The sequence below is a fragment of the Topomyia yanbarensis genome, chromosome 3, assembly GCF_030247195.1.
Source record: "Topomyia yanbarensis strain Yona2022 chromosome 3, ASM3024719v1, whole genome shotgun sequence".
In the NCBI taxonomy this organism is placed as follows: Eukaryota; Metazoa; Arthropoda; class Insecta; order Diptera; family Culicidae; genus Topomyia; species Topomyia yanbarensis.
Genome location: NC_080672.1, coordinates 384043696 through 384115784, shown reverse-complemented (window position 1 = coordinate 384115784; position 72089 = coordinate 384043696). Strand labels below are relative to the sequence as shown.

General features: G+C 38.2%; 2 protein-coding genes across 2 annotated transcripts; one reads left to right on the top strand and one right to left on the bottom strand.

Moving 5' to 3' along the window:
- Window positions 1-35543: 35543 nt before the first annotated feature.
- LOC131688280 (jerky protein homolog-like) lies at window positions 35544-37265 on the top strand. Its single transcript, XM_058972468.1, has 2 exons — window positions 35544-36506; window positions 36576-37265. Exons 1-2 carry the CDS (start codon window positions 35544-35546, stop codon window positions 37263-37265), a joined length of 1653 nt encoding a protein of 550 aa, XP_058828451.1.
- Window positions 37266-38970: 1705 nt separating this feature from the next.
- On the bottom strand, window positions 38971-40705 carry LOC131688925 (phospholipid scramblase 2-like). The gene is made up of 3 exons (XM_058973547.1): window positions 40243-40705; window positions 39266-39994; window positions 38971-39147 (listed from the first exon to the last, which is right to left on the bottom strand). Exons 1-3 carry the CDS (start codon window positions 40285-40287, stop codon window positions 39061-39063), a joined length of 861 nt encoding a protein of 286 aa, XP_058829530.1. The 5' UTR covers window positions 40288-40705; the 3' UTR covers window positions 38971-39060.
- Between the last annotated feature and the right edge of the window lie 31384 nt (window positions 40706-72089).

Here is a 72089-nt window from a genome sequence, read left to right as displayed (position 1 = left end):
AACATGCCTGATTGCTACTGTTGTTCTTTACGGGCCGACGTTCGACGGGAGAATGAACTCTCTCGAGGAATGATATTCTTTAAATAGTCGAGGATGACGTCATTCATAGAAGCGTAGTGTGCTGGGTGCTCATATCTATCGTACGAGACGCTGTAGGAACGATGTCACTTGTCTGGCAAAAGAACAACAACTGAATCAAACAGACACGCGGCACATTTCTATATAACTTTTCGTGTTCGTTTGAATCACTAAGGTTCTCCCTATTGACGGCTCTGCTGGGGATAGATTGATTGATGTATGGGAGTTTTCACGTTTTCCGAGATCTATTCATTTGTGCTTGTTTTTTTCAATAGTGTGCTATTGAAATACAAAAACACTATAGCGATAAAACATAATTTCAGTTAATTCCGAATTGCTTGGTGATAACCAGACAGAAATCCGTTCACAAATAACAATGTTATTAGCGTTCAAAATAGTGACACAAAAACGTGACATCGTTAGATTTTAGATTTTAGAATGACACCCTGCCCCAGATAGTGCAGTAAGACATTTTCAATGTCAAAATATCTTTCTAATTATCCCTTGCAGTGATAAAATGATTAATACAGTGCCTCATAGCGGTAAAAATGCAACTTAGTACACTGTTTACATGAAAACTGTCAAAAAATCCCATACCAACTTCGAACACGTTGGTCTAGTAGCTAGACTCATCCGATTTGGACCAGAGACTCTTGATTGGACTAGAAATCGACTCAGGATGGGCCGACTGAGTTTTCAAAAATTTGAAACTGGGCAGTCTAGTGCCCACCCCCACCAATTGGAGCAGCCGTACGTCGACAAGGCTGCATCGAACCTGTGGCTCAAGCGAGGTAAACACTCTTTAGTGATCGAGTCTGACATGATATCCATCTAGGGCAGAATAATGCCGACGAGGAATTGCAGGAGGTATATTTGTCACCAAGACGTCGAGGATATATTCCGGATGTGTTATTCGCCGCACGAGACCATCGACCTCATTACGTCAAGCTACTGCGTACTAGCTAACGCAACCTACACCGAGTGTCACAATAGCGTTGCTAAGATTTTGCACCAGATATTGCCGCTGCAATATGGTCTTTTGGAAAAAATTGTGCGGAACTATCGTTATCTGCTGTGCCTGTTCTGGGAAATGCCCGCTTCAAGCTGATCTGGAATCGCACTGTTCTATCGGACCAATTCCTACATAACAACTGCTTAGATATACTGGTCTATGACCAGCCTCGACGTCGCCGTTCCATTGGACTGCAATCTGGTAGATACGACGGAAAAGTTGCTATATATCGCCCGCTGCCGAGTTACTGGGTAGTAAACCGCCAACACATACATGCACAGGATCGCATTGGGTTGTGTTAATTTACTGCGGCGAAATTTGGAGTCAGTACTAATTAGTACAGTATAAACTACACAAATAGATCACTTTATTGCTTTTTATTTAATTATTCCTTTTTTTCTTATCTTCCTTTCTACTATTAATTTCAAGTACGACAAAAATGCGCGGAGCGATGGAAAATGCGAGACCGCCCCCCTCCTTGCCCCTTAGGTTGCTACGGCTCTGGGTGCCCGTGGGGTCGTTAGTTGCCACTTCATTCCAATTCCATTTTTCGAATTGCCATAGGGTCCCGAGCAATAAATAACAGACTTCTGAGACAATTTGAAAAGTGTTGATAATCATATTGTTGGGACATTACTAAAATTTACAAATCATGCTCTTGTACTGGAACATTATACCGGAAAATCCGGATTACCAAGAACCAGATCGATTCATCCGGTTCAATTTTACATTTTACATCAAAAAGTGGACGAGTTCCTGAATCCAAATAAACTAAAAGATTCCAAATCAGTTACAGGAAGCCATAGTTATGAGCATTTCAAGTTTTTTTTGTTGGACACATAACGGTTAATGGCCTCTATTGCTTGATATCGCTATATTTTTCGCTGGTTCGTTCGATTCTGAAATTTTCGTCCGCTTTATGGAGTCCGTATCATGCTACGTGGATTGTGAGAAATGAACGCGTGCAAAAAAGATGAGTTCGATTCGTAGAGAAAATTTAAGTAAAAACTATTTTTTCTTCACTAAGGAGAAAATTGTTTTAAAACAAATTTGCAACCAAAGGGCACAAAACCTATAACCAAATTAGACTATTTTTCTTCTTATTGCAAAATCAGCTTAACAGGAATTCCTTTTCTTGCGAGACATCACTTTTAACTAGGAGTTTTCTCAGAAATTAAAATGGTGTTTTTGTTTTCGGAGCTAGCGTCAATGCTGGTGCTAGCTTAGTCCTGTCACTAAGTTACTGTCAGATTCTGATGAGAGGAACTCTAAACGCCTCTCCAATAGCAAATTTAGTTTTGGAGGCTTAAGTGTATTTTGATAAGGCGATTGTGGGAATAAAATTTTACTAATAAACACGTTGAAAATATGTGCTCACCTTTGCCCAGGGTCCGTAAAAGAAGTTGAAATCCTATGTGGAGTTAAGCGTGTGAGTTAAATGGGTGAATAGAGGAGGATTGCGGGAAATGGAATATGAAAAATCAGTCAAAAATGTCAACAGTTCACAAAATAGGTATTTAACATCTTCATGCCCATGTTGTGCATGAACAACAACGTTTTCAAACATCCATAAATTTTTATTTACGTAAGATTTCTTCACAGAAACAAGTAATAACTATGACTATCATCTTCAATTTGGGCAACAAAAGTTGTAAGCATCAGCCGTAGAACTGAAGCTATTGCAAATAGTATGATTGGATTCTTGTTGCGCAGTGCTGCCGGTGAAAAATGAAATTTTGATATATCTTCATTGTCTTTAAATATTATTAAAAACAGATAAATCCTTTTAATTTTGACTGTTTTTGACTACCTTTTAGCATATTTGCGTTAGAAAAAGTTGGGCATGAACAGGGTTGATGTGGATTTTTTTCAATAATGCCAATGGTTTCACATCAATTATCTGAAGTGGTCAATGATTAAAAAAAAACTTTAAATTTTCAGGTGTGGGGTTTGCTATACTCTGTACCAGGGTTTCAGCGGCCCTCCCAAGTAGTTTCTAATCTAAGTTTTAAGGAGGGCTTCAAGAGCGCTATAAAACCTGAAATGTTACCAGGGATGGCTTTGTTAATCTGAAAAAGTAGAAACTCGATTCGTTTGATAATATTGATTCGAATCTTTCAGAAAGGTGCCAGAAACAGTTTCGATCTATTCGAATATTAGTTTTGAAGATATACAGGGTGTTTGGTTCATGATTAAGAATCTCTCAAGGGGTGATTGACTGTCATATTTGGAGAAAAAAATCGTTCTACACATACCATCAAATCTCAACCGTTACAGTTATTGAACTTTTTACGTAAAAAACTTATTTATCTAACTTGAAAAGTATACCTCGTATTTTAAATCTTTTAGTTCAATTGGAAAGGTGAGAAAAAATTCTATTGAATGGTGTTCTCATATCTTTCAGTTAATTAGTTTTAACTACCTTTTAGTTGAAAAGTAGTTCAAAGTTGGTGTTTTTGATGAGGTTTTTGTTAATTTTCTCAAAATAATGAATTATGATTATAACATTATCTATTATCCAAAAGATGGGTTTGAGGACGATTTATAATTTGCTCTTCAACATGACATTCCTATCTCTTCTCGTTTTCTTGTAATATCGCTTCTAAACCTTTCCTGTAATTGACTTGCAAGTTCTTAAAAGTTCCTAAAATACTCTAATCTAAAAATATGCTTTAAATCGCCATTACCACGGCTTCATTGTAAAGCTGAGAAAGTTTTCTTTCAATGTATGTACAGATATCTTTTAGTTAAGTGTACTAAATGACTTTTTACTAGTAAAATAACTCAAAATTTGCGTTTTTGGAGAGTTTTGTAATTATTCTAATTATTAATCAACTAAGTTTATCGTCACTATTGTTCATTTGGTGCCCCTTAATATTCTCTACAACTTGTTATTTGACACTTCATCCCTATCGCTTTTCATTTCGTTGCAATTTAATAGTTAACACAGCATGACCTCATCACAAATGTAGTGGGTACGAAATCGTTGTTTTTGCATATGAAACGAGAAGATCAAAATGATTTTGCTTCGAAACTAAAAGAGAAAATTGAATGGAATCAAAGGGAGAATTGTAGAACTTACTGAGATGCATTAATTCCATGATAATAATGGTGAAGTTTATTATTTACTATCTTAAGAAAATAACGAAAATGCTAATAATAACATTAACTTTAAACTAATTAACTTCTAAAAGAAAAGAATGTTGCTTCATAAAACTCTTATCCTCCGTTTTTTCCCAAGGCAAGTTCAAGAAAATCTATGAAAACACTTGAAATATATTTGAAAATTCAAAAATATTTAATTTTTTTGAGAACATCAGGAAATCATAGAGTTCCAATGAAGCGGATCTGTTGCGTGGGGTCTCAAGAACGATTCGAAATGATTAGTTTATAGTTTTGCTTCATAAAACTCTTATCCTCCGTTTTTTTCCCAAGGCAAGTTCAAGAAAATCTATGAAAACACTTGAAATATATTTGAAAATTCAAAAATATTTAATTTTTTTTGAGAATATCAGGAAATTATCGAGTTCCAATGAAGTGGATCTGTTGCGTGGAGTCTCAAGAACAATTCGAAATGATTAGTTTATAGTTTTGCTTCATAAAACTCTTATCCTCCGTTTTTTCCCAAGGCAAGTTCAAGAAAATCTATGAAAGCACTTGAAATATATTTAAAAATTCAAAAATATTTAATTTTTTTGAGAACATCAGGAAATCATAGAGTTCCAATGAAGCGGATCTGTTGCGTGGGGTCTCAAGAACGATTCGAAATGATTAGTTTATAGTTTTGCTTCATAAAACTCTTATCCTCCGTTTTTTCCCAAGGCAAGTTCAAGAAAATCTATGAAAACACTTGAAATATATTTGAAAATTCAAAAATATTTAATTTTTTTTTGAGAATATCAGGAAATCATCGAGTTCCAATGAAGCGGATCTGTTGCGTGGGGTCTCAAGAACAATTCGAAATGATTAGTTTATAGTTTTGCTTCATAAAACTCTTATCCTCCGTTTTTTCCCAAGGCAAGTTCAAGAAAATCTATGAAAGCACTTGAAATATATTTGAAAATTCAAAAATATTTAATTTTTTTGAGAACATCAGGAAATCATAGAGTTCCAATGAAGTGGATCTGTTGCGTGGGGTCTTAAGAACGATTCGAAATGATTAGTTTATAGTTTTGCTTCATAAAACTCTTATCCTCCGTTTTTTCCCAAGGCAAGTTCAAGAAAATCTATGAAAGCACTTGAAATATATTTGAAAATTCAAAAATATTTAATTTTTTTGAGAATATCAGGAAATCATCGAGTTCCAATGAAGCGGATCTGTTGCGTGGGGTCTCAAGAACGATTCGAAATGATTAGTTTATAGTTTTGCTTCATAAAACTCTTATCCTCCGTTTTTTCCCAAGGCAAGTTCAAGAAAATCTATGAAAACACTTGAAATATATTTGAAAATTCAAAAATATTTAATTTTTTTGAGAACATCAGGAAATCATAGAGTTCCAATGAAGCGGATCTGTTGCGTGGGGTCTCAAGAACGATTCGAAATGATTAGTTTATAGTTTTGCTTCATAAAACTCTTATCCTCCGTTTTTTTCCCAAGGCAAGTTCAAGAAAATCTATGAAAACACTTGAAATATATTTGAAAATTCAAAAATATTTAATTTTTTTGAGAATATCAGGAAATCATCGAGTTCCAATGAAGCGGATCTGTTGCGTGGGGTCTCAAGAACAATTCGAAATGATTAGTTTATAGTTTTGCTTCATAAAACTCTTATCCTCCGTTTTTTCCCAAGGCAAGTTCAAGAAAATCTATGAAAACACTTGAAATATATTTGAAAATTCAAAAATATTTAATTTTTTTGAGAACATCAGGAAATCATAGAGTTCCAATGAAGCGGATCTGTTGCGTGGGGTCTCAAGAACGATTCGAAATGATTAGTTTATAGTTTTGCTTCATAAAACTCTTATCCTCCGTTTTTTTCCCAAGGCAAGTTCAAGAAAATCTATGAAAACACTTGAAATATATTTGAAAATTCAAAAATATTTAATTTTTTTGAGAATATCAGGAAATCATCGAGTTCCAATGAAGCGGATCTGTTGCGTGGGGTCTCAAGAACGATTCGAAATGATTAGTTTGTAGTTTTGCTTCATAAAACTCTTATCCTCCGTTTTTTTCAGGACAGGGTTTGCAGATTAATAAAAAGACGCCATGTGCTCTTTTTGAACATACAGAATTATGTTTTTTCGTTGGATATAATTGAATTCCACTAATTATCACTATTTAAACAATTAAAATGGTTATTTTTTCAAATTGCGCATCATGCTTCGAAATTCTGTAGTTATCCTCCATTCAATGATGTCACTGGTGTAAAAGAGATTTTGCTCGATCTCACCAAACAATATTGTTGTCAACAGTTTTAGTCGAATTGGCCAACATTTGCATGAGAATATTACATAAATGGAAAGAATGTAATATTTCCTACCTTTTTCAATAGTTGTTTGTTTATTAGACAGCATGCAAGACTTATCCTCTAACGATTTGTAGTTATCCTCCAAATCACCCTACAACAGCATAATTTACAGCTCATTTTGTAAGGTTCTAGTAGAAACTTTTTTTCGCCATCTATAGCAACCATATTTAATTTAAATTTAATGAAAAAAGTACGTTGTTTTGATGAAAAGTACAAGTACTTTGAATCCCTGTAATTAGTTTCACGTTTAAATGCACAGAAAGCTTATCCTCCGTCGATTTGTAGCTATCCTCCAAAACCCTACAACAGCATAAAAAATATTTGGAGGATAAATGGAGGATAACTACAAACCGCTCCTTTAACGTTCCCCTTCACGTCAACAGTTCCAGCAACTGTAAACGTTAAGAAGTAAATAATGTCGAAGAAAATTTAATCAACTTTCCATGGGTCCGAGAGTCACACTTTAAACTACTTTAAACTACAGAATACATGTGAATTATTTAAAAGCTACATTTTCCGATTTTTAAATTTAAACGTTATTGATTATATTGAAGTTGAATGTGCGGCCGAGTAAGACTTTTATTAAAAGTATTAGTCCGATTTCAATATGTTTCTTAAAATTATTCAGTAAACGTACTGCTATGTTTTCCCGTGATACTAAAACAATGGACACATGAACCAAAAGAAAATTTTGCAAATCATATAGGTACTAGGTATGTTTACTGAATAACTTCAATTTTTTTAAGAGATGCTCATATAACCTTGATCTTGTCGTCCGGAGAGAAAAGAGATTTCAACTTAAAGCAGCACAAAATATCTCACCAGGCCAAAACCCTCCCCTTGCACACAGGCCTGATCGCAATGGTTGTCGGCTCATCATTTAATTCAAATTCGACGTAATAAATTAGACACAAACAACAGTGTTTTCAAATGCGACTTCTGTCTGCAGCAAATAAAGTATCAGTAATGCTCGCATTATACACCTTTAACAAACTAAAGCGGTATATCTTTTATTTTGGAAAATATTCCTGCAATCACTTCGATTTAAACGCTCTACTGTTGACCACCTGAAAAAAGTTCTATAGAAGTGTTGACATTCAGTACCCAATCGAGCGACAAAATTAAAAATGTATAAAGTCATTTTACCGTGAAAATTCTCCGAATGTTGAACCACGGAGTGTGGTTGGATAGACATACGGTGCATGCATACCTACTGCAAAATGAGATGCAAGTCCGAAGCTGGGAAGTGTCAAGCAGGTGTATTACAAAAAAAGAGTAATTTAATGACATGAACTGTGCAATTTTGGGTCAATAATAATGCACTGTTCGTTGTCATGGCGGATTTACTACGAAAACACACAAAGGAGAGTAATTTAATAACCCCAACTATTGACACGAAAATGCGTTCGCAGTATCAATTTTTACTTGTTTCATCAAATATCATAATCGAGACATGTATTTGTATATGGATTTCCCATTCTCGTAAAAAATCAGGCAAAAGCGTCATTGTTGTGTAATTTCTGCTTCGGTCGCAACACAATCGATTTAGATTTAATTGGCTAGTTCCCAAAAATAGCAAAACCCCTATAATGATCTAACGTGAAAAAATAACACTCTAGTGAAGATCCGATAGGACCATTAATTACTGACAGTGCCACCGGGTAAGATATAAAATTGGCCCCCAAAGCAAAAAAAAACAGAGGTTGGTTGGAAAATGATCACCGTCGCGCGATGGGAAAACCCATCAACAACGTTAGAGACCACCAAGATCGCATCTGCTAGCGAAGGTTTCTCCGCGTGTTCGGGGCGGGGGCATCATACAAAAGGGCCAATATAACGCGGTCCAATAAAACGTAGCGCAAGTGCCATTTAAAAGAAGCAGTTCCGGCTTTCTGGCTGCGCTTTTCCAGGAGAAAACCGTGTATTATATCAGCACGCTGCTTTTCGTACATATATATTTTACCGTTAAAAGCAAGGATCCTGCTGGGTGCAATAAATATTCCTTCACTTATCGTCTGCCTTGCGTTTCAGCTTGGGCACCGTGTCGGAGGGTCCAAGGCCGTAGAATGAGAAGACCCTTTTGGTGTCTTTGGCTACCGCTGGCTGGCAGTAGTGAGGGTGTTTGTATCTTTTTGTGTGCTACGAAATTTCCTCCCGGTGAAATTCGGTTGAATAGTGTCGCCCAGCCTGAGGGTGTCTAGTGGACTTTTTTATGGCCTATTTAGTCTGGAATGAAAAGAGAAAACACTGTCTCAGCCTCAGTGGGTGAATGCAACAGTTGGGTGAGCTGTCTGGTACTGGTGCAATGTTGCTGCACTTTTCCCAGTAATTCCTATCCATTAAATTCAATGGAACGGTACAAAAATGAGAGTCCGGGGATGTAAATGAAAAGTATCTATCCTCCAGCGATGCCAAGTATGTAGAATCGTAATCAACAGCTCTTCAACAAAAAATTGAGGAAGTATCTGGGTTTTGACATCCGGTAATGAAAATATGCTTAAAATTGGTTTTAATTTTTAATTTGCATCGTTATGTTTACGGTAGACTTATTGGTTTCACGTATTTGGCTGCAAGTTGGCTATGTTTTCACTACAAAAATCAGCAAACTTGCTTACCAAATTTGGGGGTAGACAAAATAGCGGGGTGATAAAATCGGGTCTGCATTGTACTTACGAATTTATTTTTCCAGTGTTCTATCAAACTACTCCTTAGAGAGAGAGAAAAAAAACCAAGTTACGGAGTTGGATTGAAAGACGGGTATAGGACTACCATATTTAACCTCACTTTTTGACAGTTCACCACATTCTGCAATTATATATTTCGAGTTCGCTACTACTGACATACTGTTTAAATTGTTCTTCGCCTATGTAAACAGTAAAATAACAATAACAGTCAAAAATTTACACTGAGAAACTTAGTTATATTGAATATATTGATTTCACACATGATTTTTTGCAATTTGTAGAAGTACATAAAAAGTATATCGCGCATAGATAATCATGTGAAAACTAATGAAATTCGTGTGGCGTACGTCAAAATTAGAATAGCATGCCACATAAAAAATTGTTTCATAGCAGATATCACATCATTTTTCTGTTTGCCCCCCATTTCTTCTGCTTACATTTTATGCAGTGAACGTTTTCGGTCTTGAAAGCATAAAAATCACAGACAGACAGACAGACAGAAATGAAAAATAGACACGAACTCTGCATTTTTCCAATTTGAAGTTCACCTAAACGGTTTTTAGTTACAAGCAGGCCCTCATTTTGGGCACTGCACAAAAATTGTCATTTGAGTTTAAAATGTATGATCTGTGGTGATAAATCGCATATAAAGGACGTTTCTTCAGTGCAAGAAACCACAGAAAGTTTCAAATGCGCTAATTGTAGCGAAAACCATAAATCAAAATTCTATTCAAGAAAAAAATATAAATTTTCGTTCAAAGTAACAAAAACAACAAATAAAAATTTACCCACTTCTTCAGGTACACTTCAAGAAAACAAGTTTAAAATTGTGAATCAGCCTCAAAATAGAAACTTCTCTATCCATACAAAGATCTTCTATCCTATAATGGTGTGTCATCTTATGCTTCAGTGCTTGGTAACACGGCCAAAATAACGGCTACCACGCCTCCAATCTCGTTTGCACACAACGCTTCTTTTGCTCCAATGCACAGTGGTCCGGAATGCAAATTTAGCTGGGATTTTGAGATTTTGCTAAAACTAAACCACTTAGCCTTTTTAAGTCTTTGGAGAAGTTTGTGAGCCCCTTCTTTTTGTTAAAACAACAGTTAGGGTGGTTCTAATTTCACCAAGATCGAAATATTAACCTTTTAATCATTCAAGCTAGAGCCAAATGACCTTCAGCGAAATTGTAGAACGATAAATTTTGAAAAAGTTTGCTAAAGATATCTAAGCTCTATCTGTTATCCTTTTTGTTTTACAGAATTTACAGAATTTAAAATCGAAAGTTAGGGTATTTCTTAGTGTTTCTTAGAAAAACTGTTTTATTCAAATAACTTTTGCGGTATTTATTTAAAACCGAAGTAGTCTTCAGACAACTTTAAGATTGTTTTAAGACGAATAATTTGCTTCATGGCACCACACATCTAACTATTTTCGTTGAAAAGTTATGAGCACTTTTTCACCAAAAAATGTGATTTTTATGTATAACAATATTACTGATTGGGGCAAACAAAGATAACTCGTTTTTCAACCATAAAAAGGTCATGATTATATTTATAATTAAGCAAAAAAATGGTAACAACGATATTTTTAAAAATTACATAAAATTGATTTAAAAAAATCTATTTTTGATATATTGAGTTGTTATATCTTTTGAATGATAGAAGCTAGCATTTTGGTGTGTTAAAAGAAAATATTCGTCTTCAAAACCTCTGAAAAAATTTTTAAGGATATATTGGAAAAAAATAAAAACTGAAAAATGTTGGGTTTTCATGACTTTGCAGTATATTTAAAATACTTTCACGGAGGTCAACATAAAAAAAATAAAATTTCGTTTTGATGATAAAATATTTCACTTTACCATACTTTTCAATTATTTCAAATAGTGGGTAAGGAGGTTCTAATTTTTTTTAAATCAGAAATTTAAGTTGTTAACAGAGGTGGGTAAGAAAACCAACCGGTACGTATATTCACCGGTATGGTTGTGAAAATATCACCACGTGTAAACGAGTGATGCACATCGTATTCGGTTTTGATTTCGTTCACACGGTAAACGAAGTCAAAACCTCCACCGGGTCTCAGTTTCTAAAACCAAACCGAGTCACTTTGCCAAACATATTGTAAGGCCAAGTCATTTAATTTTGGCAAAAAATTAAAATTCCTGCTAAATTCACATTCTGGACCACTGTGCATTGGATGTAGGTAGCGTAACGGAGGAAAAATTCAATTTCTTGCAACAATCAATGTTACAGCTGATGATTTCAATATTGAATTCTATCTCCATGTTTGAAGTTTTTCAAATTGGGTGGGAATTTGCTAACAAAATTGTAATGAACTTAAAAAATTATTTAATGACTTTACACAATTACTTAAATTATTAAATTGGAATATTCGTTCATTAAAAAGTGCAAAAACGAATTTTTCAACTTTTTGAGGTTACATAATTTGCATATAGCTGTTGTGACCGAACCTTTTTTAAAACCAAATATTAAAATGAAGCGTAACTCTAATTTTGTTATTCATCGATTTGATCAAATTGTTAGATTCGACGAAGGAATCGCAATAGCGGTTAATCTCAGAATCAAACATTGCGACTTATCGTCTTTTGACATCAAGGTGATCGATAGTTTGGGTATCGAAGATGAAACCGATTTTGGTAATATTTTTATTCTGCAGCCTATTTGCCTTTTCAGTGCAACGACGAACATACTAATTTATTGAAAGGAGCCTTCCAAAAACTTGCAAGAAATCGATCGAAATTCTTCATAATTAGTGATTTTAACGGTAAATACTGATCCTAGAATACTGCTCAAAGCGATTTCAACGGTAAATTGCTATCGACTGAATCCTCTGCTGGTTATTACTCAATTTTGTTCCCGAATGGATCTACGTACTATTCGTCTGTAAGGAATCCATCAACAGTTGATTTGGTTCAGACAGATCAAAGTCACATTTGTAGCAAATTGATCTCCCATGCTGACTTTGATTCTGATCGCCTTCCAGTAACTTTTTCACTTTCTCATGAAGCTGTTTCCAATCTGATTAGTTCAGCGTTTAATTAAGGATCAATCCATGTACCACGTGGACATTTTGGGGAGGGGGGGGGGGGGGGGGAGAGGGTGGTACGAAAATGTCCACGCTTGTCCATGGAGAGGGGGTAGGGATATAGAAATTCTCCACGTGGACTTATATTTTTCCATAATAGGGTAGTGGTGTCATCCTGGAATAAGTGTTTGATTGTTGCTTAAAAAATTTCCAAGAATGTGTAACCATCAAAAAGTTCATTACAGCATAATTTTTGCATGCATATAAAACGGTATCATCAGCAACTGTCATCACATAGTTAGTGAAAGCACTAAGAACTGACATACAAGTAAAATTTTCAACTTGTGTAAGAAATTAAACTGTCGCTTTGAAATGACAACAGCAAGTAGCAACTTGCCACTGATCGGCGCTTCGATCGGCCAGCAATAGCTATACGGGACTTGTATACAAACTTGGATACAATGGTGACTCACTCATGCAAACCTGTATGCCATGGTGATTTTCAACGTATTCTATTTTAAATGTTTACACAGGTTTTTCGGGAAAGTTTGTTCTAGCTTATATGCCTGTTCTCTGTGGTGAAAGTGAATATCGAACAAATGTTTACTTCCAGAAACACATTCAATCTTATGTATGGTTGTCAAATTCATTCAAATTTTTGGATTTGAAACCATGTTGTTTACATTATCTGAGCCAATTGAAGCCTTCATAGTTGATATTTTGATATTTTTGTTATTAGAGTACAAAAAAGATGATTTTTAAAAGTTTGAAACTTTGTTTAAAAATAAGATATCTTCTCAAAAATCTAAATAAAGTTGTATAAGATTACTTATCAAAAAAAATGGAAAAGTCCACGTGGACATTGTGGGGAGGGGGTAGGAGTACAGGAATTGTCCACGCTTGTCCACGGAGGGGGAGAAGGGGGTCAATAATGAAGGTTTTTTGGTCCACGTGGTATATGAACGGCCCCCCAACATAAAATGAATTGGGAAAGGTAAAAAATATATATTAAAAATAATTCTAATCATGATCATGATTTACAAAATAAAGCTGACATTGGTACGGCATTACAAATTCTTATAAATATCACAAGCACGCAGGCTAGATCGTGAATCATGTACTAGGAATCATGGAGCGTTTCACGAATCCATGAATAATGTTTCATGATTGTGTGAACTATTTCAGGAGCACAAATGGTGAGTCGTGACTATTACACTAGGGATCATGAACCAGTTTATGAATACATGAATGATGTTTTATCATTTGGTGAATTATTTCACGAGCACGATTAGTCAGTCGTGACTATTATACTAGGAACCGAATGAATAATATTTCGTTTTTTGTGAACTATTTCGCGAGCACAAAAATAAATCACGAGCTAACCTCGAGTTTCATGTAAAATGTTGTGAATTAGTTCACGTACAGCAAATAGCTTCGGTAATGACATGGCGAAAACAGTGGCTGAATGAAACATTTAATTTTTATTGCTTGCTTCTGTTTTCGTAATGTAAAAACGTGATTGTTCCAGAATTCATGGCACATTATTCGCAATTTTGGGAACTATTTTATTTCCATTCTTCTTCCGTATAGCTTTGATGCTACACCAATATATTTCTATTGGACGGAATTCCGGGCAATTTCTTTTCACAATGGTGTCTTCTTCGTCACGAGGTCTCGCTTGAACTTAATAAACGGTAATATAGGTTTTTTCATAATTCCGTTAACATACAACTAGCTGTTCATATTGTTCTTTGTGATGAAAATCGTTATCTTCCGGTCACATCTACAGATTCGCTGTCAGATCATCAGCTTACTAGCAACTTTGTCCGCTAAAAGTATCCCCGGTGATATGAAAAATCTATCGCTAAACCTGTTTGAAGTCAAATTTCAAATACACCCGCCTGATAAATTTTCGGTTGCTTAATAGATCTGTATCCTCGTTATAAAAAATCTGTATTTGTCTGTATTCATTGAGAAAAGGAATTGATAATTGATGCGAATTTTAAAGTTTTAAATAGTGTCTACTATAAATTCTAACATTAAAAAGGGATTTAAAATGAGTACTTTGAAGTAATCTACATTTCCCGGCTCAGGAGTTTTAATTTTTTTATTATAAATAGTGTTATGGTTCATTTCACAATAAATTGTTGAAGAAAATGCTATTCTTAATGAAAACGGCTGCAGGAAAGGTCCGCCAATAACGTTGTCAATTCAAATTTCACAAAACCTGCATAAATCTGTATTGTGTATTGAAAACCTTTATTAAATTTGTATTCTGTATTAGGTCTGTATCTGCGCTTGACAATCTGTATAATACAGATAAATCTGTATAAATGGCAGCTCTGACTGCACATATGGTGGTTTGACAATTTTCACTTCCTCTGCTGTTCTCACTTCTGTCGGGTTTTCATTTATTTTGTGCAAATTTAACTTTATCCAGCGCGTGGCAATTCGAGAAGACATCCATGTGAGCATTCGTCGAGGAGACAAACAATTCCCGTTCTGCACGTCGCTGAATTAAGGGAATTGATTTATCGCCCGCAAAATATTCAAAATAAAACCGAGAACCAGAAAAAGCCAAACAATAATTGAATACTGCACGACGACGATATAGAAGGAAAAATTACAGTTTATAAGGTATTAACATTTAAAAGTGATTCGAACCAAGATTCTCGCATTGTGGTCGAATGAAAAATCGAAGTCCCTGTAAATAAGCTCTCTAAACTGTCAAAAAAGTGAGGTTAAGCATTTCCATGCAATTTTCTATAAAATTTGACTGCTTGAGATTCACTCAGTTTATTTGGATTCATTAATGAATGTTATACTGCGATTCACCACTTCATTTTGCAGTGCTGCCGATAACTTAATTGGAAATATGGTAAACAGTGCTGCCGAAACGGATATTTCGTGTCTAACCATTCTTGCATTGGTGAAAAGAATATTTAACATTCTTGCATTTTTTAATTTTTAAAAATTACTAACAAAATCGGAAAAAATTTAAAAAAAGTTTTAAGCATCAAACAAAATTTGCTGGATTCAGCTGACGACGTCGCTGTCAAAATATCGCAGAATCGCCCACCAAAACACTGTACCGGACAAACAGAACCGTACCGACTTTAAATTGACAGAATATTTAATACGATGAAATAAACCGGCATCACAGTAAACCCGGTTTGTATTAGTTTTTACACTGTGATGATTACTAGCGAGGATATACTGATTTTTGGAGTCTAACAAACTCTTTTATAAAATTTCTTCGACGTTGTCATTAATTTGTTTTCTAGCGTGTTCACGGGGAGTCGCCGAGATACCTGTTCTATTCTAAACAAAATTGAAAAGTTTCGGAAGGACATGAATACTTTTGGAAGATGCCAGAAAAATTGACAACGCTTCTCACCTCAACTATTTATTATTTGTTGGTCCAGATTGAATATAAATTGGTGTAATAACTATATATATTATCTCTGGATTCTATATATGGTTGGTGTTAAGTCAGACCGGACAAAGTCGCAAAACATCAAAAAATGAGATAATGATAGCACTGGATAAAGTATTTCTTCAGCTACATTCGACTTTTGCCAGATTTGAAATTTGTAACAATAAACTAGAATTATGGCAAAAATTAATTTTCAACTATAATGTAAAGGATGCTGCGATTCAACCTTCAAACTCGTTTTTCTCGAAATCAATATACAGTAAGATTCCATTTTTGGCATGCTCCCATTTTGGCACACTCCGATTTTGGCAACAAATAGGTTCCATTTTTGGCAACATTCTTGTGGTACATAATATGTCTTTTAAAACTGTGCAATAAATATTTTTTTATATCAATTGACATTACATTTGACTTTATTGCCAAACATGGAAGTCATATTAACCCTCAAAGGGGCAAATCATTTTTTTTTTAATTTTGTTAAAATTGTCTCATAGTTTCAATTCATTACTGTGACAATTTTGATATGTTTTTCGCAATGTTGTTTTGAAAAAGTGTTATGCATTTAAGGGTTAACTATATTGTACACTGCGCGTGTTGTGTGTAATGATCACCATAAGTATGTAGAGAAATGAATTATTTATGTATAATATAACTGGTAATAGTGTAACTAGTGTCTGACGGAAACAATTTTTATAGTAAGACCCAGAGCACTTTAAGAGTCAAGTACAGAGGAATGCGCTACACTGCATAATAAGACTAGTTCTGGAGAAAATTTTCAATAGAACCTTAGTAACATTGCGAGCCTCTTTATCTTTGAATTATTACGACGTCAATACAAAACTTGGCACTAAATTTTCAGTACATATCGAAAGCTGACCATAGTGCGTCCCAAAGACATATTTGGGAATACAAAATTGATGGCCCCCAAAAAGTTTGGTTTAGCTTTGGAACATTTGTTAGTTTTTTTGGCGATTACTTTCAAATGAATGGAATTAGGGTGGTCCTTGTGGTTGAGGTGTTCAAAGTATCGACTGTTTAGATGTGTGAATTTTACCTGCGAAATGCCCTACAATATAATAACTCAAATGAATTGAAGCAAGTTTGCTAAATAAACAAGGGTATCTATAATGGTTAATCTGTTGATTTTTTTTTTAAAGATTTAAGGTAGGGTGGCTATTGAAAAATAGGGTTGGTTATAGTATCTTTTGATGTGTTGATTTCTCGCAAATGCATTGTTCTAGAGATTTTTGGAAAAAAAATTTGGAGCGCATTTTCACAGTAGCACTGATGTTTCAATCCCTTTTGTTTGGATAGTTGCAAGTGATTTATACAGGTTTTCTTTAAACCTAACTATCTTCAAACATTGCAATTTGATTTTCAATCTATCAATTACAATTGGAAGATCGACGATTGGTTAGTTATAGAGAACAAAATTTATGTATTTTTTAAAAGAATGTTTTTGAACAAAATAGTTCAATTATATTCACGAAAGAAAAGATAATCCCAGGAGCGAATGTCATGATAACATTTATCACACTTTGAAGCTTTTTTTTATTATTGTATTTTTTGCGAAGATTTAGGAATAAAACATTTATTTCTAGATATATTTTTCATGAAAAAAATGTTAAAATTCATTTTCTCAAGTATTTTTTTCAATGTCATGTAGCGCCATCTACATAAGTTATAAGTCTTCAGTACATGTGATAAAAATATCAAACAACTTTGCCGAAGAAAGTTTTTTTGATAGAACACCTCTGTCAAAAGATAAAACTGATCTAGATCAGTTTCTAGTTATCTAGATCAAAACCAAAATTGTCAAAATAATTATCATTTCTATCTAAGATACTTTTCTAAAGACACTAATCCTCTAGGATATATACCCAAGGTGCTAGAGGTTTTGAGCGTCGAAAGTAGAATTCTGCCCCACCGTACGACGTTTGAATTGGATAAAAACACGCATAAAATTGAATTTGCTTATTTTTTCTTTCATCTCATTCCATTTAACATATGATTATAAATCTTTGAAACATTTTTGAAACCGTAAATTGAAAATCTAAAGTTTAAAAAAATGGTTCCATTTTTGACACGGTTCCGGTTTTGGCAACTGAAAAAAAATAAAATTGTTGCCAAAAACGGAATCCTACTGTATTGTTACTTAGTGACGTTACCGGTCTGACTTAACACCATATGTACTATTTTTACCATTTTTTTGTTAACCATTTTTGTTAACGACCTATTGAGTTAATTTGTCAACAGTTTTTTCGGCATTTAATTAGCAAGGGACTGGAAGGTGAAGTATATTTTTCAATATTTAGAGCCATAGTACTCAAGGGAGAGCAAGGTGTTGAAAGGAGAAAGTTTAGAAAAGCGTGGAAGGATCATATATGCAAGCTTAGAGCTCACCGGCGACTTAACCCTTTGTCTGCTGCCGTAGTGGTCAGGGTCTTTTGGCATTAGAAATGCGAATCACCTGAGTCTACGGCATGTCCGAACAAGCGTAAAGTAACTTGTTACTTCATGCTGTCGGAACCGACAGCATGAAGTAACAAGTTACTTTACGCTTGTTCGGACATGCCGTAGACTCAGGTGATTCGCATTTCTAATGCCAAAAGACCCTGACCACTACGGCAGCAGACAAAGGGTTAAGTCGCCGGTGAGCTCTAAGCTTGCATATATGATCCTTCCACGCTTTTCTAAACTTTCTCCTTTCAACACCTTGCTCTCCCTTGAGTACTATGGCTCTAAATATTGAAAAATATACTTCACCTTCCAGTCCCTTGCTAATTAAATGCCGAAAAAACTGTTCACCATATGTACGTATGAGAGAATGTAAACCTTTTGAATTTACTACTCGTGGTCCGATTTATCACAACATACGCCGATACACGTCCCATTCGTTAATTCGTCACTTCGCCGGAGAGAAGACCAAATCAGAAACTCATTCAACGGCGATATAATCGCTAGAATCCACACTTCGCGACATAATGTATGGCGGGTAATGTTCACTTCCAAACGGGTAAACTCATACACGAGCGTACATTAATCACTGCATGCTTTTATGGAATATATTTTTCGATTTAGCTTATGTGTCTTAATCCCGCCGAAGAACATACACGTCGTACAGCACAAGTTAAAGCGTTCTTCCCACCCGAAGCAGCCTTTTGGGCGTATGTATGTACTACACATTGGGAGGGTGGTAAGAGATACCCGCCTTGAGGCTTTTCAATTTAAAATGTTGTCTGGAGGGAAGCGTGTACCGAAATTTTTCATTCATATTTCTTGCGCTCCCCCAAAGATGCAACCAAAATTCATCTTTGGATTATGTTAGGAGGGGCTAGGGGGAAATAATGAACACGGCATTTGCGGAGATTTAAGGTGGGTATTAAAATGTTCGTTCCGGAGTTAATTATTAACCGAATTACCGAGAGTGGAGTCATGATTTAATGACTGTTCTTTCACGATTTATTAATAATTGCACATGAATTTAAGTTTTCGTTATAAATTCATTATGTTAACATTAATGTTATAAATCATCATTTGCGCCTGTCACTAGACTAAAGTGCTGAAACTTGTCTGATTTTGTATTCATACTACTATATACTCCTTAAACGGTAAAAAAAATAACAGAGCACCAAAAATATTCCGCTGAAATTCGAATTTATAGCAGCGCATTCAGTGCATTTTCCGATTCGGATCACGATTGCATTGACCGTAGTGCTTCGGGATGAGAAATATGATGGTTCATCAATGCTGCATGTGCCGAATGCTCCACAGTTGGGGTCAATTAGTGTTGAAACGAAATCGATTTTTGATTCGTTTAGGTTTCCCGTCGGATAGGAGCGAAATGTAGATAAAAATATCTCACATTTATCAAATAAAAAAGTGGAAATTTAAGTTTCATATCATTCATTTTGTGTTTCGCCTACTCTGGAGTTTATTGTTGGTTGTTCACTTCGCAAAATCCAGCAGGAAATAAAGTTACTTTACACTCAGAATTAGTATCGAGTAAGCAAGTGTCCTTTGTTACTCAGGCGACACAAAATATGATATAGACTAGATCTTGGATTAAAAGTGCTTTGTTTCGCGGGACGAAATCTACATTAGAAAGTAAACAATGCTAATTAATCAATTTTATTAAATAAACTATCTACTCCCATGATAAACCTAATCCTGGAATCTTAAATTAATGACAGTCGTCAACATTTGAAATCATTTTGGAGTTAACATATAAGAGTTTCGAAACTTATTCGAGGGACACATTCACATGCACATTCATTAATTTTTCTCGAATCATTTATGCATAGAAAACGGCTCGACTTCGTTTCATAAGTATATGTCACTGACTTAGCACCAGACATAAGGTGATTGCAAATGTCAAGTGACGTCCCGCAAGATCAGACGATGCCACAGTGGCTCGGCATAGAGCGAAAGGTGGACTAAAGTCAAAACTTTGTCGAATCAGTAATACGGTTTTATGTAATTTTGGTATGCTCACTTCGTTTCTGTTATTAAAATGCATTAAAAATATACATTTACTGTTCATTGTGGTGGTAGTTTTTTGTCGAAACGGTTCAAAAAATATTTTAAAGGTAGCTTTTGTGCACAATATTCATTTTTGATATTAAAACATGTCAGAAAAAGAAGATTCTCACTCATTAGGATGGCGCAAAATTTGTTATTTTGGTGTAGGGGAATATGGGGAGACTTGACCAGGTTTTCAGCTAAAACTGCATAAATCTCTAAAAAAGCCTTCAATCCCTCAAAAGTTATTGTGCGTCTTCATGATTTTTTGCAGAATTTTTAATTTAATTTTTGAAAAGTTACAAAAGTTTTTCTGTGATCGTTTTTTTTTTTTGGTCAGGTCTCCCCACTGCGCGGAGACTTGACCAAGGCGTGGGGAGACTTGACCAAGAGAATTTTGAAAAATCATAACAAAAACTAATGACATAAAACATACTGTAGTTATTTTTTCCTTATTGTCGAGATCCTTAGGTAGCAGTAAAAATATAAAGGGTTGCGTTTGATAAATTTCGATTTTTTTTATGTATTTCTTTTTGGGGATTAACTGTACTGCTTGCATTGCATGTTCACACGTCAGGAAATCAGTCCTACTATTGCTAACTTTGTTTACTAATACTACAATATAAATACTTAGGTTTAGGTGGATTTTTTATGGCGTGATTAAAATTAACAGTAGATAATAAATATCAGGAATTTTGTATCTTTCTTCAGCTAATTGCCACTTGGTCAAGTCTCCCCATAAAATCTTGGTTAAGTCTCCCAAACATTAGTTATTGCGTTCAATGTCATGCAAATTCTAGTAATAACTGTTCCAATGTTCCAATTTATGTAAAATCATTTCACTGCTTCACAAGGATTAAGATGGTATATTAGTACAATAATAGTAATTAGTAGTCGAGTAGATATGTCCATACAAAGTTTGATAAAAAATTACATCATTTAATGCAAATTTATTAATCACGTAATATTTTCTGTAAGGAAAGGATTTTTCAATCCAAACTTTTAAAATTACTTTAAGGGATCGAAGCAAGTATAAAAATATTTTTGAAAAAAAATTGAGAATCGAATAGAAGACGCCATAACCAAAAATAGAATTTTGCGATTGGTCAAGTCTCCCCATGTTCCCCTAATCGTTCACAAAATTGTTTAATTGTTATGTTCGTGCGCTGAATGTGTTTCGAATATTCAAACATTCCCTCTCATTAGGGTAGCTCAAAATTAATTAGATTGTTGCAGCGTTTAATATTTTTTTAAGATGTAAAAAATATATATGAATCTTTGTCAGCAAAATTTTTGAATTTTTGTTTGAACTCTGGAAGCCCAGACGCACCATCGCAGCCCCATTTTATCGTATAAACCAAAGTTTCCGGAATAATGCCGTAACTGGGCATTTGAGCTGCATATGTGAATATCTTCGAAGAATGAGCAGCGCGCAATACTTTGGTCTTTCGTCGTTTTACTCGATCACAATTCATGGTAAAATTATTTTGTGGTCTGCCCACTTCCGTAACTGCGGAATGCGGTTCCGTGAATTCATTATGCTGCCAAAAAACTGACTCCCTCGGCCAGGTTAGCTGTTCGCTGCCTCGTTACTTCCACCGTCCCCGGACAATGTGCACCAAGCGCGGTTGATGCAAACAACACGGTACGAGTGTATTATCAAAATACGAGAGGATTAGGAACGAAGGTCGACGACGTATATTTGGCTGTTATGGATGGAAATTATGACGTTTATGTTCTAACTGAAACCTGCTTGAATGATAAGATTAACTCTGTGCAGCTATTTGGCGATTCATTCACTGTGTACCGAGTTGATCGTAATACCACTAACAGTACCCGCTCGCGTGGCGGTGGGGTTCTTGAAGCTGTTTCGAACATTCTCGTCTCTTGTCGGATTGCGGAAGGAAAATTCTTTTCCATTGAGAGTGTGTGGGTGAAACTTAGCAGAGCATCTAGAAATTGTTTCATTGGAGCTGCCTACATAACTGCGGAAAAGCAACATGACTGTAATATTGTGCAGTTTCATCTTGATGCCGTAGAATAAGTCTGTTCTATCGCAGATTCTAGTGACGAATTGTTCCTGTTTGGAGATTTCAACCAACCCGGGCTCATTTGGACTCCATCTGGTCACGATTTTGCATTCCCCGACCCGACTGCTTCGACCACCACTCCTGCGAGTCGTCTCCTGATTGACGGAATAGCCTTTCATGGACTGAAACAGGTTAGTCTAATTTTCAATCATCAGTCCCGCTTTTTGGACCTAGTTTTTGTCAGTGAAAGTGCAGTACGTGAATGTTCTGTTGTGGAGGCTCCCGAAACTTTAGTACCCCTTGACAATCACCATCATGCTTTGGAAGTTTTGCTGAAGTTCCGCCGATGTCTTCGTTACGAGGACGAACCGATTCTCGATAAATTAAATTTTCGCAAGACAGATTATTCCGCTCTTCGACGCTCTCTAATGCGGATCAACTGGAATGAGTTGCAACATTTTGCAAATGTCGACGATGCTGTCTACAACTGTTTACTTCTGGAATGTGTTGCAGCTTCAGTCCCGAAATATCAACCTGCCAAGAAACCACTTTGGTCCAATGGAACTCTACACAGACTAAAACGCTTGCGTAGTAAAGCACTTCGTGCTTTTACTAATCGACGATGTACTATATCGAAGCGATTTTTTTCGCTCGCTAGTAACGATTACCGCAGTTATAACAAGTTTCTCTATAGACGTTACGTAAAAACGTCGGAACCCCAAGGGATTCTGGTCGTTTGTTAACACTAAGAGGAAGTAAACTGGTCTCCCATCTGAAATGTTTCTCGACAACGATGCAGTTTTCTCTGCTGAAGATAAGTGTTGCTGTTTTGCACGGCACTTTTCGAACGTCTTCTCTCAAGATTCGGCATCGCCTGAGGTGATTGACAACACTGTTCGAGACGTCCCTTCTGACATTTTCAGCATGGATGTTTTCGTCATCGACGATGAAATGGTTCGTTCGGCTATCCAGAAGACAAAAGCGTCCTTTGATCCCGGTCCGAGTGTCATGCCTGCAGCTGAACTATTATTATTAACTACTCGCGCAACTTTTCAATATGTCGCTTCAGCAGCAAACGTTTCTAGTGCACTGGAAATGTTCGACACCAATCCCTGTTTTCAAAAAAGGCGACAAGCGTAACGTTGAAAATTACCGTGGAATTACTTCGCTTGGAGTTGAATCAAAACTGATTGAGTCACTGGTTAACGAAACACTATTTGCTTCCTGCCGACACTATATTAGCACCTGTCAGCATGGTTTCTATCCTGGCCGTTCGGTGGAAACCAATCTAGCTTTCCGTCATTTTGTATGGATAATATGTGCAAAAAACTTCAAGTGGATGCGATATATACTGATTTGAAATCTGCCTTTGACAAAGTGAATCACGATATCCTGATTGCCAAACTGAAAAAACTTGGCTGCACGACTAGGTTTTGTGAGTGGCTTCGATCGTATCTCGTTCATCGTCAAGTTGCTGTTAGTATTGGCACTGCTCTGATTGCTTTTCAAACAGCTCTGGAGTTCCTCAAGGTAGTACACTCGGACCGCTGCTATTTTCGCTGTTTATTAATGACGTGGCTAGTATTTTAAATCCTGGCGGCAAACTATTTTTCGCTGACGATGTTAAACTATATTACGTAATTCGTGATCAGTCCGACTGCTTGATACTGCAAGCCGTTCTGGATACTCTTAACGACTGGTGTGTGCGGAATATGCGGAATATGCTACAATCGATAAGGCCAATCGACAACTGGGATTCATGTTTAAGATATCCAACGAATTTCGTGATCCTTTGTGTTTTAAGGCTCTTTACTGTTCATTAGTGCGTTCGATGCTAGAATTTGGAAATGTCGTTTGGAATCCTTACCATGCTGTTTGGATCAATAGGATCGAAGGCGTTCAGAGATGGTTTGTCAGATACGCTCTGCGTTTCTTGTCATGGAGTGATCCGCAAAACTTGCCGCCGTAAGAAGTCCGCTGTCGTTTGTTAGGCTTGCACACCCTTGCTGAAAGGAGAATGACATCACATGCAGTCTTTGTGGCCAAAATACTGCTGGATGAATACGACGTACCTGACCTACTAGCGCAAATGCATTTCTATGCGCCATCTCGTACTCTTCGCCAAAGAGTGATGCTTGTTCCTGAAATGAGACCAACTGACTATGCTGCCAAGAGTCCTGTCATCGCAATGGTTCGGAGGTTCAACGAGTTCTCCGATTTGTTTGATTTTAACCTCACCGCATCTGTATTTAGAAGACGAATTGAATCACACTAGTTTTAGGAAATTTCATTGAGATATATGTTAGATGAATAATTTTTTTACAAATGCAAATACTTCCAACGGTTGCTTCGATTCAGGAACGGTTAAGTAACCTTCTAGCCAGTTTTTGAATCTTTCCTTAAAATATTTCGGTTTTTTCGATGCCTCCTCAAATTTGTTCCGCAGAGACTTCCAGAAAAGTTCAAATTCCTGGTAACCCTCTTCAGGGGAGTGATTCCAAAAATTTCAGACTTGTTTCTGTTAAAGTAGGTCAGCATATGAAAATATATTTGATACACAGATGCACTATAAGAGAAATTCTAAATTGAATTACCTTATATTTTTGATGTTATAGGAGTACTGCTACGCTCGTTTACCCGTAAGATGGAACAATGTAACACAAATTCTGATCAAAACAGTGTTATAAAATGACTATAACGAAGTAAGCGTGAATTCAGCTGTGTTTACTAAATTTGACAGTTACTATGAAAGAAGATGAAATAATTCCAGAAACATTTGATGACATATTTCAACATTTACTGAATTTTAAACAAACTGAATGGGTACTATCAACACCTAAGTAACTACTCTTTCCACTCGGCTCCCATCGTTTGTGTACATGTGTAAACTTTGTCTCAATATTATTTGAAAGTTTTGCATGTCGTCATGTCATTATTCTAGCCATAAAATAATTACTGAAATTTTATTTCAATTACTACCACGTGTTAGTAGTTATGGCTTTAGAAGTTCTTGCTTTATTAATTGTCATAACAAACAGCTATCTAAACAATGCATAAATAAACTGGTAACTTTTTAGTGGAAATTTTACAATGTAATTTAATCAAACGAATAATTTTGCTAAAGTAACATATGCCTTAAAAACAACTGTTTCTTTGTATAATAGCCGGATAAAATTCCTGTGAGCAAATTATGCAAAAAAGCACTGGAGTTACGCCCTTCTAAAAGTAGTGAAAAGTCTATTTTTCGTGGCGGATTTTGATTGACGTTTTTCGGTGGAAAGTAGAAAGAAAAAACTCAAAATCCATTTTTCATCCAAACAGACTAAAATCTTGCGGAATTGTTTCTAATACATAAGCCAACACAAAAATATTGATGAACATATCGCGTGATCTTCATATCTCCGGACTCGTCGTATTGTGTGATGACTGGAAAGCAGTTTAATATCTCCAGAGATTACACGGTGCTACAGTGATTTTGTACTTTTCAAGCGACCTAGTATAGGTTGTAGATCTCATCAAATGGAACATAAAATAATGTATGGAACCCTCAAAATCTTGATTTATAGCAAAAAAAAACAATTTTTCGGAACTTTCGCTACTAAAAAAATTTCTACACGCTAATTTTTCAACAGATATTAAATTTTTTGCGTGTTCTGAAAAGAAGAAGAAACAATCTTTCCAACGGTATGTCACGTTATGTTCTTTTGTCAAAAATACTTAGGACAACAATATGACCATAATCATGATTTTGCGATTTTTTCATGAAAACTACGAAAATTCTTCTAAAGAAGCTTCATTGTTTGAATCAAAATTTAGAGAAAATTTCGCATCCAACGACCTATTTATGTTCAAAATCGGTTGAAAATGGAAGAGTTTTTTGCACAATTTGGTCTCAAAATAGTTGCAAAACTCATCGATTTACGATAAAACAACAAAGCCAAAAAACGATAATATTTTTGATCCTGTCATCTATGAAATTCGGATGCATTGAATAAGTTCGCACTCGGAAGAAATTATTCCGACCCATCACTGCTCCAAATAATCATTGATTTCCATTATCTAACCCTGATCACCTAACTGATTTGCTCCCGCCCGGAACCAGCTCGCATTGATTACAAACTGTATGGTACAGATTTTAGTCCTAATTAACTTTTCCTCCCATCAAACGACCGGTGCAAACAAAACTTTCATCAGCCCCCTTCCCTACCCCTCCAACCCCTCTCTTTCTACCGGGTCTTACTTGATTGATAGTGACATGTGGGAAAATGAGCGAACCGCACTTGTTTGCTTCTGTGCGTTGGCTTACCGATCGTGGTGGCTCCCGGTGGGATACCGAGCCGGTTTCCCTCCATAGACAATGTGCAGTGTCAACAAAGTTAATGACCGAAACCATCCATCTTGATTGTCCTGATCATTACGGTGGCCATGTATTCACGCGTAATGGCTCAATATGGTGCGACATCATTCCCTCAATTGCCGAATAAGAGGATTTCAGTAAACGCCACCGATGGACGACCGACACAAATTGCTCCTTCGAGAGGGAAAACACAACCCATGATGAGTATATGAGCTGTTGATGATGGTGATCAAGCTGACCGCTTCTGCTTCTTGCCACCGGAAGCTGCAAGGATGACAGTAGGGCTAGTGTTATTGATGTCATCTTCAATTAATGTGAAGAAAAAAAAACTATACACGCTATGCCGATGGTTGTTGGGCATCAGTTCAAACCGTTCAGTTGTGGCAAGGCCACAGACGGGTGTTAAGTTTAGATGGACCACTTTGGCTGTCACTATCAGTTCAGTTAATTGACACTTTGATGAGTTATTGGGGACCGTAATTGATTGTGAAGTGCTTTCTTTCGTCAGCGGAAACCGTCGTCTTCCGGCGGGTGGCGGGCGGTTGTTTTCCTTCGCGCCCCTAAAGCAACGGCCTGGGTCGGTGTCACTCGAATCGAGTTGGAAGTGTTTTGTTTGTCTGCACGGCATGAATAAATAAACAGACATGCCGCCCTAAGCGGAATTGATGTGTGAGTCGGGGCACGGACGACAAACTTGTGGTTGGTTGGAAAAGTATCGAAGGCACGGTGGGCCTGATTCGATATGCGAGGTGGAATTGTTGTTCTGTTTTTCTGGTTCATTGTTTTATTGTTCTACTATTTTATTGTTTACGGTTTTACTGTTTTACTGTTTTACTGTTTTACTGTTTTACTGTTTTACTGTTTTACTGTTTTACTGTTTTACTGTTTTACTGTTTTACTGTTTTACTGTTTTACTGTTTTACTGTTTTACTGTTTTACTGTTTTACTGTTTTACTGTTTTACTGTTTTACTGTTTTACTGTTTTACTGTTTTACTGTTTTACTGTTTTACTATTTTACTGTTTTACTGTTTTACTGTTTTACTATTTTACTGTTTTACTGTTTTACTGTTTTACTACTGAATAAAATAATGAAGAATTTGCAGTTTTCCAGCACATGATTGTTTTCCTGGCAGAAGTAATTTCTTCTTAATTGTTCGCCTGTTTGGGGGGTGTTAATTTCGTTCATATTGACATTGCGGTATTAGTCATACTGTTCGTAATTATAGTGTGCGTTATTTTGTTTTCTAGTTTTTCAAGTTACAATTTGGTTTCTTTTTTTAAGTGCATTGATGATTTATGTTTACTGAAAAATAATACTAATCTAGAGGTTCCGCAAATTCTGTTTATGAAAGATGCCATTTTTTAGTAAAAAAGTCATAAAGGGTGTTACGATAGAAAATTGGTCAACTTCAACTTGCGCTTTTTTTCATCGAGCATTAAAAACTCGTACATCCGCTCATTTTAAAGCTGTGTGTGTGCATGTATTATGCCTACAGTGTCTTTTGTAGCCAATATTAACATTAAATATAAACAAATAACACTCGACCCCTACGCTAGTCAGATTGCTACTTGTAAGGTGCGTAACCGTATGGCATATTACAGAAAACCACGCGCAGATGCCGAGAAGAAAAATCACGCTACTACAATCAACACCAATAAACAGTCTTCGACATACATCAAAGGGCCACCCAATAACTGACCCATTTTGTAGCTCAAAACCTAGTACCAGTACCAACTGAGCAGAAAAAACGATTGCACCCAGTACCTCTAAAGCAACAACCAGCAACACCAATAAAGAATTAAACGTCGATAACATAACGACAGATGAGATATGTTGGCAAGCCGCGATGTCCTCTATATGTCCCTTATATACACCTTCATAAAAACCATCAATATCCAACTTTAACTGCCCCTTTTTCCTTATCATTCTCAGAAACGCTCTCTTCCACCTGTACCATACACCCACGATGGTTTGATGCGACTCCAAGGCGACACAAAACATCCCTGTCGAATGAGCCAACAAACACGGGACCTAAAGCACGAACATCACACGCACAACTCGAAATGTAGCCGATCAACATCTGAGCCGCACTACGAAATCGTCTGGAGAAACCCCTGCCATTTTGAGAACGACCACCCGGCGTCCCAGTACATGATTCTTCCTGATGAAGGCCACCGTGATTCTGTAATCCATCCGTTGATCTCCCGAAGTCTGAAACTGAAATAATGTTCTCCCCCTGCCATGTTTGTACACAGAAGTAACACCCCTTCGCCCCCCCCCCCAAATATCTTCATGAAGCATTTAGCTCTTCTTATATTATATGATCTCGTTGAAAATGCCCAACTCTACTACCACATAAAATAACTCTAATTAATGTTTCCGAATCTTTACAAAATTTAATCACGCCCTCTAATTATTTCTACTTTAAGATAGTCGTAAAAATTTTCCCCCTTAGTTAAACATTATTTGCTCCAATAATATCATTGCTAAAAATGTCAAACCATATTGCCATAAAAACTAAATGACCCCCTAATTTTACGAAAATTATATTACCCCCTTGTGTATATGTATAGCTATAAATGCGCCTTAGTTTAATTTTAAAAATCAATATGTAATACCCTAGTTTTAAGTAATTTAAAATGTAAAACAAAACAAAATTGGCACCTTTAAGCTAACGCAAACCTGCCTTATCAAATAAACGAATTGAAAAAAAAAATAACGACATATATACAATAGCGACTCGTCAGAACAAGGGACAAACTCGTTCCATTTTTGAACAAGACACAAACCCGTTCCATCCATCTAGAACTAACTGTACTACCTATCAGTAGGTAGAGATAGATTATTCACATGGTCTCTTCACTATTTTTTACATTTCTTACCAAAATAAATGTATAGGTTTCGCTCAAACTTTGAAAAAAAAAAAAATCAATGCCCGAAGGGCCGAGCCTCAGCCTCATCAGCTCGACAAATTGGAACAATGTCTGTATGTGTGCGTATGCATGTATGTATGTGCACTAATATAATGTAATTATCTCTGGAACGGCCGAACCGATCTTAACAAAACTAGTGCCAAATGAAATGCCTAACAACACAATTTGACAATATTATTTTTGTTTTTCGATATTTTATTTGAGCCAATGCGTTACTACTTTACTTGTATGTCAGTTCTCAGTGATTCATATTCATATCACTGAGAACTGACATACAAGTAAAGTTTCCAACTTGTGTAAGAAATTAAACTGTCAGTTTGAAATGACAACAGCAAGTAGCAACTTGCCACTGCTCGGCGCTTCGATCGGCCAGCAATTGCTATACGGGACTTGTATGCAAACTTGGATACAATGGTGACTCACGCATGCAAACCTGAATGCGATGGTGATTTTCAACGTATTTTCATTTAAATGTTTACACAGGTTTTTCGGGAAAGCTTGTTATAGCTTATATGTCTGTTCTCTGTGTTCATATATTACTCGTAGTGTCAGCGAAATCATCTGGTCAAGGCGCCGAAAATGGCAACCACAGGTGATTTTTTTTTTATCAAATTTTGCGTCAAACTGTTGTTTTTCCGTATGTGTATAACCTCTAATTTTAAACAATATGAATGGTGAGCCCAGAAAAAAATCCCTTGTCAGTCAGTTATAAAAGTTTGTTGATGCTTTTGCATGTCCTGAAAATGACTAAAAGACCGTAAGTAGATAGAAATATAAATAAAATTCATGTTTTCAACTTTTTACCTAGAACCACATTTTTTCATCGTAGTCTAATTTATATTTGATGATATTGCTTAAAAATTTGAGGTGAGCATGGATTAATGCTAATTTTTAATTGTGATGTAATGAAAAACAAATAACGTGACAGATCGAAAATTCAAAAAAGTTTTGTGGACCAAAAGCTTGCATACAATGTCTAACCTACATTTTTTCTTACCACTTTGAGTCTACTTTTTGAAACTGTATTGTGAAAACCTTAAAGTTTTATTCGTTTTTGAGAAAACACAGTTGATCTTATGTAACGTGACAGATGTTTCCTGCTATAAAGCAATTCCATCTTCCATCCACTTCAATTACGTCAAAAATGGTGACCATGTTCGATTCTGATGAAACTTATTACATTTTATCTTTATGGGAGACTAAACATTTTGCATTGTTAAACAAATAATTTTTATTCAAGAGTTATATTTAAAAATGTGTGTGAGATCTTGAATGCACTACTTTTGAAATATATTGTTCGAAAATCGCCATTTGCACAGAAAAACTATATGATAGCAAGTTCTAGGGAATTAATTCTCCAAGAAATAGGAGAAATGTTAAAAAAGACAAAAAAGTTGAAAAAACAATGATTGGGGGTGGGCGTAGCGTAGTTGGTAAATCGATTGCCTTGTACGCAGCGCACCTGGGTTCGAGTACAGGCTGCGCACATAGGGTTAGAAATTTTTCATAAGAAATTTTTCTAACCCGAAGAGGTTAAAACCTCTATATAATCGTAATAAAAAAACAATGATTTTTTTTGTTAACGCAAGCCTAAAATCAGAAGAAACTAAACTAGAATTTCACAACGACTTTAAGTATGCTTAAAATTTTCTAGTATTTTTTAGTTATAAATATAATTTTCTTATACAATAAACGATTATATAGTAAACGATTTTATAGTAAAAACTTGAAACACATTTCAAAAATCTTAATTTTACATTTCAATTTAATTTTTTTTCTGTAAATAATTCCGTTGTAGTATGAATTTCAAAATGTTTTTACAATTCAAAATGCTCATGAAAAATTGTCCTTCAAAACGCAGATGTTTTTAAGTTATTTTAGATTTGCTTTCGACATAATGTACTTCGTGAAATTACGGCATTTCATTAGTTATTATGAAATGTCGTAATTCGTGAAATTGCGACCTTTTCATAAGATATTAACGTTTGTTCATCAAAACCAATGTTTTTCAAAATAAACATGGAATTTCTCGTTAATACTCAGTAACCGGATCAAGGATGATTTGTGTACGACTGTCTCGATATTCCTGCTGCAATAAAAATATAGAACTGTAACGTGACAGATTCTGGTTGTAACGTCACAGATCACTGAGTTTTTCTTCACGAAAACTATATTTCAAACTCTTCTTTTATTTCCATGCTTCAACTTAAAACTGTGTTCACGCAAATTTGGGGGCAAACGGAACAGACTTTTTCAATTTAGTCGGGCAACCTCCAAACTCACTGCGAAAAAATTGTGTAACGTGACAGACGTATCAAAATGACAATAAATCATGTATGATAGAAATTGTATGATAGAAAATAACTTGCTTTAGAAAATATGTGCGGCTTAGTGACCTTAATAATGTGTGATAGAATCAGATTTTATCGGTTTTGCAGACTTATCTTATGAAATATGCGTATACTTGTAACGTGAGAGACAGAAGCCTTGACCATCTGTATTTTTGAATCCCGAAGATCTAGTAAAAATTTAACTTTCTTTGCAAGATTTAGGCGAATCAAGGCTAAATTAAACAATGTACTTGACTAGAAAATCACATGTTCAACTTTTATTTGATGAGTATTAATACCAAGGAGCTTTTATTCTCAGGTTATACGATCCTCGAAATCGCCGATCAGCCATGTTGGTTCTAGAAACGACAGCTAACAACATTGTTTACTACATCCCCATGCATGTTTGCTTGGATTTCAGTATGTAAACAAAGTTGTTCGCCGTCAATTTTCTACTCCGGAGCTTGCTGCACGCTTACCTCACTCCTCACCTAGTTACTGCCAAAGACGAATCACCTTATAACTCTAAGCACCTTGATTAATACAGACGATTATTTAAAAATTGAATTTATGTCATTCAGGTAAGAAAATGAGGAAGTGGCAAATGATGTGAATAATCACGAAACAGCGAAAAGAAATGTGTGTGTTAACCATTCTAACTCCCACTAGCTGGTAGTGATTTACAGAAAAATGATGTTTGCATGTATTTTAACATATCCATGCAAATAACTTGGTTCAAGGATTTAGGTAGGTGTTAGCTCAATTGACTTTCCGATTACCCATTTCGTGTACAGCGTAGACATGTTCCGAGGTCATCGTTCCACCAACCAGCCCCGCCTTACTGTAATGTTTGTATTAAATGGATTATAACATTACAATAAGACTTTCGATTTCTTACATGAGGTAAGAAATCGACGCGTATTTGGTGTATTTATTTGATTTTTGTATATATAAATTAGAATGTCTGTAGAAAAATATACCAGTTTTTCTATTTCCTTCCTCAGCTCCTACTACGCGAGTGACTGATACTTGCTTATCCATTTTTCGTCCCATTCCAAAGCTTCTCCAGATATCCTCAAAATCTCCGGCTTCTTTTTCATGCATTAAACAGCCCGAGCAATCCTTTCTCTTTCTCACGTTTGCAAGTACAGCGCAATTTATCAACAACAGTATACGTGCAGCAGATACAGCAGACTCCACTGGCCACGCACGTGGTCCTGACCCGAAAAAGGTTTGGAAAATGTCGGAAGAAAAAGAAAAACTGACCTGCAGGTTTCCGAATGTGGAACTAAGAAATTGGTGCGACACCTATCGGGCGATAGCTACGGGTGAGGCGCTGATAATTTGGAATCGCCACTTTTTTCACCAAGTGACGCCGAAAAATTTTCACTTTTTGGGAAAGATTAGGTTTGTTCCAGTACCAGGAGAAACTGGAAGTACTCCGGAGCAAACAGGGAGAAAATCGTTCCTGTATTATCTTCTTTTCTTTTTCATCTTCTGGTAGCAAATCGGAGTAAAAAGGAACAAAAATTTTTTGCTCCGGAGCAACAGGGAGTGACTAGAGCACTCTAGTTAGAGTGTGGCCAAGAGGCCATGACGTATCCAAACGAACATGGAGATTGACGTATACACAATAGAAATACGTCAAATTTCATGTTCGTTTGGATACGTCATGGCCTCTTGGCCACACTCTAACTAGAGTGCTCTAGGAGTGATTTCCGTGTACTGGAACAAACCTATTTATCACTGGGAAAAACACTTTTTTGTGAGTTTTTGATCTCCACTATTATTATTTACGTTGTTAACACTTTTTTCTTCCCCGCATCGGGAATAGACGGCCCGTATTGCGGGGGAGCACTTTTGACACTAATGCTGTGTGGCTTTTAATCACTTTAAGCCGGGACGAAAAACTCCAACAAAATCACTGAATTCCACTTCTGATTTACGAAAACTGTTCACCGTGTCGTTCTTCGTATTTAAAAACACTTTTGTTTGATAATCCGTACCGAAAAACTACGATTTTGGACCGACTAGAGAGGAGCTCCAAAACAGTCGACCGATCGCGGCTAAGGTACACACTAAACCATCACGAAACAGCGAATAAAAAAATGTTGAAAAAACATGTTGTTTCGGCAGCTGCGGCTGGCTTTGTATTTGCGAAAGACTTCTTCGGCGTCCTCGTCATCGCCAGAGTATAGAAGTGAAGTTGTTCATTCCGGCTCACATGGTTAATTAGCTGTGAGACGATCAGTAGTGACCTATCGTTCCCCCAAGCGTATGTTTCATGTTGATGCCCGTATGTTTTTCAAAAACAAAAATATCGAAAAACCAACATAAACCTCGCATTCAGCATTATTTTTCTACATAAGGAAAAACTTACTTGACATTTTTCACATTGATTAAATGGCCTCGGGGTTAAATCCTAACAATAAACAGGAACAACAACAAATAAATAAATAAAATATATCCTTTCATTGCACGAAATGATCAACTGGGTTCATGCTCCTATTGTTTATATATTTAATTTATTCACTATTCTTGATTAATTTTTTCTCGAGTACAGCAACTGTTCGGTAACTGGGCTAAGAGCGCAGCCCAGTTAGCGAATGCCGCTCGCTAACTGGGCTGACCTGTCAAATGTCAAAAATCACCGAGGGGAACTGCGATGCTCTGTCAAGTTTACATCATTATCTTCAACATTGTGATTATGACTGGAAGTTGGTAAAACATAACAAGTGAAAAAACAACATAGCGCCAGGATGTGGACAAAATGAGGAAACTGCCATTTTTTCCGCTATGTTCGAACACATTATTTTGATTGATCATCACATGAATAGTTTTAATGCGAAAGTATCTATGTAGGTAATAAAGGCGTGCTCGAATAAGATGTCAATAAACAGATTCTGAAATAGTAGCGACGAATAGTTTTCAATTTTTTTACCAGGTAGCAAAAGGTGTAAAAATCGGTACGTTACGTGAATTTTTTTTATACGTATCTTTATTGATAGTTCAGAAAGCTTGGTTACATGGATTAAGATATTTATTGATGCTATTCAGTATGACAAACTAGTTTCGAACCGCTTTCAACTTGGCTGAACTGCCATTTTTATGACGTCATCATGCAATGTTCTATATTATCAATTTACGACCATCTAATTTCTGACCAGAGATGCCATTATGCCAGATTTACCTGGCACAGCCAGAGTTTTTTACAGCTTTCAGACAAAAAGACAAACCTCTCATTCTGCCAGATTTTTAATTTATAGAAGTTGTTACACACAAATTTTAGAAATTGGGGCCATATTTTCCCAAATTTGACAAAAATCGATTGATGCACCTTCTACGAAGATGTAATATATGTCAAATATCGATGACTATGAGGTCGCTGTCAAGTGACAGATTTTGCCAGACAATTTAAGTTGAATTACCAGATTTTCTTTGAAAAACAGTGGCAACCCTGTTCCTGACCAACAGCATTGCTTGATGTGCGTCGTAAATTTCACTGGTGAAACTAAAAGGATATATTTTCTTTCTATTTAGTTGCATACTAATCTTCGGGTTTTCTGTGAAAAGCATAATAAAAAAATCATTTTTAACTTTAGTCAGCTTTTTGTTTAAATAAGGTGAAAGTGGTGCTTGGTTCTGCAATGGATATTGCGTCTGGATCCAAACAGAAACGTAAGCAGAGAACGCTTACGTTGGTTGAGAAGGTTAAAATTATAGAGGATTTTGAAAATGGCGGTGACACACACGAATCGCTTGCTAGAAAATATGGTGTAGGATCGTCCTCTGTAACTCGATTCTTGCAGCACAAGGATGAATTGCGAGCCAAACTAGTTGTTTATAGAGAACACGGTATCCAAAGTCGAAGAACGTTGAAGGAGCAGCATTTACCTCTAATGGAAGAATCTCTTTATTTATGGATTCTCCAACAGAGGGAAGCCAATATTATTGTTACATCAGAAGCACTACGGGTGAAGGGAGAATTGTTGTTGCATGAGATTCAGAAACACGGGTATTACGTGGGGCAGAATTTTGCATTTTCGGATGGATGGGTACGAAGTTTAAGAAACCGTTTTGGATTGCATGTAAAGCGTGTAGCTGAAGAAAAAGCTTCCGCGGATATAGGCGCATACTTGAAGTTTAAGGAGATTTTGATGACGAGAATTGTCGAATCGGACTTGAAAAAGTGCCAAATATACAACGCTGATGAATCTGCTATTTTTGTAAAGTTGCTAGCATCACGAAGTGTAGTCCTTGCAAACGAGACAAAGGCATCTGGGCGTAAATTAAACAAGATGCGCTATACATTCATGCCATGTTGTAATGCCGATGGCTCAAATAAACTTAAACTGATGTTTATCGGATCCGCGGCCAAACCACGCTCGCTTGCTACCAAGGAACTTCTACCCGTATCATATTATAATTCCAAGAAAGCTTGGATGACGCGAGAGCTTTTTCGAACATGGTTCTATCGCGAATTCGTACCAACGGTAAGGGAGTTCTCCAAGGAATTTAATTTAGAGCCCAAGGCGTTACTGGTGCTTGATAATTGCACAGCACATTACGACGGAGGAGACGATTTGAAATCGGATGATGGATTAATTGAGGTGAGATTATTTGATACACTTCACATCAAAATGTAACGAAGTAAACTTGGTACATTCTGATTTCCATAGGTAATTTATCTACCACGAAACGTTACTTCCGAGTGTCAGCCTATGGACCAGGCAGTGATTAACGCTATAAAATTGAGATACAAACGGAAGCTTATGCTTAAATTAGTACTGGAAGATGAGGATCTCAAGTTCGAAGGCCGACTTAAAAAAATCTCACTACAGCAGAGTATTGATTGGTTGTCAACCGCGTGGAATGAAATCAGTACTTCTACAATTGAAAACTCGTGGAAGAAACTGATCGCTCATTTTCCTAAAAGCGATTGGAGTTCAGTGGATGCTGGTGAGTCCGACAATGGAGATGACTTAAAAGCTCTGATCACGGCAGTAGATGCTCTGGCTGGCACCACTACGTCCAGTGAAGAGATCGAATCATGGATAGTCGACCATGTTTACGATTATGATAAAAACCCGGCATGGCTCACGAGTGCAGTGTTCACCGATCAAGAAATAGTCAATTCTGTGCTAGGATTAAACGATTCACACTCTATAGATTCTTACCCGGAAGAATCAGCCGACAATACATCATCTGCAAGTGTAGAAGAGCAGCAACAGGAACCAGAGTTTACGCGAGCTATTCAATCTTTGGACTGTTTGATGCGTTTCGTGCAGAATGACGCCTCGGACGTAAGCCGTTTCAAATCATTGAGAACAAAGTTGATCGAAAACGAATGGCGTAAACGAACTTTATAACTCGCCGGTATACATTTTCGTTAAATAATAATTATTTAATTCGTAATACCCACAAGCGTTTTTTACGGTTGGATTGTTGGTCCTTTTCGGCAATTCATTGCTCAAACATAGTAGAATATAGAAGAGTATTCTCTATATTATATAGACTTGAAAATACTTTTATCTCGACCTATAATAACATATCCTCAACAAAATCATAATTTATTATATATATGCATTAAAAGAAATAATAATTATTTACATCCATCTGTCATCCTTACTTTCCATTCGCTTACCCCTTGCAAAGTTTGACATCAAAATGTCAAAATACATTTGACGTCTATTTTTGACGTTTAACTGCTTTTTAACTGGGCTATAGCCCAGTTACCGAACGCCCAGTTAAAGAGCGCCCAGTTACCGAATGACTGCTGTATTTGGTACTTTTCCTTTTGTAAGTTCGTCCATTATAAAAACAATATTACTTTCCAGATATTGCAACAATATTGAATCGCGTGAGATATCTAGTACGATTTTTGATCCCTACTAACAATCTCCAACAACCTCCCGGCACAACTGTGGAGTGCGCAGTAATATACACACTAGACTGCCTAGAAAAATAATGAATTTTTGAAAACTCAATCGGCCCACCCCTCATTCGATTCCTAGTCCCACCAGGAGTACTTGATCTAATTTTGAAGTAAATCGGACAAGTCTAGCTACCAGACCAACGTGCCTGAAGTTTGTATGGGATTTTTCGACAATTCACATGGAGAAAATCCACTAATTTGCATTTTGCCGCTAGGTGGCACTGTATGTATCGCATTATCACTGTAAGTGAAAATAAGCAAGATAATTTAATTATCTACAACTTTGTTGAAGACTGCTAGTGAATCCGGCTGTGTTAAAAGAAGTTATTAAACTTTTAACGAAGTGATGTCCGAGTCAGTTTTGCATGGGGCCTAGCAGTGCATGGTTGTGTATCAGTACTCGATTCCCACGAACTATGCATTTTTGCAAAACTGACTTAGACATCACTTCACTAAAAGTCTAATAACTTCTTTTAACAAAGCTGAATTCACTAGCAGTCTTCGGCGAAGTAGACAATTAAATTATCTTTCTTATTTTCATTTACAGTGATAAAACGATACATACAGTGCTACCTAGCGGCAAAAATGCGAGTTAGTGGGTTTTCTCCAAGTAAATTGTCGAAAAAACCCATACAAACTTCAGGCACGTTGGTCCGGTAGCTAGACTTGTCCGATTTGCTTCAAATTTGGTGCAAGTACTCCTGGTGGAACTAGGAATCGAATCATGGGTGGGCCGAAAGGGTTCATTTCACTCTAATACACTCCTCTAGCAATAGCATCAGTCGGACTAACATTCCTTCCCTTCCGGTTCTTGATCTACACTCTGGCAACTGTGTTGATTATTTAACAACTTGGGATTATCAGAAGTTGTACATTGAAGGATGAGATGTCAACCCCTACGCATTACCACCTATTGATTCTCTGTGCAATTTTCAGTATTCTAGAGTCCACATTCCATCAATACATTAATACATGCCGTGCGTAGTAACTAAAAACGATGAATGTTTTATCTTACGCGGCGAATAAATAAACACAAGTGATATGTTTAAGTATGTGGGTTGTTTCAAAATTTCACCGTAAAATCCCCTTCTGAATCAATACGGACTGCCGAGAATACAGTGAGATATTTTTTGGTTATTCAAATATCAATATTTTATTTCGCATCGATCTTTCGCAGTATGATGTGAAGACGTTTTCATACTCACGATAAGCAGAGTACATTTTTTATTTCATCTAGGGTTGACTGCAACGCGCAGTGATCCAAAACAAACTCCGATTGCCAACCGTCGCAAAGATCCTTGGAAGAATAGGAAGTTCTGCAAACATAAATTTAAAATGAGTAACTATTATTTATAAATTTAACATGAGTAACTGGTCACCATTTGAAATACAAACTGGTCTACTTCCGATCAAAATATTACTTGGAAAACTTACTATCAGATTGACGGCACCAAGCAGCGTAGCTTTCACGGTGACATCCAAGTCGCGTGGAAAGTTGATGGTGAAATCATCGAAATCGGCACAAGCATCGCAAACAAATCCCGCGTAGTGCTTCGTAATGCTTCCCACCTCAGAACCGTTCAGTGCAACGATTCTGTACTGAATGTCACCAAAGCAAGCAAAGTTCAATTTGGGACCTTCAATTTTCAGCACCGTCTTTCCTTCAGCATCCAGAACACTGAACCGCGACGTCCAAATAGACCAGTCCTGTTGTACGACGCCCAACAGTACACCATTTGCCGCCCGAACGGACAACCGTTCGCTGCTGAACGGCAGCGGATAGCAACAGCATGGTGTGCAACAGTTGAATACACAGCGTCCTTCCCGGTTAAACTGCAAAGCCAACCAGCCATCTGGTTTGATCATTTTCGAGCCAGTTCGAAAACCATGAGGAACGCAATTTCTCATGCAGCAATCTTCCGTCTCTTCCATGCGGAAGATCATCGTGTCGTGTTGGTTCGACAGGTCGAAATTGATGCGCATATCGACGCCGCAGAAGATTTGCAGCCAGTTGATTTCTTGTTTAAACTTCATGACTTCGGTATCGAGCAGTGATTCTAGTCCTCCTGGGCAGTTGGTAAATTCAAGCGGTGGCACGGTCTCGCATGGAAAGGGCTGCTTACTGATTGGTGGCCCTGTGGGGGGCAAATACAATGGTGGAGGCTGAAACACAAATGTCAATTAGATACATACTTGAACATTCTAGTATTGGGGAAGAAGACCGGGTGACGTCACGGGATAGACGTTTGTTTTCGAAATTCTGGTTACTGATTAAATGCTCATAAAAAAAACTTTCAAGCTGATTACATTTTCATGAACGATCATGTCAGCACATGGAACTGAGAACATTTGATCAGTTCAAACTAGTTAAACCACTGAACATGAAACTATTTAACAGCGTAAACACTTACCTGCTTCACGACATCATTCTGATATTCCGCTTTCTCCATGTTCATGATGGAACCTCACTCGGAATTACCCGAAGAATCTTAATAAACCGATAGAACAAATAAAACTCCGCACAGATTCTCGGCAAATGCTTTTACTCTGATCGGTAGCTCTCAGTAGACTGCGCCTGTATTGAACGTGCTGATCTTTAACATAGGCTTGGCATATTTGCTCAACTTCTGCGGAAGATTTTCGATCCAGCGAGCGTTGATTTTTTTTTTCAACCGGCTTTGGATAACGAACATCACCAAGCGTTAAGGACGATTCAGACGATACACCAGCTTCCGTCAACGTCAACGGAATGGAACGTCACCGTTTCGTCAGGATAAGTTACATGCAGTTAAATGGAGGCATTCACACACAACATCAACGGCACGGAACGTTTTGACGTACGGCACGTGTGAACGGGCACAAGAGAAAAGTATCAAACTCGTGAATGATGAATGGATCATACGGCACGATCACAATTGGGCAAGTTGCGTCGGCGATGAGGTTTCATCGCTCAGGGAAGCTGATAACAAATGTAAACAAATAGAGTTGCTTATGGTAAGCGATTTCTTGAAATGAAACATCAAACCCTCTCATTCATGTACAAATAGTGCGATTGAGATTGAAGTGAATTTCTTTCGTTTGTATGCTAACAAAAAAAAATATGATTTGCATAAGTTGTCCGAGGAATGCGAACGTTTCCATACGGTCGGTCCCATGTGAATATGTGTGGGATTTAAATATTGATAAAGCAATTCAGCGGAACTGCATAGACAGTGTGGCGTTTAAGGGGATGGTATATAAGCATTATTGCATACAATGATTTGGAAAAGAATGAAGTAATAAATCCAATAATTTTTTTAACACAAAGGTAAGTGATTTTGTAGGCATGTGTTCGAAAATTTCTGAGAAACTTTTTAGCTTGAATCGACTTTTAACACTCTAAGCCCCCCTTAAATTGCGGCTGAGTATAATTCCATTGGGCAATTCCAAGCAAATTGCTGACCTAATGAGAAATTCCGGTATCAGGCTGGCGGCGCTTCGCGTGTGTCAATTGGAACATTTTGACGTACATACTTGTCTGAAGACAGACGGTCAAAAAAGCTCTCTCTCTTTCTCTCTCTCTCTTTCGGCGGAATTCATATTCAAGAGGGATTCCATGAGAAACCGACCGGCCGCATAATATGACCATCGCCGAATCGAACGAAACGTTGCAGTTGTGTTCAGTTTATGAATGTCCATGATTTTCCCAATTGCAATATTTTGATACGAGAGCAATTTTTCAAAAGGGCGTAGACGTTTCTACGTGCATTAATTTCAATTTTTGTTAGTTTGGTTACTGTATTTTAAACAGCAAAACTATCTGAGAATGAGTTACAGGGAATGAATACTTATGTATTCATTCCCTGTAACTTGTAAAGGCGTTGTTTATATTATAAAGGCCCGCACAGAGTGAAGCCAAATCTACCTATCGAACAGTCAGATGGCTACCAATCGTGCAAAGTAAACAAACATTCTCGACAAACATATGATTACGGCCTAAAAACCAACTGTCAAAATCCACTTTGAATGGAAATTCCGGACAAACCGTTACACGCCAATCACAGATGTTGGTAGTAAACGAAAGATAAAAGTTTTCTCTTTCATAAACTGTTGTGAGCTGTGTTCGACTAACAACGGTTTGTCTGGAATTTCCATTCAAAGTGGATTTTTAGGCTTTTAGGCCGTAATCATATGTTTGTCGAGCATTCTTCTTTCGGAGAACATGCAATGGATTTTTGACGTAAATCACGCCATAATTACACCAGACACAGTGGATAATCAGTGCATCTATGTGATTATTAGCGTAAATCGGGAATTTGGATGCATGCCATAGAAAACATATCCCACCGTAATTTTCTGATCATAGCAAAGGTTTTGGACATCCGCATAGCTTCCTTGTGATTTACCAGGTGCCGATCATTCGTTATCAGCAAACAATATATGAATTTCATGTAATTGTTTTCGCCGACGATTTCTATGACGCGCTCTCGTCAAATGTTTACACTCTAACGAGCTAGCCTAGTATATGTGAGCCGTGATGTTGGGTAGAAAAACTCTAGAAAGAGAGCTGCAGAGACTCCATTTTGAATCCAAATGAAATGTCAAGAGCGAATCCAATCTGGTATGTTTTGATACAATCAAAGGGGAGTATTGTTATTAGCAAAGGAATATTCGAGATGATCTTTATATTCAAGCAGAGTTGTCAAAAGTGTTTTTCGTTTGCTAAAATCAGACGAAACTGACAACAAATTGCTTTGATTTTCAACGACGTATACCAATACTAAATTGAAATTGAGCTTTCTTCTACCAACCAGGAGTGCTACAACAATTTCTCGCGAGATTAATTTTTCATTTCCCCATTCATTCATTTTCGCTTTGAAACCCAATCGAGTATCTCAGTTCTCAAATATACACTATTTTGCCCATTCGAGTTTTGTTCTTCTTAAAGTGGAAATATGTGATGATCAGAGATGCCATTATGCCAGATTTATCTGGCACAGTCAGAGTTTTTGGCAGCTTCCAGACAAAAAGACAAACCTCTCATTCTGCCAGATTTTTAAGTTTTAGAAGCTGCAACACACGCTCATTTTGGAAATTGGGGTAATAATGTCCCAAATTTCACAAAAAACTATTGATACAGGTTCTATGAAAACTAAAATGTATTCCAAATTTCGAGGTCGCTGTCAAGTGCCAGATTTTGCCAGACATTTTTAGTTCAACCCGTTGAACCACAATATTTTCTTTGAAAAATAGTGGCAACCCTGGTGATGATTTTGCGGTACAGTCGTGATTCGCTGGTTGGGCCCCATCCTTGTCCAACTAACGAATTTGATTCGCTAGTTGGACTGGCTGACAAATCTCAAAAACTCTCCAAAGGAGATGTTGGCAGTGTAAATGCATCTGTTCACATCTCTAAATATTGTCAGATTGATTGTCAAAGTAAATTTGACATGAGATTTTAGCGTTTAGATGCTTTTTAGTTGGACAATGGTCCAACTAGCGGAGGTCCAACTAAAAAGCGGTCCAGTTAAAAAGTGTCCAACCAGCGAATCACGACTGTACTCACCTACCACTCACTTCACTCCTTTGATGTCTATCAGTTTTGACAGTTTGTTTTCTCCCGCATATTTGGTGACCATTCCTGTAAGATCATCGCAATGGTATTTGGACTTTAAAAAACTATGCCCTGAAGTTTCCTCTTATCATTTACGAAACGATAAATCAACGTTACCGGCAATCATATTGACTATTCCACTTATGGTCAGCGCCACTTGTACCATTTACTGAATAGTTCGTTGAGTAACGTTACCATTCAAAAATGCCGATTTCCTCGAACAAATTTTAGAGCCCATTATAAGAGGAATGGTGATCTTATAGTCCATTTTTGCGGTACTACATTGCTATTGGATTATATATAATAGGGTACATTAAACATTCTACCATAAGCATTTCTTTACCATGCTGTACGATTAGTATAATATCACACTATACACAATTATTTTAATGTTTTTTTTGCAATTTGACAAATCGTGACGCAAAACAAACACATCATACCACAAATCGTTTCGATCATTTGGTGTATTGTGACCACCGATAACCATTTCTCGAACAGTACAGTTATGGTTTTCGAGTGATACTATGCTATGGGCAAAATATGATGATTGTCTATAATAAACTACTTTACCGACATCTCCCTTCTCTCCACTAATAAAAATGAGAAAAAGAAAAAAAATCTATTGGACAATTTATGGTTTCATATTATATTGATTAACCTTAAGGTTGCAGAGAGAATAAGCAAAAATCGGAAACGAAAAAAGCAGTTTTTTTCCACACCGAGTGTTAGATCTTCATAAAAATCAATCAGCTTATGTAAAATGTTGTTACAGTACTGCTGATTGATTTTTATGAAGATCGGACACTCAGTGTGGAAAAAACTGCTTTTTTCGTTTCTGATTTTTGCTTATTTTCTCTGCCACCTTAATTTTACACATTATCATGTTCAGATCAGACATAATATATTGTGTGTGTGTGTGTATACAATCCATTTTCCACTGACCGGCAATGCTTTTATGGAAGAAACTTATCTGCAACTATGTAATGGTAAATTTGATAGATGCAAACATGTTTAGCCCTTGAAATGAAAGGCGATAGCTCTACTGTACATCCAACAACCCATTTCAAGAATGCCTGTTCCTACACGTATATTCTGAGACCGCCTTCATATACAATAATATCAACATACAATTGATACATCCACGTATCAATTGGATATTTGCAATATATTCGCACTTCCAGAATGAAAAACGATTTTTTTATTCTGCCGCGTATTTACAAAAAGGAAATATTTGGGAAAGTATACAAGCATTGAAAAATGAAATGAAACGATCTCACCAGCTCTGAATAAATAAATTCGTGAGATTTCTGTGAAAAATTATCCTCCATCCGTGAAATCGTTGCGTCAGCTACTCAGGTCCAGGCGGCTCTGTAGGCACAAAGCGGAACGAATGGGCGTATTTTTTAGCGTCAAAGTCAAAGTTGTGACGATCAATCTCTATGCAAATAGTAATGTCTGATTTGTGCAAATAATCGATTATCCGTTAATCGAATAATTTTTGAGAGCTTGATTAATTCATTCGATTAATCGACCAAGATAATCGATTAAAATCAATAATCGATTACTTAGTAAATCCTACCCAGTCAAAAAGGGCAAGTTGCTGGCTAACGGGGGGCTATTTGCCAACTCGGATGTGCTAATTGCCCTTCAATTTGCCAGCAAATTGCCTGCAATTAGGGGGCTATTTCAAATGCAATATTTGGGCGATTTGCCGCCGTCATTTTTTAGCCGCTCCACCCGCCCTTAAATCGCCCCCAAATCATCCAGGGAACGCGCCATTTAATCGCCCTTAATTGCCTTATATGAAAATTACAAATATTACTTATTTTCGGATTCATTATCTACTCACATAAACTTATCACTACACCAGGTAATCACCACCAAATTATAGGAAGAATCAATGGTTTAATTGGCATTGCACACCAAAACTTACCACAATCTGACTTTTATTAAGAGTTTAGGTCAGATATCTTGTTCCACTATATTTACACACGATTCCACAATTTCCCACATTCGTTGGCTAAATGAAGTGCACTAGACAAACAAAATACAAGCGAGAACACGCCAATCGTTTAAAAAAACTATTTTAAGCTTAAGCCAAACATGAACCGCCATGTTTGAAAAACGCAAATACAACCAAGTCCTTTTCAGCCGCCAGAAAATTTGTCTAAGTGTTGGAATTGCCTTTATATCGCATTCGCAAATTGCATTTGTTCCTAGGGGCAATTAGCACAGGCGAGTTGAGTTAAACTTCAAACTGTTTAAATCGCCTGACCATGTTCGTCCGCATTTTTTTTGACAGGGTAGTTTGTCAACCAAAAAAAAAACAAGAAGATCGCTCGACACATTTTGAAAAATTGGGAGAAGTTTGGTCATATTTTTTTGCCCTGCGACATTCATTTTCAATGCCACCCTTCATTAATTATGCTCTCGATTAATTGATAGCAGCTACTCGATTTGCTCGATTATACCGAAAGCTTGTAATCGATTATTGATTTTTCGATTATTTTAGAAATTAATCGATTATTTGCGTAAATTGAGTAAAAAAAGACATCACTATATGCAAAATTACCCTTTTCTCGCGATATTTCAACCTACTAACACGTAACTCAACAGGAAAAATTACCTACTAAACTATTAATTTCATTTCCCTGTTGAATATATTGACTTATCCAGCTGCATTGGTATTGTGCGTTTTGACGTTTGCTTTGGGAGGAAAACAAACCGCTTCTGGGTTTGAAGGGAGGGCGGTAGTATAAAAATGCGAGATATCAGTGTGCGTATTTTAAACGTCAGATATCTCAATTGTATATCACTGAAAAACTTTGAAAAATATTGGACATCAACGACAACACGTATGGGCGATTCGCCAGTGCTACCACTTCCCAGATCAGACATGATATATTGTCTATTGCTTTTTGCTTTGAAAGTTGGATTTTTGATGCATTTCGCTATCACACTTTTTTCACGGTTTCCAAATGAAATGATATGAAATCGACGAAAAATTAACTTTTTCCATGAAATTTTTTGTTAAAGCCGGGATATTGGCAGCCATGCTAACCTTCCAGCTACTAAAAGTAAGAAGAAGTTTGCTTTTGACGCTTTTCTATGTCAATAATTTGCCAGGTCGAAGGAGTTGCTCTTTTGATCACACTTTTGATTCATCACACTTTTATACTGTGCATTTCGGTTTGGTGGGAGCTGTGCAATGCCAAAATTCAATAGCACACCATTACCGTAATCACCGTCACAGTGATGTTGTTATTTTCTACAGGGTACAATGGATTTTCCTGTATGATCCCGAGTTTGGCTCTGTTCACTGTTCCTTCTTTCAGGAAAAATCCTAATTCAAAACCAGTGTGGCCAGACCTACCGATTTATCGGTAGTTCTAGCGATTTTGGTCTTCCCTACCGATTCACAGACGACCAAGGCAAAACTACCGATATTTCGTTATTCCTACCGAAAACTACCGATTTTTATTGATTTTGGACACATCCTACTCAAAATTCATTTTTTTGTTGGATTTGGTCTGAGATCTGTGTTGTCAGTATTTTACAATTCTATGTCAATACTACGTTTTTGGGAAAACAACCCGGCCTACCGATAAACTTTTAGTGACCCTACCGATATTAAGGAATTTTATCTGGCCACCCTGTTCAAAACATGTGTTGAATAATTGGACCAAGTATTTCAAGGTGATTTCAGGAAAGTTTTTAAGGATATTAAAAATTACATCATAACCTGGAGCTTTCATGTTTTTTTTACTTTTTCATGATGGATTTGATCTCATCATTGATTCAACAATCTCGTCTAGAGATAATACTTGATCAGAAATATTTTTTGAGATTACAATTTCTCAAACGCTCTCAAAACTGCTGAGAAGGTTTTCGAGCTTTCCCCGTTTGTGAGAAGTATGTGCTCAAACATTTCCGATATATTTCGTGTTTTAATGGTACCTTACGCAGCTTTCAAGTTCTATTAAACTTAAGTAGTTTGAAAATTCGCCTTGAACTTTAAAGTGCGCTTTTTATGTATCATTCGAACTTTCGGTTGCTAGGTTTCTGAGGTTTCTTAAGACCCTTAGAAAGTTTCCAGAGAGGTTTGTTGTATCGATGTCAGCTTGTTGTAAATCTTGATCATGATTAAAATTATTCTCAATATAAGTTGTGTACCTTTCTTAATTCGTTTTGTTACAAATAAACACTGAGCTAATGGGAATGGAAACAACTTCTTGAGAAAGTGAAAAAGTTACTGGAAGGTGATCAGAATCAAAGTCAGCATGTGTAATAAATTCGCTACAAAGGTGACTTTGATCTTTAAAAATGTAATCAATAGTTGATGGATTCATTACAGACGAATAGCACGTAGGTCCATTCGGGAACAAAATTGAATAATAACCAGCTGAGCAATCATTGAAAAGTAGTTGGAATTGATTTGAGCATTATTCAAGGATTGGTGTTTATCGGTAAAATCACCGATTATAAAGAATTTTGACCGAATTCTTGTAAGCTTTTGTAAGTTTCCTTTCAAGGAATTAGTTTGGTCGCCAATGCATTGAAAAAGGAAATACGCTGCAGCAACTGAAATGATACCAAGATCGGTTTCAACTTCGATTCCTTCCAGCCACAAAAGATAACCTGAATAGTGGTCGCAATGGCAAAGTTTCCCCTAACAAAAAAAAGACGCGATAATTGATTCTGCGATCAACCGCAACTGCGATCCCTTCACCAAATCCAACAATACAATCGATTCGATGGATAACAAAAGTAGAGTTATTCTTCTATTTAATATTTGGTTTAAAAAAATCGGTCTCAATGGCTGCATGCCCATTATGTACCCTCAAGAAGTTCAAAAATGCGTCTTCCCATGTTTTTAAAGAACGAGCATTCCAATTTAATAAATTTAAATGATTATTTAAAATCATTATTAAACTTTAAATTCGTTACAATTTTGTTAGCAGTCCCATTCAATTTGAAAAGCGTTTGGAGCTAGAATTTAGAATTGTAGTTATCATTTGAAACATTAATTGCTGCAAAAAAATCAATTTTTCTTTCGTAGTGCTACCTAGATCCATTGAAGCAAAGGAAGCATTCTGTTGGGATGAATTTGAAGATGTGGTGGTCATTGGATGATGTGAAGGATGTAGAAGATCCTAAAGATGTTATATTTTTATTTTAAAGCGGATTCACACGTTTATAAAGGGCTATTCCGACCTAACTAAGCAAATCGCCTTTTTAGGTGGATAGATCTGAAAGAATTTATCGGTCAAAGGCCCTAATTGTTAGTTTGAAACCTCAGCTACGTTTTAGTGTCCAAAAAATTTATTTGCTCCAATTACTCTATGGCAGCGCTATGTTTATCCATCCTTTTACAAGGCAGGGGTAATTCGGGCCTCCCTACGGTGCAATTCAAACCGTCATTGTTTTTTGCAATGAAATTATGTTTACCTATGAAATATTTATTGGAGAAACTCCTTAAGAAGCAAAAAAAATGCTCTGCAACTTAATCGGGTTTGTCACAGTTGTCGATTAGCGCATCATGTATTTTCTTTACTGTGGCGTGTGCAATCGTGTGCGTACCCGCAAGCCGCTGAACGGCGGTCGATGGAATAGAGGGTCCGAATAGCCTCGTACGCTCATTTCGCACAAAAGTGGTGAGCGTATTCAAAATATCTGTGTTTTTACCCAAACAAAAATCATTCCATAAAATAGGAGCCTCAAGCTATCCAAAACTGTTATCTGTTGTTTTGTTCACTTTTATGTTTTGTTTTAATCACGCTTTTACCATTATTATGATTTTTGTTTCGAGTATGGCAAAAAAATGAAACACGTTGCATCTCCTTTAAAAAAAAAACAAAGAATTAGATTCAGCTGTCAAAATCAATGTTTTAGAATAGCGGTTCCACAAATATGCACGACAATCAGAGAGTCTTACGATTTTCTGAGAAATCGGAGGGTCCCAATTACCCCCACCGTCTTAATAGCCCGGTTCCCCCTACATGTTATGCTGAAAGAAACAGAAAGATGAAGAACATAAATTTTTTATTTGTTGGGTTTTTCAAGAGTTTATATTTTTTCTCGAACTCCAACTCCCAAACAATATCTGTATTTTTGGAAGGGGCGTGACAAGTAGATGACGGAAATCGACGAGTGACGTCATTTTGGAATCCAAGCTGGCGGCAAAATTTGATCAAACTCTTACAATACGGGTATTTTTGGAACAGGTTTGTTGAGTAGATAGCAATTGAAATTTTCAAGTTTGTGTCATACATTGACTTGCGGATTCCGGAATCAACTCAGCTATTTTAAAACTTTGCCATACAAAATTTTGCTTTACCAGTTGGCCCCATTTAAGATTGTAAGATGGCATCGAGAATCATTTTCTGCCATTAATTCTTGCAGCTCATTCCGAAAATACTAATAATTTTTGGCACATGAATAATTTTGCTCAACCGGAAGACGCCTGCCGTTAGATTGTAAACATAAAAAGTGTTTCCGTTTCAGAATTATCCATCAAGCCGGCGCTAATCTATTTCGGCAATAAATTAGTGTCGGTTTCTGATGAGACGAAGTCGAAACGCAGCCATGACTTTATTATTCAACGAACCAAGTTAAATTGGAGTAAAGAAATGCTCCTTTCGTCATATCCTCGTCAATTCCATTCCGAAAATGCCCATATTGTTGAGGTTCTAGAAAGTTTTCAAAACCGGAAATCGCCATTTTGGATTTCGAAATAGTTTAAAACATCGATTGATGGCATCTACTCGTCAAGTCCATTCATAAAACACCCATATTGTTTAGTTCAATTTTTTAGTTCATTACCCATCGTCCTTCGGTGGGTGATAGAGCTAAACCCGAGACTTGGTATCTTGCAGGGAAATTAAATGGATCAAATGTGTTGGGTGGCAGCTGCGTTTGTGTGTGATCTCGCTGTAGATGCAGGGTACGATCACTGTCGCCAATGCGATAATCATGTATTCGTTCTGGGACGTCATTATATTCCAGGGTAGCATAAGGATTTGTGCATTGGGCCGGAGTCCCAAGGGTTGCAGGTTCGAATGTTGCCTCTGGGGGGGATTTTTTCACATAATTGTTTTTGCAAGAATTCATGACCTGGTTCATTTTAGAAGTCGAAAAGAGCACTTAGACAATCCAACTAAATTGGCTTAGTCTGCACATTTTCCACGTAGTTTGGAGATTAGGCAACACGACTTAAAACTTTTGCGAGTGCTTTGAACAATATAAATGTACAATATGGGTATTTTGGAATAAAAATCGGTATTTCGTTGAATGCTGGACACTTGCCGGCACAAGTCCTTGATAGCTGGGACTGTCCCGCCTAATCTAGGACGTCTGGTCACTTCATTCTAATAAGTTTTAATACTTACTACCTAATGTATATTTTTTATTATTTCTTCAAAAATTCCTACAATTTTTCAATGGTACCACAATGGAGGACTTGAAAACAGTATAAATGGACATATAAATCATGAGTACGCTTGCGTGGGACAAAAAAAAACGTCGCCAGTCTTTTTTAAAAATAATTTTTCGCAAAAATTATCTCCAACAGGAAATCCCAAATAAAAGCCGACAGCCCACAAATATACCTTCGAATAGTTATTTGACCAAACAGGACCGACTTTTGTAGTCAACTCAGGCGTGTCAAAGGCACACACCGCACACTCACATTCGCCCGTCCCGGGCCAGCGCGTTCACATATTCTGACGAAATAAAATTTTCATCCAAACCACTCTTGTTTTTGTCGTTTATTTTAAAATTTAATGCAATGATTGATAGCAGCACGTGTCGAGATTTGAGGCTTTTTGCGTCACAGTTCGTTCCAGGGACCGGGGACCACCAATGCTGCCGGTGACACTCGTCGACATATTGGACAAGTCCTGTCTGTTTGAACAAGCCGGGGGAAACCGCGTCGAATGGCGGAAGTGGACGGTTCAGCCCCGCTTGGCAGATGCGAATTTGTGTGATGCCCAGCCCGCACGTTTGAATGTGGGTCGCCGTGCTCAACAAGCGTGCATTTTTCGGCTCACAGGATGGATGCGCTTTTGTCCGCTCCACCAACTTCGCGCTGATTGAATTTTTCGTAACATGAAAGCTTTAATAATGCTGCTTTAGTTTGATAGCGACATTATTTGCCGTCAAATAGTGCAACGCTTTTCACTATTAGATTGACATGTTTGTTTTGCAGTGTCAACATAGTGACGTGGATGTCTCCAACTATTAATTTATACTTTGAAATCAGTTTGGCTACTCCACAACAACAACTTGTCAGAGCGCAACAATTCAGCACTAGAACCATTAAAATGCGATGTCAATGTGTGTATAGTTCCTCCAACACACATTCATAAAACCGCTGATCGTTAATCTTTCATGTAAACATTTTCAGCACTGAAAACTCGGAAACCACTTATAAAACTGGCCCCTCCCACCGTTTGTTCCAGTGATAATTATCCTATAAATAAACACTTCTCATTGTTTATTAAGAGCGAGGCAAACTAAACGGTTTAATAGAAGCGTACAGCACGAAACAAAATGAAGGAAGCAAATATTGCCGGATTCAGCCTCCCGGCAGCTCGGAAGGAAAACTACATTAAAATACTACATTGACCGAACCGTAACCCACACACCCCTTTCTTTTCCTACTTAGTTCTCATTTCGAAAACTCGTGACCAACTTATATTTAAGGCTCTCTACACCATACAAATATCAACACACACACATAATGGATAAAGTTTTATCATGCCGTAGCCGTGTTTGAACACGCCGAAGTTTTTCCCGGCAATCCCGCGCCCTGCAATTCCTGCAGTCCGGGAAGTCAGAGCCAGTTGGTTTACATTTATCTCTCCATCACACTGACTGGTTATGGTGGCCGGGATGCGTGAGATACGAGACGTGAGGGATCTAAGTGTAGAGACAGACACCTGTAGTTTTGAGTTCGGGAATTTTTTGTCAGATGGACCCAGAACATCATTGTTCTCTTCTTTCGAATGATTTGTAACGAGTTACTGCTGTTGGTAGGCAACATATGATGTTAAAATTTGTCCATTGCTTGATGTAATTAGCCTTTTTCACATGTCAAACTCTCGCCGTTGCCCACATCGTCGATCTCAACTTTGTGCGTGGGACCTTAGACTCAATGGACCAGCGTGAAATACTAATCGCTGTCCTGTTATAAACTGGAATCTACAACTCGGAGCTTATGTGAGCGGACTTTTGAATTGTGGATAGCGGATGAACAATATTGCGTCAGAGCATGCTGAAGCATTGTGGCTCAATGCGTTAGCAAAATTGAACCGTAAAGCATTTATGTTTTTGCAACATTCTGAATTAAAAAAATTGGTTAATGCCTGTTAGGTCTTGTGAACGCAGTTTGCTGTTGTGTGTTGAGATCCGTTTTCTTAGCGGAGAAGCATTTGCTGCGTTGTCCATTGCAACTTAGAGGTTATTCGGTTTGTCTTCTTTCGCGTGGTCGTTCACGTTACTGGTACTGCTTTACAACTGTTGACGATTGTTCATATTTTTTTGTTTATTTAACATGGCTCAACGCGTCAGCATAACTGAGTGGTGAATCACATATGTTTCCACAATATATATTTTTTCATTTAATTTAAAATCAAATTTAAATTTAAAATGAAAACCAGATTCGGAAAATCAGATAATGGTTTGGTGGCCGTTTGTGGTAGATCATAACATGATTGTATGTTGTTTTCAGTAGTAGTAGAAGGACTTCTTTAGCTGCTTTTTGCTTTCGACACTCTCCACTCATGTTACCCATAGTAGGTAGGGTAACGATACATTGTTGTATGCTCGAGAGTGTACAGCGACGAAGCAGCAGGTAAAATTGACTGCTCCACTGGTATCTGTAGCGAAACAATCGTTCGCTTCTGCTCTGGGCGAGATGAGAAGGTAGACCTGGATGTGCTTGTTTTTTAATCAGTTCGATTATTCGTCCACGTTTGCGTTAGTTTCACGGTCCCAATTTCTTTGTTTTTCTTTAAAATTTCAAGAGTTAGGGGTTCACAATACAAAAAGTTTTTTCATTTATAAATAACCTATTCCCCGCGCCTGTTGCCATATGAGCGACCGAAAATAAAAGTCGCAAGGACAGAACATACTTCGTAAAACCCGTTTCAAATATATTTTAATATAAAAACTGTACAGTTGATTTTGCGGTACTGGATGCTTCTTTTGTGGTTGTCATTATGGTCTGTGCAACTACTGCCACAAATTTGGCCACCGTTTGTGGTTCAGGCATTGGTATTGAAAACTGTTTTAGGTTGGTTTGCCGTAGATGAGTTGGCAATCGGTTGAGATGCGTCTTCCTCTGCATCTTCTGCGCAAGGTTGTCCATGATGTGCTGTCTGATTATAATACTTGCATGTAGGAGTTTGCCCCTCATGGGTACATAGCGTAGTTTGTTTAATTGTAGTTCCGTGAGTTTTGAGTTTTATTGTCAAGTAGGAGGGTACGGGCCTTTCGACCCGCATCCTTACTACAAAAACGCCGTTAGGGATCATCCATAAATGACGTAGCATTTTTTGAGTGACTTTTAACACCCCCCTCCCCCATCGTAGTATTGCGTCACAAACCTCTGAATACCCCCTGGTAATTACGTAGCTTGACTGTAACTCACCCCCCCCCCTTGACGCCGTAATTATTTTTTTTAAAAATAGAAAATATGTTAGTTATTCCCCTTTAAAAATGCTACGTAGCATGACATGATCCCCTACCCCCCTGTCGTCACACATCATCACAAAATACAAAACTCCTCCCCTGCCTCCTCATATAATGCTACGTCATTTATGAATGGTCCCTTAGGAGTACCCGGGAAGCAGGTGTAACGGATTCTACTTCTTCGTATTGCGACATGCATTTTGCAATTGGTCAGGAGGGGTACGAGGTGATAGGTCATATGGCTTTACATCTATATAATCATTTTCAATATAAACGGGAAACTTAATTCCAACGTTGTCACTTTCAACCACGTGTTTTAAGTTGTTTTGCAAAACGAAACGCTCAGCTTGTGCAAACGTTTTGAATGATATTAACACTGCACTGCGAGGATGATGATACTGAAGGTACAACACTTCCGTAAGTCTAAGTTGCATTTTTACCTTCAAATGGTATTCCACTTCACAAAAACTCGGGCGCATTGAACAAAATTTCAATTCAACGACCGCGGCCTTAGGTCGGAGTAGAGCTTTTCGTCAACTTTACTCATGGTAACAAGAATCATCCGATGCTTGCTTTGTTCTCGAGACATTGTACACTAGATCGAGAGGCCTGTTGTTCACTTGGCTAGATTGTGACATTGGATGGTCTTCCTCGAACTCGAAGGAAATCCTGCAACTATGACCTTGAGTCACAATACTCAACATATGACCTTAGCAATCAGTAGCGACTGCCTCAAATGATACGTTCCCAACATACGACAGATATACGCATCTAAATCTAACGTACAGGGGTAGGACATGAGCGGGAATATGACACAATAGAGCTGAGGCTGCCAGTTACAATGAAGTAATGATCTGTGCACTAACCGTCAATAAGCCTAAGGCTATATTGAGTATCAGCTAATTCTGCGACATGACTTGAAGAAAGATCATTAGGTTTGAATGAAATGGTGATATTTCTATTCAAGAAACCGAAGCCAGTGGAGCCATCGAGAGGGGCATCTGCAAGGTGAACCGAAGAGAAAGCCGAGAGCGTTCCAGCAACTAGTGGATACATTGTTGGCTGGACTGAAGCAAATCTGCGGGTACATTGATGACATTTAAGTGGACGGCGCAATTGAAGAAAAACATTGGTACAACCTCAACGCATTTTTCCAACGTCAACAAGAATTCGAATGTACCGTCCGATTAGAGAAGTTCTCATTTGGCAGTTTAAGTATCTGAGGCACTTGCTGGACCAGCATGGAGTACGCACGGATCCGGGTAAAATATAGGCCATTAAGTTCATGCCGGCTCTCACGAACCCGTCTGAAGTTTGATTCTTGCTCGAAGCCATAAATTAATATGGGAAATTTGTGCCGACCATAAGTGCATTTCTTTATTCCCTGGCTGAAATTCTGAAGACGGATACCAAGTTCAACTGGTCGGCCGTGCTTTTAAAAGATTCAAAGAAATCCTCTCTTCGAATCTATTTCTGATGCATTGCAATCCTTTTCTTTACATTTTGGTTTCCGACGATGCGACCATCGTTTGCCAGACGGATCAGCAAAAGTTATGCAGCATGCCTCAAAAGCACTTACACTCCCGAACACAGCTACAAGTAGATCGATCGAGAAAAACTTGCAGTGATATTCACAATAACCAAGTACGCCTGATATTAGGTCGGAAGTTCCAGCTGCAAACGAACCATGCATTGCTCCTGTGCATCTTCGGCTCAACTAAGGAGTTCCCAGTGCACACCGCACACCGTCTACTCATGAACGAGTTTACCATCTAGTATAAGGCCACAGACAAGCTTGGACATGCCAACATCCTGTCTCGGCTCATCAACTTCCAAATGAAGTCTATGTGGTTGAAGCTGAAACACTCGAGAATGACGGCAGGTCAGTAGCATCCGAAATGTTTGGAATTGTACCTCTCAGTTTTGGAACAGTACGAGACTAGGGTTGCCACCTCTGGAGAGGCTTTTACCCGGAGATTTTCACTGACCTGGGGGGTGGTGGATTTTGAGTGGAACTAGGCGGAAATTGGAATTAAAGTGATTTCTCGGCGTTTTAGAGCACTTTAATCGCTTTATTATTACGTTACAGTAAAGCTGTAAATTTTTCACGTTTGAGAACGGTTTTGTCGGTTTACTCTGGTGTAGTATTTCACTTCCACGACTAAGTGCCAAGAATACAAAAGCACCAGCTAGTCTCGCTGTGGAGGATAAGTCGAACGAGCATTGTTTTTCTCCATAACTAACAGGAAAAAGATAGCAAAGGAGGCAGGGCCGCGGTATCACATGGGAAGCGGTGTCGGTTATTCATCACCAGAGGTCGCAACAAAGGGACAAAACTCACCTCCGTAGCCAACAGTTAAGGGTCGCTGCAGGAGTAGTAACAACACGGGAAGAACTCGTTTGATGTTGACCTAGTCAGTTGGATTAGAACAAATCAGCCATACCTTGGTGCAGCTGGTGACAAGCACCACACAGTGAAGTAATTTGATAAAATTGCAGTAAAATAACTTTTTTTCACCATTTTGAGCGACTTAGTGGGATGCTACATTTCAGTTGTAGCATATAACGAACTATTACTTTACTTAATTTGTAGTACATTTGGTTTGTTTTTCATTTTCATTGCTTTGTGAAAGAAATTAGCAATATTTGGTGAACTCATCTTCGCCGTTTCAACGAAGGGTTAGTCGGGCAAAATAAATCTGAACCAGTGTAATAGTTAACTTAAACGTTTTACATATTTTGCAAAGAATCAATTAATTCCAAATAAATGAAATTATGCTCCTTCCCACCAAACCCGGAGAAATGGATGTAATACCCGGAGGCCCGGTGATCCCTCCCGAAAACCGGAGTCTCCGGGTCAAACCCGGAGGGGTGGCAACCCTATACGAGACAGTACCCACAAGGATTTAGTTCTCAGTCAAAGTCCTCTAAACAAGGTCTTGCATGCGTCAAAACTGTTAGTGGTAGAGACTGCCTATAAAATGTGGTATTCATAACGTAGACACTGCCATTCGCCCTTAGAAACTGCCACACATACGAGCACAAAGGCATTTTTAGTTTTGACGCACGCTGGCAACTTCCTATACAAGGACTTTTGTCCTCAGTAAAGTTTACCGGTTCATCCAAGAAGACTGGCCGAAAGCATTACCTGTCAACGCAGATCGTGATCTACTACGGTTTTCAACCAAAAAGATTCTCACACAACCGTGCAAGGAAGCATCCTCTCTAGTGACTGTCTTGTGACACTTTCGCAGTTCACCTACACTGCTGGTCAATAAAATAGGTGTGAGATAAAAGTACATGAAATTTTGAGTGAGTAGGTCATCCTGAAATTGGCCGTAGTTGCATATACTGGCCGTCGCTAGACGCTGAGGTTGCTGAGTGCATGCAAGTGTGTCCACATTGCGCTGCAGTTACCAAGTCACCAGTGCATGTACTTAGGGTACCATTTGACGGCGAATACTTTCTGCTGGTCGTCGATTCCTACTCCAAGGCTGTGAACCATTTGGAGATTTTTTTTAACCTTTTTTTTTTTTTTTAATTTGACAGTTCGAAAGTTATTTTCTCTTGAATGGAAAAATTTAACCGAGAGAGCGAACCATTTCAAAAGTTGACATATAAATAGTTATTTAGAATTCACAGCTGCGATGACCACAAGTTGGTAGAAGTGTGAACATTTGTCGATATTTGAAATTTAGTTTTTTTCTTATTACATTAAGTATGACAGTCATAGCCTCGAAAAGTAAACATCCACATCATGAAATAACCCACACAACACGCTATCGTTTCCATCTTTATCCCTTAATTTTGTATTGAAAAATATTGACAACCTCAATTAGATACAGAAAATGTTTCCACCATTTTATTCTGCATCATGGGTAAAATTTTAACCACCGAGCTGTCAAATTTAACTATCTCTCTGTCAATTTTATCCATGATCCAGAGTAGGGTTATTTTGTAAATAACCTTCTAAAAGTCCGATTTTAACTAAAAGTTAAAATTTTCACCAAATGGTTCACAGCCTAACTGGTCAGAAATTGTGAAGACGCGCCGAATCACAAGTACTGTTTCGATATGCATCCTTCGTTGTTTGTTCGCCCGCCTTGGAATTTAAGCTGTTTTTCGCCGAAAATGGTATCGACTACGTTGCAGTTACACCGTTCTCCCTAAAAACAAATGGTAGATACATTCAAACGTGCAGTTAAGAACATTCGCGAGGGAAGTTGATAGATGTACGTTGCACTTACTATCGGAGTACTCGTTTTAGCCGCAACAAGGTAGCCCACCGTCCCTTAAGAGAGGGGATGAAGTCCTTTGCGAAAGGCTACGTCAAGAACTCCTGGACTTGGATTGCGGGTAACATCATTGAGAAAGTTGTACGAGTGATATACAACGTGTTGGATGAAGGTTAACGTCTTACTCGGTCGCACATCAACCAACTAAGAAGCCGACCACCATCCAACTCAGACTTAGACTCCACAATGAGCTCCTCGACATTAACCACATCTTCTAGTTTCGATTCTGTATTGCAGCAACCCAGGCGTACTTCGAAGAAGACCACCTTTGTGGCTACTAAAAGGGAGATCTTGGGACAACTGAAACAGCGCTTTGGGAATTTTAGGGATTCCTTGAAGAAATATCCAGGATTCCACGAACTTCAACGATGTACATCCACGAAGAATACATCAGTTGAATCAAGAGTATTGGGAATTTTTTCGCGGCGTTGTCATACAGAGTCATATCGTCATAGTTAATACTACCATGATGCTCGCGATCAGAGGTTCTTGCTTGCTTCTTTATGTAGGTACATGTTGTTGATTTTGAGGTGCCGAATGCAGCTTTAGCAGTTGTCAGGCTGATCTGATCCAGTTTTTTTGATCATGGGTTCTGTAATGTAATGAACTGGAACGTAATGAATTGTTCTTTAAATGTGCAAAGAGTTGGCTGTTAAATTCTGCTGCAGTATGGGCCGGTCCAACTTAATTCTCACAACAAGAACACTTTTGAGGACATCTTGTAAGTGGTTTCCCTGTGCATCCTGCGTAACAGATTGCACTTCTCCGAATTGCGTCATTAATTTCTCAGTGGCAACATTCCAAGTACGCGGCGCCAGAGAATTTAGCCGTACCTCGATCATTCATATACACATTCAACAACATGTTTTAGGTTGTAATTAAGAAATAATCTTTTTGCCTGAATCAATTTGTTGAACTGTGTTGTCGATATGATGAAATTGTATATAGGTGAGACTAGCTTCAACCTAAACTATACTTTCATAATCAATAATTGCTCCACATAATGATCTAATATAACGAGAGCTAATTTCAACGACCATCCTATTTGTCCAGAACACTGCTGATAGAATCAGATTTTTTTACATTTTAAAAAATTGTGACTAACGTAGCCAAAATAAAAAAGAAAAAAAAAATCAGGATGTTTTCCTCAATTACATAAATGTATCTGGAACTTCAAAAAGCCGATTTAATACACCTAACAATTAGATCGAATCATACTAACACTATTCAACACAAATGTTACATCCATTTAATCAAGCAATTGGCATGGTTTCTTGATACTAGTTTCATAAAAAAGCAGGTTATTTGTTATTTGTTGAGAACAAAACAGTTAGAAAAATCTAATCAATTATTACTAATTCGCAATCGCTCAACTTGATTGATTTCGGAACTTTGGTCAAAAAGTACCTACCCCCAATTCCTTGTGTCCTGGGAATTGGCGAGCGAAAAACTTTCAGAGCACTTGCGCTGGGAAAATGAAAAACCACCTCCTGCTAAGGTGGCTAAAATTCTCACGCCGCATGTAGTCGCTGGATCTTCCCTGAATCAAGGCAGCCGAATGTATTTATAAAGCATCGTAAGTGCGATAAACCACACCTTCTCAATCTCGTTTGGTTCAGCCATGGGCACCCACAGAAAAAAGAACCAGAGAATACTAATATGTGCTTTTTGGGTTTATTATCGGTTTCTCTCTAATCTTCTACGCGAATGTAAGAAACCAATGCGTGATTGTTAGTGAAAGTGTCTGTGAATAAATCGTACTCTAACCTGACAAATCCGGTGATACAACCGTACCAGCTCATGCAAATCGGTTACTGTGTTGACCGTGAATTTTGTTCTTACCGTTGCCCGTTGTAGGTAGGTGGATCTGCTAACGGAAGTCGGTAAATGTGACTGAAACATGGGGAACTTTTGGCGGCACACACCGTTAACCTCGGGTTCATTAGTTGTAGACTGCTATTGAAAATTTAAATTTTTACATTTCACTTTTCTGAGCGCTTCCGTACGTTCCGTTGTCTGCAGCAGGACCAGAGGCTAGTCGTTGGTCGGAAGGGATTAGCTGCTTTGTGTCCGTTGCACGGTTGAATGATTGAGTTTTAAACAGCGAATTTAACCAGTTGTATCGAGATGCTATTTCAATCTGTATCAGGATCGGGATTTATTGGATTTTTTTTTTAACTTTTAGGCTCGTTGAATTGCTTTTCTTTTTAAAGAGAGATTATGCTTTTCTGTAATCGAAGAACTTCAGTCTGAAATTTAAACTGAAAGGTTTTGGCCGACATTTACGTTATATGTACTTTAATTAAAAATAGTTTACAAAAAACTTTTGGTGATGATATGATACCCTATTTTCAGATTTTTTATTTTTGCCCTGCATATAACCGTTATCCAATTCAAGCTTTTTTGGCAGACTAAAAATTCTATATTATTGATTCGACACGATTGACGAGTCTGAGTCAGGGATATTACATTGAAATCTATCTCTTAGTCAAAAATACTTTTTACTATCTGTGATGCCTGTGAATAAGAAAAGATCTGTAAAAATTTGAGTGGATTTTCCACTAAATCTTTGGAATATCGGAATATTTACAAAAATCTGTGAGAATTTCAAAAAAATGCCAAAAATCTGTCATCTTTGAAAAATTATCTTTGATATTACGAAAAAGTCTCTGAATGCGGCATCCTTGGTCCGAGTGACCGTTTGCCAATGCATCGTATGGTTAACATGGTAGCACAATTCTCCGAACAAACAGGAGAAATGCAAAAATTTTGATTTGTGGGGAACATGACAATCGAGCCAATTTATTCTAATAGCATGATGGAAGAATTTTTCGTACCCATCGCACGAAACCTGGAACGCAATTCGACACCGATGTTTGCCCTCTATTCGATCAATGCGGATCCAAACCAGATGCGCTGAAGGTTGCTATGGCAGTGGCGTGAAATTTTATTTTTAATTTATTGCTTTATAAATTCAATTCACTTCAAACCGGTGGACAGCATCCTGTCAGCTGTATCTACGCACGTACAAAACCGCCCGGCCAAAAACTGAATCCAATCAATGCGGAGCCGGGATGGACAAAAAGTTGCTCGAAATATTGGGAATTGATATTATTTGCAGAGCTTTTGAATTTTTGGTCGGTTGGCCGATTTATTGCGTTTCCCGGCTGGCACAGGTCAGTTGGATTTTTTGTGTTGATAATTATTTGCCAACTCATGTCAGCGCGTGATGGCAGTTTGCTATCGTAGAGTTCAAATTGTTTAAAGGACCAGTTGCCGAGATACGGGAATGAAAGGACTTCAGGTGGCAGCGATTCAGTGTGCTTGATAGATAAATGATTTATTTTTTATTTGGTTCAGGTATCGAAATCGGCGATATACAAATATTCTACTCCATTCCATGGAACGTACAAGATTTACTAAACTATGTTACGGAACAGACTTTTGGGGGTTTTAGGGGCTTAAACCCCTCTTCTAGAAACAAGTCTTTGAAGAAACACTGCGAGGATGGCTGCAAAAGGATGTATGTCAAGTTTATCGGCATCCCTGGATCGGTTCATGTCTCAACAAGTTTGGATATTAACAACAGTTGTGAGCAGATCAGTTACACAGCAAAGGGCTGTCAGCGAGCTAGCAATAGCGGCTAAAGAGGAAAAATAAAGAATGAATAGCACGATCTCGGCGAAAATCGGGATATCATTGTCTAGAGAAATTTTACCGTAGGTGATCTCTGCACCAGACCGACTGAGAACTACATGGCTTACGAAAACGGAGATCGCTATCGGGAGAAATTCCGCCGCCGGAAAACTCTCAACAGCAGCTAGTAGATAATTAGGAACGAGTATTTTTTTAATTTATTTATTCGACCTTCGGCAGATACCGTACAGATTAAGTGTAAACGACTTATTGTTATAGTGTTAAAAGTTTATAATCGCTAACTTATAACTAGATTTAGTAATATGCCAGTCAAAGAGTTCGGAAGTTTCATTAAATTTGCGGCATCATCTGGATTATTCTGGCCGTATGCTGTACGGTGCCTAGGAATCCATAAAAGCGGTCGGTTTCTTATAACACTAGGAGGAACAATCTTTGAAAGAATATCGGGACAGTCAATATTGCTCGACAACATATCAAAAATGAACATTCTTTGCAAGAAGGTACGACGTGACTCCAGCGTTGGCAAATCTAGTAGCAACAGTTTTTTCGGCATTTAATTAGCAAGGGACTGGAAGGTGAAGTATATTTTTCAATATTTAGAGCCATAGTACTCAAGGGAGAGCAAGGTGTTGAAAGGAGAAAGTTTAGAAAAGCGTGGAAGGATCATATATGCAAGCTTAGAGCTCACCGGCGACTTAACCCTTTGTCTGCTACCGTAGTGGTCAGGGTCTTTTGGCATTAGAAATGCGAATCACCTGAGTCTACGGCATGTCCGAACAAGCGTAAAGTAACTTGTTACTTCATGCTGTCGGAACCGACAAAAAGTTAAGTCACGGTAAACTTCCACACTAAGCATTTGCGACGTTGAAACTCATTGAATGAGCCAGTTTTGTTTGTTCCCTCACCAATTGCCTGCCTGAGTGATTTTATTTTATCGACTATTGTGACTGTCTCAGCGTGTGTGACAATATGGTGACATGAGTGGCTGATTTGCACGGTGTCGGCAGCTTTCACCCAACGCTGCAACGATGAATCCCCATCACGGTAAGTTCTATTTTTACCATTTTTTTTGTTAACCATTTTTGTTAACGACCTATTGAGTTAATTTGTCAACAGTTTTTTCGGCATTTAATTAGCAAGGGACTGGAAGGTGAAGTATATTTTTCAATATTTAGAGCCATAGTACTCAAGGGAGAGCAAGGTGTTGAAAGGAGAAACTTTCTCCTTTCAACACCTTGCTCTCCCTTGAGTACTATGGCTCTAAATATTGAAAAATATACTTCACCTTCCAGTCCCTTGCTAATTAAATGCCGAAAAAACTGTTGACAAATTAACTCAATAGGTCGTTAACAAAAATGGTTAACAAAAAAAATGGTAAAAATAAATCTAGTAGCATACATCTATTATTATACGGTGGCAGACGGATAGGGTCGTTCCATGGCAGTTTTCTTAAAGCAAACCGTACAAAGCTTCTTTGAACACGCTCCAATCGATTGCTTTGAACGGCGTTGTACGGCGCCCACACTTGTACAGCGTACTCCAAAATGCTACGGACCAGTACGCAGTATATAGATTTCAGAGTGTATAAATCCTCGAAGTCAGCAGTGTTTCGTTTCAAAAAACCCAATGTTGCAAAAGCTTTAGCCGTTGTCGCTGTGATGTGGTCGGCGAAGCGAAGTTTTCTGTCAAATAACACTCCCAGGTCACGGATAGATTCCACGCACTCGATGACATACGCTTGAAGGGTATATTTACAGCGCCTTAGAGTTGTCGAGCGCCTGAAGCTTATCACCTTACACGACCTTACGACGTTGATCTGCATTCCATTCAGCGAGCACCACTCTTCAATATTGACTATATCCTCTTGGAGCACAGCTGAATCGAGTCCCGAAGCAATGGAGCGAAAGATTTTCAGATCATCAGCGTAGAGCAGTTTTCCAGACTTGATGCAGGTGCAGAGATCGTTGATGAATAATATAAAGATAAGTGGCCTTAAGTGACTTCCTTGAGCGACACCGGTTGGTGTTTCAAATACGCTTGAGCATGTGGTGCCGGTTCTAACAAAAGCGGATCGTTCAGAAAGGTAAGATTGTAACCACCTGGTTACCCACGGATGAAATCCTAATTGCTGCAGTTTCATAACCGCAATGTTGTGCGGCACCTTGTCGAATGCTTTGGCGAAATCAAAATATATTGCATTAACTTACTGGCGCTTCTCGACGGCTGGAACTAGAAAACTTGTGTACGTCATCAAGTTCGAAGTTGTCGAGCGTTTCTTTACAAAGCCGTGCTGACGTTCATCAATTATGTGTGAAGATGTAGCGTACATTGCATTGTAAACAAACTTTTCCATAACTTTGGCCAAACAATTCAGAAGCGAGATCCCTCTATAGTTTTCAATATTATGAGTGTTTCCTGCCTTATGGATAGTAACTATAGCAGCTTTTTTCCACTTGGAAAAACATTTTCCGTGATCGAGCGCTTGAAAATAATGCTTACTGGTACAGAAAGCGCTCGGGCACAATGTTTCATGAACAAAGGGGGCAAACAATCCGGACCTGGCCCTTTCAACGGGTCAATGCTGGACAAAGCTATCAAAACATCGGCATCGTTTCCGTTAGGGCAGGGGAGGCTGATATTATAGGTTGGCAATGTTTCAAGGTAGTCTTGCGATGGGTAGACAGGAGGGCTGGTAAATACATCTCGAAAGTAATCTGCAAAAAGATCCACCGATTCGGCTGTGGACTGTGAACACTGTGTCTCGAAGATAAACATTTTCTGGAATACCCCCGGAGCGTCTTCTGCTATTTATAAACTTTCAAAATGTCGAGGGATTATTCCACAGGTTGCATTGGACTTGGTTGAGATACTAACCGAATGCACTGTTTCGGGCTGTTTCATATTGCAGTATTGGTACGTTTTTAGGAAAATTGCAGCGAAGAATTCCATATATGGCCTCGTAGAACGCCGAAACAGCCTGATCCAAATCATTTCCATCCAGCATATCGTGCCAATTGACTGCGCCAATGGCCGATGAGACTTCATCGAGGTTGCATCGAGTAAAATCAAAGTTGAGCTCGTCATTAGTTGCATCGGAATCGTCGCCGTGTGTCGTTAGAACACGCGTCAAATCTTAAAACGAAGAGCTTATGGTGAGGGTCTACCTTAAGTATAGATGTCGGAGGCTCGATCAGTTTGAACACGTTCGTGTCGTTGACGAAGGCTACATCGAGTGTCCGTCCGTTCACATTGCTAAGAGAGCAGATTTGACATAAACCATCAGAGACCAAAGTTTCTGTGATGGCCGTTTCTTGCTCCGATGTCGCATTTTCTGGAATGTAGCACTTAAAATCGTCATCGAACGACCACCGGAGATGAGGAAGGTTGTAATCACCAACAACAAGTACATTGTCTCACCTGCTGACAGAATGCTCTGAACCGCGGAGGAGTGTACGTTATACAAGTCAGGATCACTGTTCGGCCTCAGATAAATGCAGCAAATGAATAACGATCGTCCTGGCAGGGAAACGCGTACGACAACCTGTTCCAAACATTCACATCCAGGCTTTTTTAGTTCAGTCAGATTTTTCTTTATCGCAATAAAAACACCACATCCGCGGCGTAGATAGCTGGTAGAAGAATTACGATCGCAACGATAAATAGCGTAGTTCATCGTAAGCTCGGAATTTATTATATCATCGCGTAGCCAGGTTTCGGTAAGAACAATAATGTCGTAATCGCAGGAAGTAAGGGCAAGCAAGAAGGTCTGAGTTTTCGTTCTCATTCCACGGACGTTCTGGTAGTAGACGGACAGGAAATCTTCAGAGGTCAAGTGTGTGATATGAATGGCTCGATGAGAATCGAAGCTTACTTGGATGTTAGCGGCGTCTCCACAGCGATCAGGGGTGGAATTGGGGTGTGCGGAGGTCTCCAAAAATTCTGACTGGCTCGTCCTGTATCCTCAAATTCACGAAACCGAATACCTAGGATAAGAAACCCTGTGAAGATAGTTGTAAAGAGTGTGACGATGTTTTCAGTTGACCTGAGCAGGTCAGTTATACCGCCAAGGTTGGACAGAAAGCAAGAAACAGCATCAATAGAAATAACACGAACGATTAACACAAAATTAAAAGAACAAGAGCAGAATCTCTCTTGAAGTAATACCTAACGGTGGCTCCGAAAGGATGAGGATTGGGAGAAACATGAGGTTTAAGTTTAGTCAACGCTTAGATAGTTCCCCACAAGAGTACATATTAGTTTATCTTGGCATAGTTTGTACACGGGACATGCCCAGATATCATGCGGACTCTTTGCACAGTAAGGACACTTCTCAGCATTCTTACTGCACGAAGCGTCTAGATGATTCTCACAGTATTTTTCACAGCTGGCCTTATTGCTATAATGAGTGGGTGTGTAACTTAATTGCTTACTTGGTACAATTCATTAATCACGGTACGAACAAACGGACTGGCAGGTGGACCTTGTGCAAGAGATTGTATTTCAATAAAGTGGTACCAGCGAAGATCCGATAAGTGTTTGATGGGTGGATTTTTTTTGAACCATCCCCCGCAGCTACTATTGAGTGCAAACGCTTGCACTCAAGTATTTTCACCGGCTGTAGTAAGCGGTCTCTAATACAGCCAACCCCGTACTGCGACAGATCCTCTCATGTTAAACTCTTATCGTTGATGACGCCATCCATCGCTACCCTTACCGCTGGAATATATACATTGAAATCCCACGTGAAGTGCTCACATCAAGTAATACTGTTTCCCGCTTTGAGTTGGCTAGCAAAACTCTTACCTTTTCCGAGCGGACCTTTGAAATTTCCGTCACAGCTGAGAACCGTTTCTGTCAGGTCAGGTCTTTAGAAATCTGAAGAAGATTCAACGATTTAGTCTAGGGCCGAAAGAAACTCACAAATGGACCAGTTGAGAGTTTTGGGTAGCGTTTGAACCGGGGGGAGCCTTAAGAGTTAAACCCGATCCAACCTCCAAATTGACCATCCGAAGAAGGAACAATCGAAAATGTCAACGCACGGGGTCAGCGACCGCGCAACCGGGAGAAAGTAATAAATGTGTAAAGAAATATAAAAGCCACTTTGTAAGTAGCGGGTTGTCCACTGCTCGGGTTCTGATTCGCCCGGCTGACCCTTTTGTCAGGGCGGCCTTCTACAAGAGATTCGGATTTTCGTATGCAAACATAAAAGATAAACAAGTAAATTTTACCGTGTTTAGTCTCTCCAATTCTCCACTTCACTATTGCTGCTTTTGCTGATGACTCACTGCTGCGGACGAAAAGGCGGGTGGTCTCGTCCGACCGGCGGAATTATTGCTGGCTACTCCGGTAGCTTTCCTTAGCGATTAGAGGTCAGCAAGGCGCTTTTGTAGGAACCTCCTTAGCGACTGGGCGAATAATCGCCGGGAGCAGTCACTCCCCGTGAATGGCTTAGGTAGACCTCAGGTGGATCCGCTGTCCAACCTGCTTGGCTCTCCTTGACGATTAGCAATGGAGGCTCGTTCGGCTGATCCTCCACTGCGAGAGCGGCTTGGCGTCTTCTGAGTTCTTTATGGCTAACCAGGGAAGCAAGTGGCTCCTTAATGAATAGCTTCTATAATCGGCAACCCATCAGCAGACCAGAGTTTTCGAACCACGAGCCAGCAACAAATCTGTCATCACTGAACTGCAACGTCCAGTGGTCCAAAACTAACTCAACTACGATGGCCACCTCTCGCAAGATGTAAATATAACACCCGCTTTGCGCCACCGCCGTTGCTGACACCCACCGATTCGCGAATTCAGCAAACTTTTCGACAACAAGGGAAAATTGATTCTTATTCATAAACATGTTTCTAATTCATAAACATACAACAAAAATTATCAACCGCGAAAATGAACAAAAATATTCAACAAAATGTGAACAGTCCGGAGCAGCGGTGAGCATAATGTTGTCTAAACAAATACACTCTACGGTTTGTATAAACAAAAACAGGTATATATCAACTCAGTGCTAAATTGATATCCTGCCTGGTTACAACTTATCTTTAAACTGGTGTCCAACGACGAACCGATCCAGTTCATACAGCTGGCTATTATTTAATCCTCGACTTAGGAATGTGTCCTTGAGAAAAAGACACAAAGAAACACCGAAGCAAGCGTCTAATAGCACACCGGACAGAAATAAAAACACACCCGAAATGTCTGAGAGTTACGGTACGAATGCTTTTGACTAATCTTTTCTAGCTAATTGGACATCATTAGAATGAAAATGTGGTGGGTAATAAATAGAAGAACTGAAGTTTTTTCTGAATGGTCAATATAACAAAGACACCATTTTTTGCAGATTTGGAAATTGTTTGTGGTGCAGTCGTCTCAGATTTTTAGATAACACAACATCTATATTGAAATTTATATTTAGGATCATTATCCTATACAATATAGGATTTGCCATTGCAATAGCTGTTTGTACATTCAACAATACTGTTATGTGGATTTAAATTGTGAATTTACTTCTCGCGTTAGCGTTACAATAAACAAAAACACAACAAGCAACAGTAATTTGGAAAGTTCCATTTTCCAAATTTTTCAAACAACACCCGAGTTTGTTCGTGCTCGGTTGATGAACGCCACTTGAAAATTAGAATTTAATGCAGCTTGTGTGTGCAACAGCAGCGGTACAAATGGTCGGTCACACATGCACACAAACACGACCACTGACCCAAACACACTGGCAATGTATTTTAATTAAAGTAGCATAAAGTGTACACGTTTCTGCTTGCCGGCTGCGAAAGTTTACTTTTGGGGTGAGACATGTTCGCTGGTTTGCATACACAAATAGACTGCAGCTTCTCCGAGGGTTCCGAGAGTATGGGTAGATACTTTGCGGGGGCACGCGGAAAGGATTCTTCTTCTTCTTCCTCCTTACGTCCGTTCTGTTCCGTTTGTGGGAGAAAATTAGCCACCTCACCCGTAAGGTATGGCAAGTATAGGAATATAGCATTGCACTACTCGGTGAAGTGCATCATAGCTGCTTCCTAGGAATGACCCGGTTTTATCGCTTTGTAGATACGGGTTAGTGCCCAGAGTACAATACTCCACACTGGCCGTACACATGGCGTACTTGAGGGTGTGCTAAGCCGTCTCGGATGGTTTATATGCAGCCAACAACCGTTTCGTAATACCACAAATGATAAAATAGTACGAAGTATGCGTCCGTATGTGTGCTGATATGTATGTGCGGACTCATTTCCTGACCTGCGAAGATGCAACTTCACAGAATTCTGCAAAAAGGACCATGGACATGGTTTTTACGTTCCTTTGGTTACTGGGTGCAGCAGGCATTTGTTTTAATAATTCAACTTTTAAAATTATTCAATTAGTTATGAGCGTAAATTAATTACGACTGTTTCTGGGGAGTTACTGTTTATGAATTTATGTAAATTTTGAACGAATTTAAAATGTGTTGCACAGATTTATTATATGTAACCACCGAAGTGCGAATGTGCAAGGGTTATACACTATTTTTGTATCCATTTGAAAGCATTCCTTAGGCGATGTATTCCCTACGGAAGCTTCTGTGTAGTCGGCCAACTTCTGCTCCCTACCTTGTATCGTTTCGTTACAAATTTATCTGGCTTTGTCCAGGTGGAAATGCCATTAACGATATTGCTTTCTCGGTAAAAGTGTTTTTATTGTTTATTTCTTCTTTCGGTGATAAAATAGACACCTTCTCACAATTAAGGGGCTAAGGGGATATTCTGCAGTCCCGAAGGATTTTCGGTTTTGTTTGGGTTCGCTGTTCATTGACTCTACATCATTGTCGGACCGTCCGGAGGGAAGGGCAAAATATTGAGTCCCGATCGGTTGGGTGCCTTGGTTTAATTAAAGTCGTATACTTAACTTTTACTGTGTGGTATTTCAGCAATATGCTCTCGGACTGCCGCACCAAGTGCTTTTAAGTGGCGGGAAAGGGAATGGGATTGGCGGCTGGTTTTAAAGCGAAAAGTTTGCCATCGCTGTCGACGGTATTGAAACATGTCCATTGGGTGTGTATTCTCTGCTGGCAAGCACTTAAGCAGGACGGTAGCAAAAAGTTTCCCACTCGTGGCGTTTATTTACACTGCTACTAAGGGAGAAGATAAATGGTTTTCCTAATGAACACATGATACACGGCGAAGTTTGGAAAGTTTCGGTTTATTTATACACACGGACCGTCCTTCGGAGAATCCATAAAATTTTAATTTAAAAATTGATGTTTAGATGAAGCGTCGTAGTTTGCACATCAAAACATTTGTAAGCTGTATACACTCAAAATAAATTATAATGTAAAATGATTTCTTTATTGAAGATTTTAAACAGACGGGAGACGGGCATAGCGTAGTTGGTAAATCGATTGCTTTGTACGCAGCTTACCTGGGTTCGATTCCATACCCCGCACATAGGATTTGAGATTTTCCCGAAAGAGAACTCGAAAAGAGGCGTATGACCCTAATCTACAATCAATCTACAATCAAAATAAACAAAAAAATAAAATAGAGCACCATTGCACTATGGTCCCAAAACCGTATTTTGTAATACAAAACTTTGTGTGCCTAAACCGTTGGTTATAGATATATGGCGTTTTCGGTAAACTTTATTAGTAGTATTTAGTCGATTTTTTTATGTTAGTTCAATTAGGGTGTTCAAAGTATCAACTTTTTACATATGTCAAATTTATCTATATAATATTCCACAAAGTTATGAACCAATTAAATTGAAGCAATTTTGCTGAACAAACTATATGTCTATTTCTAATGGTTCATGTGCTATGATTTTATAAAGCTTTAAGGTAGGGTGGCTCTTAAAAAATGGATTTCTTCTAATATCTTTTTATGTGAATTTCTTGCAAATGTGTAGGTGCAAAGTGTAGTAATAATCTATTAAGCATTTCCATGATTGAAATGGAATCGCAAATCGACCACGTCCTGATCGATAGACGGCACTTCTCCGACATTATCGACGTCAGGACCTATCGTGGCGCTAATATCGACTCTGATCACTACCTGGTGATGGCTAAATTGCGCCGAAAACTATCCGTCATTAATCATGCACGGTACCAACGGCCGCCTCGGTACGATCTGGAGCGACTGAAGCAACTAGATGTCGCCACTGCATACGCGCAGCATCTCGAGGCAGCATTGCCAGACGAGGGAGAGCTCGATGTGGCCCCTCTAGAGGACTGCTGGAGAACAGTAAAAGCAGCCATTAACAACGCAGCTGAGGACATTGTCGGATACGAGGAACGATTACTTCGACGAGGAGTGCAGAGCGGTTTTGGAGGAGAAGAATGCAGCGCGAGCGGTCATACTGCAGTATGGAACCCGACAGAATGTGGAACGATACAAACAGAAGCGGAGGCAGCAGACACGCCTCTTCCGGGAGAAAAAACGCCGCCTGGAAGAAGCGGAGTGCGAGGAAATGGAACTGCTGTGCCGTTCTCAAGATACACGGAAGTTCTACCAGAAGCTCAACGCATCCCGCAAAGGCTTCGTTCCCCAAGCCGAAATATGTAGGGATAAGAGCCTTTTGACCGCCAACCGTGAGGTGATCGAAAGGTGGAAGCAGCACTTCGACGAGCACGTGAAGGGCGAGGAGAATGTAGGTACAGATGACCAAGGTAACGGAGGATTTGACTACGTCAGTGCAGTTGAGGACGGTAATGAACCCACTCTCACGTTGAGGGAAGCTAAGGATGCCATCCAACAGCTCAAGAACAACAAAGCAGTTGGCAAAGATGGTATCGCAGCAGAATTCATCAAGTTGGGCCTGGAAAAGTTGGCCACTTGTCTGCACCGATTAGTAGTCAGGATCTGGGAAACTGAACAGCTACCGGAGGAGTGGAAAGAAGGGGTGATACGCCCCATTCACAAGAAAGGCGACCTTTTGGAGTGTGAAAACTTCTGAGCGATCACCATTTTGAATGTCACCTACAAAGGGCTCCAGAAGAAACTACGGCCAAGAAAGATTTACCCCCGCACCAAAT

What these genes read in the sequence shown, in the direction of transcription:
- LOC131688280 (XM_058972468.1), top strand. Translation starts at nt 35,544, where the DNA reads ATGGATATTGCGTCTGGATCCAAACAGAAACGTAAGCAGAGAACGCTT. An exon ending in CGGATGATGGATTAATTGAG is followed by an intron (nt 36,507 to 36,575) that starts GTGAGATTATTT and finishes TGATTTCCATAG; the next exon opens with GTAATTTATCTACCACGAAA.
- LOC131688925 (XM_058973547.1), bottom strand. Translation starts at nt 40,287, where the DNA reads ATGAACATGGAGAAAGCGGAATATCAGAATGATGTCGTGAAGCAG. An exon ending in AGAATGATGTCGTGAAGCAG is followed by an intron (nt 39,995 to 40,242) that starts GTAAGTGTTTAC and finishes TTTGTGTTTCAG; the next exon opens with CCTCCACCATTGTATTTGCC. An exon ending in TTGGTGCCGTCAATCTGATA is followed by an intron (nt 39,148 to 39,265) that starts GTAAGTTTTCCA and finishes TTATGTTTGCAG; the next exon opens with AACTTCCTATTCTTCCAAGG.